The sequence below is a fragment of the Strongylocentrotus purpuratus genome, unplaced genomic scaffold (assembly GCF_000002235.5).
Source record: "Strongylocentrotus purpuratus isolate Spur 01 unplaced genomic scaffold, Spur_5.0 spur5_scaffold_2, whole genome shotgun sequence".
NCBI lineage: Eukaryota > Metazoa > Echinodermata > Echinoidea > Camarodonta > Strongylocentrotidae > Strongylocentrotus > Strongylocentrotus purpuratus.
In genome coordinates this window covers 8,729,578-8,801,666 of record NW_022145605.1, presented here as the reverse complement: position 1 = coordinate 8,801,666, position 72,089 = coordinate 8,729,578, and the positions used below count along the sequence as shown (strand labels likewise).

The 72,089-nt window shown below is 37.5% G+C and overlaps 1 protein-coding gene across 1 annotated transcript; it reads left to right on the top strand.

The window, feature by feature from the left end:
* Positions 1–23,008: 23,008 nt before the first annotated feature.
* On the top strand, positions 23,009–47,478 carry LOC583376 (serine/threonine-protein kinase TAO1). The gene is made up of 13 exons (XM_030990987.1): positions 23,009–23,262; positions 31,388–31,479; positions 32,069–32,244; positions 32,978–33,145; positions 34,373–34,528; positions 40,060–40,231; positions 40,806–40,984; positions 42,117–42,245; positions 42,736–42,930; positions 43,702–43,941; positions 44,834–45,046; positions 46,283–46,465; positions 46,947–47,478. Exons 1-13 carry the CDS (start codon positions 23,009–23,011, stop codon positions 47,196–47,198), a joined length of 2,409 nt encoding a protein of 802 aa, XP_030846847.1. The 3' UTR covers positions 47,199–47,478.
* Positions 47,479–72,089: the final 24,611 nt, after the last annotated feature.

The window sequence follows — 72,089 nt, the reverse complement described above, 5'->3', positions numbered from 1 at the left end:
CAGCTGGACATTCCGTCAGACAGAGTGATCCACCCACCCAAAGTGCCTCTAAGCCAGAGACTACACCAGGTAATTATTTGCCGTTAAATATTTCGTAACCGAGATTTTTTTTTTCTCGAGTGATTTCTTCCTACAATTTCACGTAATAGACCATCATAATTAATGGGATCTTGACAGCCCACAGAATCATTCAATATTGAGGTGTGACGGTATTATTGTCTCTCCTTTCAATTTATAATATGTTTTTCAAGGCGATTTTGATTTCAGTCGGTGTACTCAAACATTAAAAAAAAAACCTATTCTGTCCAATCAAGTTAATGACATACAAATAAGATACCCAAGGATGAATCTATTAACTTTGAAGCGATGAAGCGAGGATCGTCAAAATTGGAACCATTTAAATAGTAGCATAAAAGCATGGTTTGAATACCGGACACTTATTATGTAAATTAACTTCAATCGAACGCTGACATACAAGTAAATTATCATTTTTATTTATTAAAATTTCAAATGATCGACAAGACCATAACTATTCAGATTCTATCATATAGTTTCGAAATAAAAACACCCTTTGAAAAATGTAATTTTCGACGGATATTTCTCCGGTACTTATTTGAGATCTCCTTTTATTTATTATAAAACTTCTCAACTGAGAACTTACCTATGGTGTTATCTATGGCGTAAATAACGTATAATGCAGATCTGTAATTTGACCCAAAAGCGCCCTTTACATTTACGTACACAACCTACGTTTTGTCAACAATACAAGTTTCTCGAAATATGAGAGCCGAATCCCTTGTATACTCCGAAAGCATTAGCACTCTATCGAAATAGGTTACGGCAGTTCTTGAAACTGTAATTTGCTTTGAGTGCGCATTCCAGGCTATTTGCATCTGGTATTATTGGTTAAAGGGATAGTTGAGTTTTGGTAGTTAGGGTGCAACACAAAATATTTTTTTTCTGGTGCGATAATGAAATCCTGAGTGTGGAATTTGAAAGAAGAACATACAATTTAAATGACAAAATCATCTTTGTTTGATCTAAATCGGTTCAGAGACGGCTGAAATATCCATAAATTTAACCATTACTCATATTTGTGGAGCCCCAGAAATATTCGATAATTTTTAACCTGCTGTATGAAAGACCGAAAAATACTTACACTTTTCAAACTGATGTTTTTAAATAGATGTTGATGATCTCTGAGACTCTATTTAATCATTATTTTAACAAAACATATGTTGACTAGTCTTCCACATCAGTTGTTTAAAATGGAATTTAAAAATAAGGACTCTGTTCTCAACGCACACTTTCAAGACAAGCGGGGGGGGGGGGGGCGGGGGCTTTCTGGAAAGGGTGCGTTGAGCGCGCCATACCGCGCCGCACCGCACCCTTTCGATGTAAACGAATAGCTTACCAGAGAAAACAATCTGCTAAAAAAAAAAAAAAAAATTCAAAATGGAGTTTAAAGGTAATACAAAGTTTTGGTATGGAGTCATGAATTTGGTTCAAATGAACATATTGGAAGCATATGCAATTCTACAATATTCAGTAATCGTTGTCGCGGTTGAAATCGAGTCTAAAGTGATGAAATTGTAAATAATAAACTCTTTATGTTGTATAGCGCCCTCTCAAGGTCAAGATATTGATATTGATATTGATATGTTATTTGACTAAAATCGACCAATTTGCTATTACCATTTGTAATATATATATAAAAACTGCATATTCTGAGATTTTCATGGTCGCAGCTACCATCGTATGGCCGTAGGCGCTATTTGAAATTTATCAAAATTTACCGGGAGCACCGGTAAATTTTGATATTCAATTTTTCTCGAAAGCAGAAGTGTTTTAGGGGCCAATTTTTTTAGTGTTTATAATACATCCAAAGGGGCAGCCAAATATATCAACATTGTAAAGAATCACTATCCACCCAATTTTCATAAATTACCAAAACTTTGTAATACCTTTAACGCAAAGTCATTTTCTTGGAAATCTTTATGGAAGAATTTAGCGTAGAAATACAAAATATATAGGTTTAAACCTGAAGTTACCACTTTACTTATTCTAAGCTGGCGCAAAATTTTGTTACTAAAAGAACGCTCAGCAGAAACACTAGCAACTGCGATGGTCACCATATTTTTCAGAAGGGTTGTTATAGGTGATCATGTCGTTTCCATCAAACAATCAGCCATGAGGTTTAGGAGATACGAGGGATTTATTTGATTTTTTCAGTTAGTGAAAGGTTCTTCGTCGTCAACCAATGTTTGAACTTACGGCAATGTGAATGTAATATTTTTTTTTCTCTGTTTATTTTTTTCTTTTCCCTCTCCCCAACCCTCCCTTACGTCATTATTTACATGTTATAGTTCTTTTCCTCCTGGCCTTCTTCCTTCTCTTTCCCTTACTTTTCCTCTTTCTCCTTCCCTTCTTCTTCCTTGTTTTGAAAAATAATAGGGGGTATCCGCCCCCTGCCCCCGGTGGCGTCAACCCCGGTTCTTGTGTAGTACGTGGCAAAGAAACGCCATTTTTAATCCTTAATATGAGACCAAAATCATGCAAAACGATCGATTCTCAGGATTAAAATCAAAGATCGGAACCGGGGATCGGAAAATTCAGGCACCAACCCGGCACCAACCCCCCCCCCCTAGTACACGTGCTGAATAAATAGATGCGAATATACATATTATTTGAGGAGAAAAAATAGGTCTCGGCTAAAGCTATGGTCACAACTCCGAGCGGCGAACGACCGATTTGTAGCCTGCTCGGTCGCCGCTGGAATTTAGGCATCGCCCAATGATTTTTGGAGAAGTCGAGCAGGCTGTGAGCCCCAGCGATGTCTGGAAGGTGCCCTGTCGATTTACTGTTGGACGCCGGTCGATTTTAGGTCAAAACTGGGCGAATATCGGAGAGTTTCTCCTTGCGGCGTCCCGGCAGTGACCGACTGATGACCTATCGATTCCCGGACGGTCTCCCATCGGCCACCGGCTGATTTTAAAGAAATTACCCGGCGACCGGCCGGTGATCAACAGGCCATTATGGAAACGTTGTATCATCCGCTCCATCTGACTTGCGTGCATAGAACAAATAAGCATTTTTCCATGAAAAAGTGAAGTTTTCTTAAATGGGCGTTTCTTTCCAGCGTTGGGGTGCCCGGAAGTCACTCGGGTAACATTTCATAAAGTATAATATAAAAAGACCATATGCAAATTTTCTGTACTTTTGTCGGAAAAAATATATTTATCCAGCACAATGTCGTCTCTTTTTGCGTTGGAGAAGAGCAAATAGCGAGTTTCAAACACACTTTGGTCGCTCTCGCAAGCTCTCACTCGTTTCACTGTGGTCAAGAGACTTGGGGCAAGCGGTTAATGAAAATACTAATCGTTAGATGTCTTCTGGTATTAAACTGGTTTTGATTGATTGTATTATTTTGTCGGAATAAAAGAAAAAAAAAGGCTTGACCAATAACTTATCAGCGTCTGAATTGACCTTTTGACCTTGAATTCCCTGATGCAAGCGCACATAAACAGGTTCTAATAATAATAAACAATAATAATAATAACTAGAATTTAATTCGTCACGAGGACGAATAAGGTGGTCTGTCTTCAAGTCTAATAATAGATTATAATATTTACTATATTGAAAAAGGGAGAAGTTATATAGACATGTAAACAATGATGATCATGATGATGATCATGATGATGATGATCTTGATAGTAATGGTGTTGACGATGTTGATGATGATCATGATGATCATGATGATGTTGATGATCATCATCAACAGACCATGATGACATCTGATTGAAAAAAGATGAGGGGACATTTAGATAGCATATAGTCTCAGCTACAACATACTCCAAAATCAACAAAAACCAAGCGGAAATAACGGCGATATTGCTCGCAAAAGACAGGATTGTAGAATCCAGATTTGAGAAAAAGTCATCTCCCATAGGGACTACACGCAAAAAGTAATTGATCAAGTCATAATGGGGGAATAATAAAGTAAATAATGATCATGAGTCGATTTTCGTAAAGTTTTACAAAATGGCGCCTAGATAACGTCATCAGTAAAGGTCAATGTTGAAAACGTTATTGTGCTTTGTACATATGCCTATACATATGTGTGCCAAATTTGAAGGCATTTCATCGAGCTTTTTTTGTGTTATCTTGTTAAAAAAAAAGTGGTTAGAAATAAGAAAAATATATAATAAAGGCAATTCTAACGAAATTATAAGGTGGTCCGTACGATATACAGCCCACCTGATAATAAATAAAGGCAATTCTAACGAAATTATAAGGTGGCCTGTACGTTATACAGCCCACCTGATAAAGAATAAAGAATAAAGAATAAAGAAATAAAGAAATAAAATTCTAACAAAATCAATAGGTGATCTGTCATCGACAGACCACCTAATAATAGCCTAATAGTCCACTCCAAATTTTATTAAACCGAAACGGATTTTTTTTTTGCCCAATTGATCGTGAGCCCGGCAGCCACTGAGCAGCGCCAGATCGACGTTGCTCTAATGACGTCATCTTCGCAAAATCGGTGTCTCTTAAAATGCTAAACTTTCACAATGTTTATACATCTTTTTTAATTATTAGTAAGATATAACATATTTTGTCTGATATCACTTAAGTTTTGGGTTTTATTTGATGAGTAATTTTAAAATGAGATCCATTTTACTGTTTTAATTTACTGGATCGTACCATTAAAGTTGCTGAGTAGAAAGATGCATTTTCCGACCGCGCCAAATTTAATTTACGTTCCGACATTCTGTTAAATGGGTTCGTGTTGCTAAGAATCCATTGCTTTCTGCTCCACCAAACGTCCACATGCGGAGTCATTTATCAACTAAATTATTCCAATTTATGGATGCTTCCTTCCCAGGTGTTTGTGTTGTTGAAGCATTTCATTCACCTGCTATCATTTCGTACTCCAATTGCCAGAACGCAAATTACATTTTGGTTTTATAGTTTCATGCGGAGTCGTTTATCAACTATAAGTATTCAAATTTATGAATGCTTCCTTCCCAGATGTTTGTGGTGTTTATGCATTTCATTCACCTGTTATTATTCTTTGTACTCCAATTGTTAGAATACAAAATGCATTTTAGTTTTATAGTTTCATTCAACAAGTCAATAAAAGAGTATGTTCTGCACAATAAAAACAATGTGTGTCCCTATTGTACAATGTAATGTCTCCCCTCATTTTGTAATAGTTAATTTACCCATTCACATAATGGAACTACCTGCCCGATGAAGCCTCAACACCGTATGGGAGTCAGTTTGTGGTAAATTTCTTTTATGAGACAAATCAAAGCAAACGTTTCCATATGTGCGGGTGTCTCGGTGCCCAAGCGGTCGTCGCCCGGGCCCCGAAGTTATCGAGCGTCCGCCGTCGAGCGATTTAGGTTGAAAATCGAACCCGCTAGGTTAAAGGCTGCCTACCGATTTTGAACTCGCCGCCCAGTGACCGACTGATCTCCCAGCGGCGACCGGGCGGCGACCGCTCGGCAGCCTTTGACCTTGCGGCTTCGATTTTTGACCTAAATCGGTCGACGGCGAAAGCTCGATTAGGTCGGTGCCCGGGCGGTAACCCCCGGGTACCGAGCATATTTTGGGCGGCGAGTGAAAAGTGAGCAGCCGCCGCCTGAATTTAAACTGCGCTTCAGCGGTGACCGAGCGATGCCCTTTAAAACAAGCTCGTTGACCGGGCGAAATTGTCTAAAAACTCATCGCCCAGCCGCCAAGGAGGCTACTTTTTGGGGTTGTGACCATGGACGTAAATCCTTACGTAATACCTTTTGTTCAGGGGGGGGGGGATGATCTATTCATTCATCCCCCTGAACAATAGGTATTACGTAAGGATTTACGCCCATGGTTGTGACCATAGCTTAAGTGAAGTTTTTAATTGTGACAAAGCACTCTTTAACTGTACTTTGCACGTTACATAATGGACGTTCAATTCAAATGATGATAGTTGCATTTGATTAAATGAGAAAATAAGTGTATTCCTTTCAATACGACGGAGCTGTCTCAATTTTTTCTAATATTTTAAAGGATTTTCATGTAAAGTAAGTCAAATTATCGCAAGGCCTTCTTAAAGCGGCTCTCGTATGCTGTAGCCTGTAGATCTGTTTATACACATCATAATTACTAGTATGTTGAAGTTAGAGTGCGTATACATCATTATTCTTTAGTTGTTACAGCGCATCATATTGGGAAAATGGACTTTATTTGAAGGGTTTTATTTGAAGACGCAGGACTTTCAGAATACCGATTTGGAGGTCTATCAGCCCTTAATTTAGTTGAGGACTGAAGATAATAGTTCAAAGTCAAGTTAATTGAGCTTTTAGAATATCGTCCCAGGCTTTTCTGGTAATATACTAAAATTTTTTGTCACTGTATGGACTGATTTGGTATTTTTCTTTCCTTTTCCTCTCATTTTCCGTTTAAGGTGCTAAAGAGACGATGTCAGAGAGCGTACAGAAATTGAGAGAAAAGCTGAAAAAAAGATATGTCAAGAAATTTGGTCAGGTCAAAACATCGGCTGTGAACCCTGCATCACGCCTATGGCTGCCAAATATATTTGTCAGCCTCGTCTTAATTTTGAGATCGAGCTTGTCCACAAATGAAAAGGCTGATCGACGGATGGATATTGATGGTCTGTATAAGCTGATCGATACAAAAACTGAACGTGGATTTGTATCACGTGTAGCATTTCTAGGTAATGTCGGTGTTGGGAAATCAACATTATTCTCTAAAATCGCTCTTGATTGGGCGACCGGTAAATCTCTCCAACATATCAACTTACTTTTCCACGAACCATTTCACGAAATGGAAGAGAGTCGGTCATTTGGGAATATCGTGAAGAATATTTTCCCAGATATCACAGATTCTGAAGCGGAACAGGTAAATAAATACATGCATGCTAATCAAAGAAAAGTAGCCATCCTAATGAATGATCTTGACGAGTCGAAAATGAATTTTCTGGATCCAAACAGCAGAAATGCTGTCGTTTCCGTTGTGAGAGGTAATATATTAGAGGATACCCCAGTTCTCATATCCACACGTCCCTTTGTAGTTGATCTGATCAAAACCATCGACAGCATTTATCGAATATACACATTCATAGAGGTAAAGGGATTTACAAAAGAGGGCACGTGTCAGTACATTAATAAGTTTTTCGAAGGAGACAAGGATTCCGCTACCAGCCTAAGCCAGTTCACAGAATGGAGTAAGTTGGCTTCGGAGTTATTGGCACCTATCCCAATCTTCTGCGGTATGCTATGTAACATTTGGAAGACAGACATCAAACGGGAAGCCATTCAGCAACTGGGCACATCTTCACAGCTTTTGGAACAGATTTGTTTTTCCCTTAAAGAGCTGTATTCCTCAAAACAAAGTAACAGTGAGAGTCAATATGAATCTAACATGAAGAAGGCTAGTGATGCAATGAAGAAAGTTGCTTGTTTTGCTTTTGAGGGCTTGATGCAAAATAAAATCACCTTTGAGTCTAACAATGATTTAGTTAGAGGGCAGAGGGAGGCCGTAGAAACAATATATGAGGTAGGAATTCTCAGTAAGGAAAAAAGGCTGGCTCCGAGGGAACTCAGACTAAAACAGGAAAAGCCATACATCGAAACGTTCCGTTTTAGGTATAAGCACTTGCAAGAATACATTGCGAGTTTTCACCTCGCATTGATGTATGAAGAGAACCCTTCACAATTCAACGACATCATAGTAAACAAATTGCTAGTAGACTACAAGAAGTACATGTATATCTTATTCTTCACTGCATCACAAGGGGCAGATGTTGGAAAGTCAATTCTGGAGTCTCTTTGTCGGAGAGGTGATGACATGGATTTCATCATGGAGGTTGCTTTTGAATGTCACTGTGCAGAAGCACTTGATCCTGTCAAGAAATTGCTGAAACGTAAAACATCGACTGAATCAGATTTCTCAACCGAGCACATCTTTGCTGCCCATGTCTTTGCGTTAGAGACATACGGAAAACAAGTGGTTAGTGATGATTTGAGTATGGAATATTCAGTTTTAACCTCATGTCATTTTACAGATGAAAAAAAAAAGATTTTTGTTGTTGACTTGTTTGATAGCCCATGTTGACTTTTATCATTTAAATGTTTAGGTTTTTAATGAATTTCCTTTGAATTTTCGAATTCCGAACTCTCATAACATTAATGTTTGTCTGATTAGACTTAATCGCTGAGTACAGTGATAGAGACAATTAACTTTACTCACCGACATCCGACTTACTGATACTTATGTGGTATTATGTCGATGGCATTATCTGTTCAAAGAACATCTGTTGTTTTTCTTATCTAGAGAAAAAAATGATTGATAGCCTTTTTAGAATTTCCTTATAAATTTAATGCGGAGGCATGAACCTACGGATTTTACAAAGCTTGTAAGAAATGGAGACCCTAGCTTAGAATGCAGTTTAATATACGATCAAAACCTAATATTGCAGTCTTTTCATTGATACAACCAGATCGAGGAGGTGAAGCATCTGCCTGCCAAGGACACGTTTAAGCTTCCGTATTCCGATGGACCTTCGAATTACGCGAGGGCCCTCTTACACATGCCAAGCCTACGGTCACTAGACTTGGCCGACAATTACTTGCAAGATGAGGACTTCTATACAACAATGGCCGCCGAAGCAAAGGAATCACAGGTTAACACAGTGCATTATGCTTTTAAAAAAAGGATCTTGTTGTCTGAAAAGTGTTTTATTTTCTAACAATAATAGTGACTTGATTAAGCATTTTGATTAACACATCAATTTCAATACTATACTTGTCACCATGAAAACATAAGAATGGTTCTTTGAGAATATACCTACACACAGAGAAAAAGAGGTTTTAATTCACTCCCTATAGGAAGTAAGTGCTTGTCGCTTAAGTGACTCCCCTCAGGGAGTAAATTTACACCCCACAAGAAGGTATACATTTGCACCCCACGGTTATGATTTTACTCCCTTTAAGTAGTGAAATTTGCACCCAATGGTGCTTAATTAACACCTTTTGGTTCCATTTTCATGAAAAATGGGTTTAAATTTACACCCGTGGGGTTGCATGTTATACCCTATATGATCGATTCCACACCCTGTGGGTGATAAATCTACACCCTTCTTATGCACAGCATCAATCATCCATGCTTCGTAATCACCTAACAGTCACTGACTCTCACTGTTTTGTCTACGTTTCACTGCTCTATAGAAATCAGACCAGAATCTCGAGTTATACGTCGAAAAGCTTTAATGCTTACCTAAACAACAGTTAGTGTGAACTCAACACAAGTGCAGACTGTAAGAACCAACTTATGAAAGTATCGGATATAATGTAGTGGAAATTCCTAAATACATCTTCCCTTTACTTGCACGTATAAGAAGGCAATTATGTACTAGTTAGTAAAACAACACTTCTGCTAATTTCATTAACTGATTATCAAATATAACCTTCAGAACAACCCCTTATTCTTCATCAGATAACTTTCACACAAATAATATGCCCAAATGAAACATGATAATTCCCCCAACATGACTAAAATATGTAAATTATGCTAATTTATTTTATTTATTTGGTAGTACTTATATTGACACGATGCGCCATTGCTGTAGCGCATGCGCATATGCACTGACCAATCAGAGCTCGTCTGACTAAAATAGGGTATAAAATTACTAGTCAGGTCAAGATATGGTTTGACCCCCAAAATATTGAACAAAAGGTTTTTCAACGGTTTCTAGTAGTATTTGACCTCAGGAATAACATACTAAAAGTATACCAAAATCGGAGATTCGGAAAGCTGTTATTTTCAAGATGGCGTCCAAGATGGCCGCCGATACCTAACAATGGCCATAAATCACTTAATATCCATCCTACAGACATAATTTTGGTGTCTATCCCATGGTTTCAGGGGTCAGAGAATCCATTGAGACAAGTTAGAATGGTTTGTGATTGTCTAGGAAACCCTAAGATCCAAGATGGAGTCCAAAATGGCCGCCATAACATAAAAATAGCCATAAGTCACGTATTATCCACCCGAGAGACATAATTGGGGTGTCTATGATATGGTTTTCGGGGTAATAGAATCCATTAGGATAAGTTAGAACCTTAAGCAGTGGTTCAGGAACCCGTGAAATCCAATATGGCGTCCAAAAGGCCACAAAACCACTAAGAAATCTCAATAGAGGGCGCAATTTATAAACAGGAAATGGACTTATAATGTTTCTCTCTCACCCTTATGATGTCACCGACCCCCCCTCCCCTCCCAAGAAAAAGGGTCAATTCAACTATTGACGGGTCATTGTCAACACTGAGGGAGTGGCCGAGGGGGGGGGGGGGAGTGACAAAACAAAGTAACAACTTAATAATAATATCTTGACACACATTCATAGTACCTACCATACATTAAAAAATGTTTAAAACCTCGTGTTGTTCATGTCATCTTATTTTGATGAGGAATGTACTTTAGTAAGGAAAATCATCCTTTGCTTCACTATCAAGTGCCTCGTTTAATGGATTGTGGCATACATCAAGTTGGCATGGTCCACACACGAACTGTTACATGGTAGTCCGTAACATCTGCAGGTATAGCGAGGTGTGCTACAAGCAGTACAGAAGTCGCAATGAATCAACTTAAGAAGATTACTAGGTGCAGCCTCCGTATGGGTCCGTGTTTTCAAAATATCCAACATTTTCGGGTGTTTGCATTGTGAAAATTGTGAAAAGTGGGCTTTACTTCGAGAAAAATGACCCCTAAAAACAGGTAGGGGTTTCTTATATAATCCCCCACCCAACCTGGGCTTGGTAGTATGTTCTGAGGGAGTGCATTTGGTGAGGCTGACGTAGGAGGGAGTTGCATTGGCAATTTTCTTGACGAAAAAGTTGTATCGTAATGATGCAACTGAGTCATTACAGCGGCAACCAAACATGACAGACATTGCTTTGACACCAAGTTCCTCTAAGTTAGTTACTTTGGCTATTTTGGTAGAAGGAAAGTACTAGCACAGGATTTCAAAGTGAGGTTGCATTTCACAAGCTTCTGGAAGATTGCTTTCTTTCCTATTCCGAATATCCGGGAAGTCAAATCGCAGTCGGTGTAGGCATCCAGAAAAAGTAGTTGTGAGCACAGATCCCGTACCAAGGTCCACTTTCAACTGCTCACAGTTCTACATCTTCGGAGCCTTGGCTGCATTGTAAGAGTGGAAGTATAGTTCCTTGCTATCTGTTCTAAGGATTTTGCGAAGTCAGGTTCCTTTCATCAGGGTACCGAGTGCTTCCAGCAAAATCATGAAGGTCTGGAAGCAACCTAATTGCAAGTCAATCCCTTTCAGTGGGCTATTCTGTGGTACATCGATGATTATAGCTCAGCGGCCTTCCAATATGCTGTTTAATAGTCTCGTTCAAAAGGAAAGACAAATCTTCGACTCTGGGAGATATACAAATAGTACAAATTGTACCTGAACAGACCATAAATGCTGCTTTGCTTCAGTTGCTGCTTTGCTTCAGTTGCTGTTTCAACAGTTCCTGGCAGTTTAAAAAACAAGGGAACTTGAAGTAGCAGATGTGATGAGCTTTGGGGTCAGTCTGTTCCTACCTGCACTTTTCGAGGCTAGGAATGTCTTTCGGAAGGCTGAGAAGCCTCAGCTAGCTCATGTTATAACCGATCATGCAAGGTTAGTGTCGGGTGAAGCCGTGAAAGAACACAGACCAGTATGGTGGTTCCTTGGTGCATCGGATACCATGGAAGACAGGAGACAGCTTTGGCAGAATAGCACGATCATATCCTGATTTCACAACCCCCCTCACTATATGGTTCTGCAAATGTAGTTTTTACGGCTATGGTGGAGGGCCGTCAATTGATGATAAATTACACCAGCGACGTACGTAGACAGAATGCCCATCCAGTTGTCAGATTTAATGCAGACACAGTATTCTCAGGCAAGAAGGATGACTTTTTATCAAGAGACTGCAATAAACAGGGATCGACTCATAAATCTCATTAGTAAGGAACTGAGGAAGAGTAATTGCACCGTCATCAATGTATCCGGGGATGCAGATGTACATATTGCTAAAGCTGCAGTGAATTCTTCTTGTCGTCAGTCGACTACTCTGATTTGAGAAGGCACTGACCTATTGTTGTTACTCTTGCATTACGCGAATGTAGATAGCAGGGAACTATACTTCCACTCTTACACTGCAGTCAAGGCTCCGAAGGTGTATAACGTTAAGCAGTTGAAAGTGGACCTGGGTAAAGATCTATGCTCACAACTACTTTTTCGACATGCCTACAGGAGGGAAAACGACCGGGCGTCCCCTACAGCACTCTTACAATATGTCACTGTTTAATCTTCTACTATACTTCAAAATAGAAAAATACGACAATCAGATGATTTCTATGAACTATTCAAAATTAAAGTATATTCATTTTCCACTAATAAATAAATGAATTGAAACATTCTATGTAATATTACCCAAGCCTAACTTGTTTTTCTCTCTCAGTGTAGACGATATAGTTCTCACCCTAAATTTACGTCTCCGGCAGTTTATGAAAATACCCATAACCAGGAATGAAATGGGGACCTGGTAGGATGACGAAAGCATTTGTGTTAATAATTGCCATATGCCCTCACGGTGACCAGATGATAGGAATACTCCCCAGGGAGTTGAGATGGTGCACATTGTGTGTGAATGAGTCCGGTGACCGGGGTAATAATAATATCTGTAAAGCGCTTAGAGATGGTATTTTGTATTGAGCGCTACTATATAAATCCAGATTATCATTATGAAACATCGAGCAGCCTAGACATGTAGTAATACGTTTTCCATAGTAAGTTCTGTACCTCGTCTTTCTTTTATCAGCCAATCTGTCGTAAAATATTACCATTTTTTCTCGCTCTTCCTTGTTTGATCTCTTGTCATATTTCCAGATCGCTACGCTAAATCATGAAGGCGGAAGTGTGGGCCCGACCGCATCCCCCGAGTACGCAAAAGCGATCGTCTCTATGCCGAAACTCCAAAACTTGGAACTGTGTGATGTTGAATTGGGTGAAAAATTCTACCACAAGATGGCTGATGGAGTAGCAAACTCAGGAGTAGGTCATGGGAGAAATGAAATTAGCATATCTACTTATAAGAGCTAATGCTAAGGACAAACTGAAAACAAATCATTGATTTAAACGGGAATATGTCAAGTACTGGTTAAAGTTTCCTTCAATGTTTTCTGTAATGCCGAAACATATATCACACCTACGAGCCTAAGGTTTATGGTTAAATCCTCTTTAAAATGAATGGATTTTAGTCACAAATGATTTATGAATAGCCTAATGCTATTGCAGTTGACTAGGCCTATACCTTGCCAAATGACTGTTTCGGAGGAAGTTATATTCTCCATTTTACAGATGCATTTGAAAGTTTTGTTTTAGTAGTTTTATTTAGTATCTTTCTCTTATTGCATCATTAGATCGTGACTCTGAAGCATAAGGGGAGAAGTTTGGGTCGACATACACCACCTCAGTACGCGAGAGCTATCGTCTCCATGCCGAATCTTCAAAATCTGGAGCTGAATGATGTAGACGCGAGCGATAACTTCTACTCCCAGATGGCTGAAGGGGCCCCACATTCAAAAGTATACCATACTTGTATTATTCATTTTGCCTCTTGTGCTGTAGATGGTTCATTGTCCGCCCTCTCAATAATTTTGTTCATTCAAGGTTTGAAAAATAATATCATTGGCGTGGGAGAGGGTGTGTGTTTGTGTTTTGTTGTGACTAATCAGGCGCCGATGTTTCTCGCTAATATGGCACGCCAAGAAATCGAAGGATGAAAAGCTTTCATAGACATGGACGTGATTGAGAAATAAAATGATGAATACAGAAAAATATGTAAAATGAAAAGTAAGAAAAGCACCTATTCAATCAAAAGTATCAGCAAAAGAAAGAAAGAGTAAACTAATGCGATATAAATATATCCGAAAAATAAGAAGATTGTATAATGTGCAATCATGTCAGAAAAGAGTGTAAAGAAAAAGAAAAACTAACTGAACATGAAAAACGGAATATCCGAATAAACATCGAGCCTCATATATGATTATGAGATCGTGTTTTAATTTGAATGACCCGATTTCGAAAGAGGTTACCTTTGGAAGAAAATGAAACCGTAATCCGCCAAGAATTTTCCTCCAACTCTACATTGGCGAAATTGAATGACGCTTACGCATTTAAAAATGGACTGAACACAACTCTAATTTGAATGTGCATGTTTCGAAAATTCAGCGTCTGGAAACGAAATTAAATGCAAAAAGTTAAAAAATAAAACCTGGTAGCAACGAGTGGAGAAAATTTGCTCGAACATGAATGCACGTTAATGAAATTGATTACTGCTTTGACGAAATTGGCCAGGAAAACCTATATTAAATGCATTTTTAAAATTAGATAGTGAAGGAATAGTTTCACAAAAAGTCAAGGTCTCTTCAAAGGTTGTGTACTTTATGGAACCAGGTGTGACCTCGGACGATGCATTCCCATCAGAGAAGCGCGCCACACACGCACATACATCCAACCCCCACACAGACATGAATGGCATATGTAATTATGTATGACATTTGCATTTTAATTTGAATTTATTTCCTATCGTATCACCAGATCTTGACGCTGAAGCATGTAGATGGAAGTTTGGGTCCTAAGGCATCCTCTCTGTACGCGAAAGCAATTGTCTCCATGCCACAGCTTCAAAATCTGGAGTTAAATCATGTGAAGTTGAATGACGATTTCTATCATCCCATTGCCACGAAAGCATCTAAGTTAGAGGTATATAATAATAACGATGATAATAATAATAGTCACATTTCTAAAGCGCTTAATACTACGTAAGGAGTATTCCTACCAGGTGCCATTTTTACAAGCGCACACATGCCAATCCGACCACAATAACATTTGCATCCTACTGGGTCCCATCTAACACCTGGTGAACAGTGGCAATTGTAGATTACTGTCTTGCCAAAGGGCAATAGTGCCGGGGCGGGACTCAAACCGCGAACCATGCAATCCACGACCCGGCAAGGTGTCCACTGGACCATGAACCTTTACCTCTACGATAATAATAGTAATAATAGTAGATTCTTGTAAAGCGTTCATGTCTGTCAGACTTGACACTCCTGGTGCTTTCCAACTATTACCATGGCTTTAGCATGGCTGCCATCATGTCATAATCTGGGGGGGGGGGGGGGGGGGGGGGGTAAAAAGCCCACTATTTTGCCATCCAATAATTTTCCGGTAGTAACGAAAACTGAAATTATGAAAAATTAGTATTATGGAGTTTTACTTTCATTTATCATGTTTGTTTTAACCAGTTTTAGATTATGTTTAATTTTTATATTATGCATGCTTTATTCATTTTGGTTCTAGATTCTATCCAAGCCAAGTCTTTCTTACCAGGTCCAGGGCCCTCTTGCATAAAGAGTTGCGTTTAAACGCAACTTAATTTTCAGCCAATTAGAATTGAGTATTTAAAAGTTGCTTTTGATTTTTTTAAAAAGTTGCGTTTAATTGTATCTTCTGTGCAAGACCCTTCAGTAAATGACTGGTTTTTGACAATTATTTTTGTTTATAAACATTTCAATTTGTCTTTAACATGTTTTCATCAGATTACGAAGCTGAAGCACGTAGGTGGTAATGTAGGTCCAACTGCATCCTCTCATTATGCGAGAGGTCTCTGCTCCATGCCAAATCTTCAATCCCTGGAGCTTGAAAATGTGCAACTTCTTGACGAAGGCTTCTACAAAGGTTTAGCTACCGATGCAGCTAAAGCGAAAGTAAAGCAATTCATGATATTTGTTTTGCATTCCATTACTTATTACAGTTCAGAGAAAAAAAAGGATAAAAAATTAAGTACTTTTTGTTAGTACCAGAAACGCCTTTATAGCACTATTTCAAATGTTCAATATTTGTTTAAAGGTACTATGTCCCATTTGCAGGCCAAAAAAATTTGAAAAGGTTAAATTCCAACGGCATTTGAAAGGTAATACTAATTTAGACCTTCCCTAAAAAGGGGGGCTTGAAAATGTCTTTAAGTGGGAAAATATCGACTATTGGTTGTCGAATCGACTTAAGAGCTATAGAGTCAGTAAGTAATAGCTTGATTTTCAGACCATTGTACCGAATGGTCATATGTTTTATGCTGCGCAAAGATTGAATCAGTTAAATTTTGGCCATTAAAAGAAGTGGGTTATTGATGTAGACAAATGCTCATGTACCTTTTACAGCTAATTTAATGTATGTTATTACCAAAGAAGAAAAAAGCCAGCCAGTCACTCAATAGTGTCTGACAGTGAAGTCTAGCAGGAAAAAGGTTTCCTTGCATAATTTGAATTTTAGGACACTGCTAACGTTTAAATTTCACAAATAAGACATACATGACATATTCATAATTCCTGCAAAGCTCTACAGAATTTGATGTTGGCTGCAAAAGGGACATAGTATCTTTAAGGACCCCACTAACTGTGCTGTCTTAGCACCAATTGCAGGTACTACTTCTTTTAACACGCAAAAGTGCTACTAATTCTGCACTTCGGATGACAAGTAATACACAGAACACAGAATGCACATAATTAAGCACTTAGGTTCTGGCTGTAGGACAATTACCCCCTGGCCAACTTTCCGGGGTTTTTCGGGGGGGGGGGGTGGGGTGTTTTCCAGGGGGTAATTGTCCTGATACGCTGAGATACTGCACTAGCTCTGCTTCCCTGTATCACCACGGTAGCACTACACACATCTTTTAAAGGTATCTGTTTAACAAACAACAAATCATCTCAGCTTATATCAAAACCATGAACCCAATTTGTCTGTTTCTACTAAAAGTCTTTAAAATATTTGCATGAATTCTACCATAACGTTCCATAACTAATGGATAACACATGGAATATACATTTCTTATTTATTAAAGGGACTTGGTAACATTGTGCAGATGAGAGAAAATGGTGCTAAGGTAGCGACTTCAATGCTAAATGTTTATTAAAAATAATCTGAAAGTTTGAATGAAAACAGACCATTATTAATGATAAAAATAGGGAGAAACTGATCTGATCGATTCCTGAATTCTCCCAACTATTTCATTATAATTTAATAGAATTGTAGATGAATGTAAATCGTCACAAAGCAATGAATTGGCTCTATATGCCATTCCAAACATTTAAGTGTTGACAAATTTTAAAAAAAAATGTTTTGTGTCATACTTGCATGGAAAAACGGTTGGGAAAATTCAAAAATTGGTTGGGAGAATTTACTGTTAGAGGGTGTTGCCTGCGAAGAAAACCATAAATATCTTTGTGGTTCGAGAATGTTTTCATGATTTGTTGCATGTTAGAGGGTTAGTACATTAGAGTAGATATTATAAGTAACATTTCATACACAAATTACAATGTTACATGTACTACCCTCCTAGAGGCTTGAGATGACCTATTACTGTTTCCGTTGCTTGTCGCTCTTTCGCTATTCAAGTTACCTTTTCAAGTTACCTTTCAATTAATTTGTTAATACTCTTATCACTTCACCAGGTTGAGAAGCTGAGACATGCAGATACGACATTGGGTCACGATGCATCCTCTCATTATGGACAAGGTCTATTCTCCATGCCAAACCTTCGATCCCTGGAGCTGGACAAAATGAGTTTGGATGATGAGTTCTATGAATGTATGGCAAAAAAAGCACCAACATCAGAGGTACGTGCATGCTATAATTTTGCAGGTCGAGATAAAAGAAAAACAGATCACTGCCAGAAAAAAATTATACAAAGAGAGAAATGAGAGAGAGAGAGAGAGAGAGAGAAAGAAGGAGAGGGGGGGGGGGGGCAGGGGACCATGGTCCAGCAAGGGAACTGAACTATAATATAAGGCGTTTCCACCACAAATCTTTATTTTTCTATGTATTTTCCTTAAGTGTGTGTGCACGGAGGGAAAGGGGGGATATGCTGCGGTTGAGGATCCACCCATAAGAAGAAGTGAGATATCTCAACTTTTAGTCATAAGCAGTGTTTTGTGGACCTAGGATATGGAATGTGATTTTGCTCAAAATTATATGCTTATTAACATATTTCATCATCAGTCAGTATTGATATGATATCTATTTAACACAAATAACACAAAGTATTCTGCACTTCATAACATGTGCATATGCGACTCTGCAATTCATATCTGTTATAGTAAGTTGCTTTTGACAATCCGTTTCATTCTTATATAAATTATGTTATAATGATGCCTAGACCAGTACTTGCGTAAAAGCCCTTAACAATTGCGATTTTTGCACTCTGTGATCAGGAGAGTGAAACAGATTTCAACATAAAGCGGTCAAGTCATTACTTGTTTAAATTGTCATATTTTTTAATGATACATTAATTCTCCTGTTCCTTGTGGGAAGGTATACTAGTCATGATAGGTTTGTAAGTTGGTTTCAAAGACTTGTAGTTTCCGTTTTTCGGTTTATACAAATTTCACGTCGTTGACTATATTTTGTCTCATTGACAGATTGCCATTTGGAGGCATGTTGAAGCGAGACTATCTTCTGGTTCATCATACCATTATGCCAAAGGAATCTTCGCCATGCCAAACCTTAAATCCCTAGAGCTATGCCGAATGACGATCAGCGATAGCTTTTATGCATCAATGGCTGATGAGGCGTCAAAATCAAAGGTATCATGCCTCTCTAATCTTGGTTGATATGTATAATCTTCTGCGAGTACTTGTATATGTTGAACAAAACTTTATAAACAAAGTTTATTTGTAAACAGTTTTATCGCAAAAGACTGTAAGAAAGAGAATGCATTCCGTATACAGGTATACATCACATTTAAATCAGACACGTGCAATCTGTTAATAACAATTGTTACATCAGAGAAAGAGAATATACATTAGGATCGACTCACAAGGCAACTGATTAAGTCATCCCCAGAACTTTCCATCGTTTCGGACTTAAAGATGAAGTTGAGTTCTGGTCATGCGATTGAATTGTGAAAGAAACGGTGTGGAACCGACCAGAAAAGGTTGATCATCTAGCATATAAGAATTTGTGAGTATTGCAAGGTTCTGGAATCATCAAAATGATAAGAAATTTGGCCAAGTCTTGGTAAAGTTACAAACACTTGCAAAGAAAGATGTATATGGGACTACACGAACACGTGGCGTAAAAAGCCGGCCCCCGATTTTTACGATGTTACATGCATATTTAGAATATGAAGGCATTTGAAGAGCCATGCTTTCCAGGGAACATGTCTTAACTAATGTTCTTCCACACTTGCATAATAAGAATGAGTAATGCTCACAATTATTTTTCACCTCTTCCCAGAACTCAACCTTCTCTTTAAATACAACTTGAATATAAATTATGCATATGTATAGGCTTACATTATTTCCGAGCTGTTTCAACAATGCAATAGCAAAGCTATTTCAGGCACTTGATAATGTATTTCATTACGTTTTCCTGTCATGCCGCCAGATCGAAAAGTGGAGGCATGTAGACGCTGACCTTGGTAACAATGCATCACACCACTACGCAAGAGGACTGTGTACAATGCCTAAGCTTCAATCACTGGAGATGCACCGTGTGAAGCTGACTGACAAGTTCTACTCATCAATGGCTGCAGAAGCGTTACAATCAAAGGTACATTGATCTTGTATAACTTAAAATATTTGCAATTGACATCGATTTGGGTCTTTTTATAGGGCGTTGATTTAGATGCGTTTACCTATAGAAGCCTCTGAAATAAGCCGAATTTAAAGTAGATATTCATTGATTTTAAAAACTAACTTTATTTTCATTATTGCAAAGTTAAAAACTTTTATTCGACAAGGTTATCAAAATTCAATGCTTGGAAACATTCGAAGTAATGATTATTATAAATCACAAAACGATTAAATACAGCCCCGGCATAGCACCTGAAGAGCTCTCCGAACGCTGCTGAGATGTGTGAGATCACAGTATGGACATGATTCGCACAAGCAGACGATGTCCCATGACATCTCACACATTTTCAGTGCCTTTGTTTTCATCTTCTCTTGAGTTCTTTCTCTTACTGCACTATCTTAAGGCTAAATGTATAATCTATTGCCTCACTCTAAACCCCTCACATGGTTTTATTTTGATGACATATGCAGCGATACAAAAATAAAGGAATCTGTCGCTTGTAAACAAAATAAGACGCCATTGTATATTCAGTTGCACACACCGCGGTATGTTCGGCGTTTCAAGAGGGAACAAATGCCGTCCTTAATATCATTCCGGGGGGGGGGGGGTTCGATTTGAAAGTCTGGTTTCTTTGATTGTTAATTAACCCCTATCATGTGTATTTACAAGCAAAATATTTTAGTTATCAGAATCGGGTCATATCCCCTTTTGAATGGTTTGACATGCCATTACATTTATATACACTAAATTTATTATAATTTGACAAATAATAGCTTTGCAATTATGTTCATTCTTTATGGGATGTCGTCTGCTTGGGCAGTATTGGTCCATATTGTGACGTCATTAAAACATCGTTATTTTTCTGGCGAATCTCTCGTAGATCCCAGCTGCTATGGAGGTGGTTGTATTTGTATTTTATCAATCACCCGATATGTAGTTGACCTAAAAACGTATACGATGGCCATCTGTTAGCTTACCAGTTTATAGTGATACATTAATTGACATATTTGTAATTTTCTTTGAATTTCACCTTTAAGTCTTTAAATAGAGTTTGCCTGCTAATCTGGGACAAATAGGATGGGTATTTGTTTTTAAGTATTCGTTTTCCAAATGTAAACACCGTCTTTCTAAACACATACCAAACAACTTATCCATCGCGACACAGTATTGCTGTTTGTATTCTGATATACTTCATCTCTCGAAAAGTTGTTTGACCCGACACAATAAGTTAGTAAAACTCAATATTAAAGATGAAAACTGACGACGCTATCCAAGCATAGTCTGGAGCAGTTGTTTACTTATTGACTATTTACAGGGCAGTGTCATATGGGGGCTGAGTTATGTTAAGTAATACAAGCTAGCTTTTATAAACGATTGCTGGATCTACATGAGAGTCTTCTTTACCGTGTGAGTAAAAAAAAATGTTTACACCTAGAAAACTGCTAGTTATTTTCAAGATCATCTATGAACAGTAAATTATCTTATGAAAGATTGTTTTATCCCAAATCATTTGGTATCATTTTTGTGTGGTATGTGTTCACGCTTGAATGACAGGAGGCATTGTTTGCAAGGGTGAAACAAATCGACTTGCGCCAAAGTTGCTAATGTGATGTATTAAAGTGAGAGAATGAATTAAATGTATCAAATAAGATGCATTGCATCGGCTTTTCGCAGAATCAAAGTCAAACATACACACACGCGGGCACAGTTTTTATTTTTTATTTTTGATATTTGATATTTGATAGGTGTGGCATGATTTATTTTGTTAGGGATGTTATTTGGATCTGCAAAGACCGAATTAATACCCAATTGTTTTTTTTTGAAACATCACAGAAGAAACTTTGGCGCAAGTCGATTTTTGTACTCTCGCAAACAATGCCTCCTGTTCATCCAAGCGTGAACACGTACCACACAAAAATGATACTTAATGATTTGGGATAAAAACGCTTTCATAAGATGTATGATAATATACTGTTCATAGATGATTTTTAAAATAATTAGCAATTTTCTAGGTTTAAACTTATTTTTGACTCACACTGTATATTAGACCCTAATGTTCCATTTCACTCTGATGAACAAAGAATTGCCATGGAGTTATAACTGCTTTTCTTCTTTTGAATAGATTCATACGCTGAGAATGGAATGGTGTGAAGTAAATCGACATATCCTGCGCGCTGTGCTCTCCTTGCCGAAACTTCAATCTCTCAGCTTGGTAGGAAAAGTAATTCTCCTCGAAGACAAGACCGAAAATAAGACAGCAGTATGTATCATTGATTTTGTTTTGACATGATTAGATTTGATCTACATGACTTAAGTTGTTTATAAGCTTGTAACAGTCCTGGTGACACTTTTGAACTTCCACGCTGAGGATAACATTTTTTCTCCCATCAGTAGCTGGTCCATGGAAGTAAAGGTTGCAAGTTTAAAAATACTCTGAGAAAAAAAAAAAAAAAAATCAATACAATTTTTGTAAACGCCTTTCCACCTCATAATGTTTTCGACAGGTAAACGATACAAAAATAGAACAAAAACAAAACAAACCCTCTGTAGTGTTACGAGGGGTTCTGAAGATTTTTTGCCAGTGATCCTGCAAACAACGAAAGGGGGGGGGGGGGTCGCTGACCCAAGTACCACTGACTTTTTCAAGGAGGGGTGCTGTGTTAGGCAAGGTGAACTTGCAACAACAATCGCAGTAACCCGGTTCCTCGGTCCCTAGGTGAATTCCAAAAATCTTTTAAAAGGTCCCCAAATGAATCAATGACCCTTCCAATTAGAATCGTGTTCATTTAAAATCATGCGGCAAAGAATAAGATTATTAATGTTCATTTTCCATGTTTGTCATGCAAAGTAAACTGCAATTAGTCACAATTGTACATGTATCTAAACGGACAGTCCATAATCTTTATAAATTTTATTGACAACACGATCCTTCCTGGGGCACGAGCTAAGAGCATAATTATGGTGATTAATATATTTGTGATAACATTGATGCGTAATGCTTTGAAAGTATCCACTGTTATTTTATTATTATTATTATTATTTCATTATCATTAATATTACTGCTATTATTACTAATATTATCATTATTGATATCATCATCTATCATTATTTGTTATTTTTATTCTTCTTCTTCATCTTAAAATTATTGCCAAAACCATTATTGGTAAAAACTGTTTCATTGCAAAATATGTCAACTTCGATATACTCCTTCAGACTCTGAAAAAGACGTCCGTGCATGAGCTGTCTCTAGACTGTCGGGGTTTGGCTGGCCTGTGGAAGATAGGGCTACATACGTCATGCCCACGAGTTAAAATGCTTGCACTTAACTTCTATGGCGCAGATTATGACTCAAACTCTATCATCACGGCGTGTTCCCCATTCCGAGATCTCACCGAACTCCGCATCGATTGGCAGAAAACACTTGATCCCGCAGAATTCTGCAGAGCAGTCGAAACATCGTGTCCTCGGCTCCATAAGCTGTCCCTTAGCCGCATTGAGCTGGGCAACAAAAAGGCAACTGAGATCATCCAATCCATGAAGACGCATCCACATCTGACAATCATTGAGTGAGCCTTAATTAATCATTTATATTCTATATTCATGCTCGTAAAATTATTATGCCTCGATCCTTTGAAATGATGAATGATTAAAATTGGGATGCATATTTCCGATTCGATTCCTGTTACAAAGTCAACTCATTCCTTGGTAAATTCTTCTCTTACAGAATGGACTCGTGTTGGACAGACCAGTATTTGGATACCTCGGTTGCTGAGGTGAACAATGAACAAGACAAGCTGACTACTAGCGTGAAGCATGGTCCGTTATGATGTACATACACCACAGCCGTCTCGACAGTCGAATAATACTTTCATATCCCATGCATATGACATGCCATCCTCGAAATGAATACTCTTGGTTTTGCGCATCGAGAATTTGTGCGCCCTGTTAGGGAAAATAGTGAAGCAGTTATAACAGTTCATTGTAGAAGAACATATCATTTGTATTACATTCCCAGTACAATATCAATATTTGTTGTGTTACTATTGTTGAACCCCATAGTTTCTGGCAAGCACCAATAATATTGTTGTCATATTAAATGCCTTGCCAAAATGTTTTTCTCGTTTTTCTTTTGTTGATATGTTTATAATTTGACTCAATATAGAGTTGAAAAGGAAGACACACAAGGGGACCTTAGGTTAGACTTAAAATAACCCAAATAACTTTAAACTCTCAATCCAATGGATAGTTTATTAGATGTTGACAGTCAGCGTCAAAATTCACTTTGGCTTAAGCAAGGCAAATCCGTTTTGAATCATGCAAAACAATCTGGTCTTTCTTATAAATATTAGAGTAGACGAGAACTGACATTGTTTGCAGTTAAGCCTATGTACGTTAAAGTTTCGACAAAGAAATGATGCGTCTTTCAAATTCTATTTTCATGTCATGCATTTTAGAACTTTTGGTTAAAGATCAAGAAAGTAAATCTTGCACATGATAAAACAGCCTGCAATATCATTGACCTGTGTTCAAAAGTCAATATAAGCTATCTGCCTATACCTCATTTTGATGCTATAGGATTTTGTACTTAAACAGTGTTTGCAATTTTATAGTACGTTATTTTCACATTTTCTTCTGAACAGATTCTCTGGATGTTTTGGTACCATAGCAGTATCTTTTATCTGGTAGTTTAGGAATTTAAGAAATCATTTATTCCATTTTAAACTCCATTTATCGTTACGCAGTTTACTCTGTACACTTATTATTTTAGGAAGGAAATATGACAGGTATTTTGCACACGTTGAAAGAAAGAAAAGGGATTTAACATTATAATCATTTACACCATAGATTATCATGGTACTTTCTGAGATAAAGACATCCTGAAAAATAACAAGAAAGGAATATGAAACACGACAATACGTCTGCTAAAGGAAAAGAAAAAAGTGATTTGTATCATCTTGGCCGTAGTTGACACTTCAAGATTTATTTTCTGTTTAGAAACATTTCACGAATTCAGAATTAAAAGAAAAGTAATGATTACATAAGGACAAATTCACTGTGATTTTTTTTTTTTTATGTTTTATGTATTACATGACGGTGTATTAACAAAAGAAATGTAATCAAGGAAATCATCCTTCCGGTGAGATTGACTGTAGTCATGATAACAAAATGGTTAATTCGCGCGCAGTAATTTAATGATGCATATTTCATTTCGAACTATTGTCCGACATTGGCAAAAGCATGTTTACATGATGTGCAAACATAAAAATAGAAGACAATAAAAAGGCTGTCGCCTACAAATGCCTCTTTTGTTAGAGTAAACTACTGTACCATGTAACATGTATCATAGAAATGTGTGATTGGACTAATAAGTAGGGAAAGTAGGCGATGACGTTATGCCTCCTGTTCATCCAAGCGTGAACACATAACACACAAAAACGATACCAAATGATTTGGGATCAAACGCTCTTTCGTAACGTATAATAATTTACTGTTCATTGATGATCTTATAAATAATAAGCAATTTTCTAGGTGTATCCCCCTTTTTTTTTTACTCACACGGTATATCAAAACGTGTCTCCTCAATTCGGCATGTAATTATGTGTTCTGTCAGTTTTGTATGTGCTATGTTACCTTTGTTCCTTTGTTTATAATGCAGATGCGTTAATGTTATCTCTTTTATGTTTTTGTTTCACAAGTGCGCCTTGTGCATTTGACTTCAAGTGGATTCGGCGCCTTATAAATCATATATGTTATCAATATTATGACATGGATTATCATTATTATTATTATTATTATTATTATCATCATTAGATTAATTTTCCTTCATTTATCCAACCACGCTAACTCATTTTAGCCTTAACGGCTTTTTAGGGCAAAGATGTGAATAACATTATGTAAACATGTAAATTATATTGTGAGGAGGTCAGGAGGATTTCATGTGAGGCTGAATACCCGTTTTGTATTCATCTAGCAATCCAATACAAGGCACATTTTTCATCATTAAAAAACACTGCCAATGATAGATTAACATGACTTTGCTGTATGTGTAAGATATATTAATGTTTTATATTATACCGTACCCTTAAAAACCGGATTCAGAAATAATTTTAGATACATGTATGTACATATCAGACAGAACATCACGATTGTCATAAATTATATGGGAGGTCAACTTAATGGCTTTGTTTCTTTTTTCTTTAATGTAATCAAATGCACAATTATATTCAGTTTATTTCTGCGAGAAATAGTAGACCTACACATCACCCACAGACATGCATAAAGTGCAAAATTGTTTTAGATCAAGTATAATAGGAACAGTTAGCTGTCAGGACATAAATATCAATTTGATATCAGTTATTAAATGAAGTATGAACCTTAACCTAAAGAATCCTACAGTGAACTTGACTTTACAAAAGGGTGATTACATGAATATTTTGGTGTAACCTCTTATAATCAATTTGTATATATGCGCATACATGGAGGTCTCTGAAACATATTTTGGAAGGTGTATTTTATGGTTCTTATTGACGTGTAATTTACCATTCTTACATGTCCAGAGTGTAGATCTCTCTTATCTTTATTTGGATAAAGAGGTGTATTCAGATACGTCTTGCTCCCGTGGTCTTTTGTCTTTTGTATCACGTAGTATTCCCGTAAGTAAAGGCAGCTCAGGAACTTGGCGTACACAATGTACATAAAATTAATCATTATACATGTATTCCTACATACATGTACATGCAGTTGATATGGTAAATATTGAGCTAGTTCAAGGACTAAGTGCATCGTAAGTGCATCGTATCGTATAATAATAATAATAATAATTAACAACATTTGTAAAGCGCTTATCACAAAATATGTCTCTAAGCGCTTAAGAAAAATAGAAATAGAAGGAATTACAGCCAAATATTAAGTTATACATAATAGATAGTGGACAATCGAGGAGGCTGCATATGCAAATATATCTTTGAATATGGCGAGAAATTAAAATTGTCAAAAATATGTTAATAGCTAGCTGAAGAATGCAGTGTACAAAGTGTAAATGAAATATCATGTATCCCAAAATAACTTCATCCAGGCATTCGCGACAACCACACACTCAGTGACACGCCAAAGATGGGTGGTTCTTTTTTTCTGCACAAAGGCAGGCTTGTCTTTGTGGAGGATTTTCAGTAATGTTGAACTGACATTTTTTGCAAATCGCCTGTCATCTTGTTTTGTGATATACATGTGTATATATATATATATATATATATATATATGTTTATATATTAATCAACAATTAATTGACAACAATTGAAAAAAATGAGAGTTATGTTCAAAGTGAATTGTGCGTTTCTACACGACATGCAATTGTATTACCCTTCAGAAGCTATAACCAACAAGCATAGTATGCATGAATGACAAATATTAAATGAATGGCTTGTAGGTTCCTGGGTGTCACATACTTTATTGCTACAAAATAACTTCAAGATATAAGCATGTATAAATATTTAAACTTATGATACTGTCAGAAAAACAGGATAATGTCAGACCAAATATACCTGTATTCATCTTTACTTTAATCAAACATTTTTTTCTCTTTGCCTCTAATGAGGTGTTTATTCAATATTCAAACATTAACATAATTTTACAAACAATTTAGCAAAACAATGGAACATCAATAATATCATGCTGTGATGTTATTGGCAATTATGTTCGAACTTTGAATTCCTACCGACGCTGTTGCTGTTTGTTCCCTGCGAGTGGCAATATGTCAGACTATGAGATTTGTCGCACCTCCAGGTTAAAAAAACTACTGATATTTTTCAAATTTGTGTCATCGTTTATCATTTTGGACTGGTTATATGATATCTGACGTCATTATCTAAGAATCGTCAAGAACTACATCTTATTTCATTCATTTTAAAACAAATGCATTCAGTGAGTCTATACGTATCGTATTTTACAGGATTTTTGTATGACAATCGTTGTATACATGTTTACGTGACAGTTATCAGAGAACATCAATATGGCATTTGTTTAATATTGTAATTACAGTGTGTGTATTCTGAAATGCATGCACGAAGTTGTTATTGAAAGACCAAGACACATTTCGTGTTGAGATTGTATAATCGTACATAAATCATATGATATCAAATCTTTGAATATATATCTGTCTATCAAACTTGTAAAGTTTTATTCTTTCTTTTAAATTTGAATGGAATGCGCTGCAGGTTTTTAATTCTTCGATGATTTTATTACATCTCAATTTTGGATATCTAATCAGAATCTCGAATGGTAACCATTTGACTGCCGCAATGGTGAATACATTCTTATTTTATCATTTAAATATTTGGTAAGATGAGTGATGAAGTTGTTCTGAAGAGAAAGATATAGAAATAGATATGTATACATAGAGGGAGAAATGGAGAGAGCTAGTAAGGGCAAGTGAGAGAGAGAGAGAGAGAGAGAGAGAGAGCGAGAGAGAGAGAGAGAGAGAGAGAGAGAGGAGAGGAGAAGTACGGGGTGGGTCAAAAGATGTAAGAGAGTACGGGTGAAAATAAAGTGTGAATGATAGAAGAGAAACAAAGAGGGGAAGGAGCTAACAATTTTCTTCAATAACATCAAAGTTGATCTAGACACTCCTTATAAGGAATTAATAATTTGTGCCACAAATATATATTTTAATGGGAATACCAAGTAGCATTTCTATCATTGTTTGTAATAATCTATTTTTTGGTTAATAATTATAGATATGCCTAGTAACTCTTGTGCTAGACAGATAGTAAGGTGTCAAGAAATAGAATCAATCAATTAATTATCCGGTTAAAAAAAATACATTTCAGATTTGTGTGCTTCTGCATGGTCACGCATGTCACACGCCTTTGGTCACACGACTTATGTGAGGGTGTGCATGTGCGCGGTCTCACGCGCGTGTATGTGTGTGGGCGCGCGTGTGTGCGTGTGTGTTTGTGATATTGATGAAAAGAGAGAGGAAGAGATAATGAGAGATTGATAGGCACAGACATAGACAACTCGTCGGAAATGATAGGCCATCTCTTTCTTTTATACTGTATTTACATGTATCTCTCACTCTCAAACTATATTATTATTCCTTCACACCATGTCATTCTGAGCTCTCTCTCTCTCTCGTTCTATATTTTCTTCTCTTGTACTAGAAATATTTATGATTGTGTCAGTGAGTCTGAATGTCTGTCGCCCTCTTTCATTTCTTAACTCTCTATCACTCAAACGAGCTTCTTTAAATTTAGCCTGAATTTGGACTAAGTTTCACCATCATTAACAACAACATCACAACCATCAATATGTCCCTTTACTAAAAAGAGATGAAGAAAAAAGAAAATTATAAACAACGAAGAAGAATTAAATACACCCGGTATACTTCCTAAAGCCATCAAATGAATATCCCTATACGGTATGAGAAATCGAAAGAATCGGATAAGATGCATTTTAATACAAAGGCTATTGAAATTACATTTGGCATGGTTGTACGACACATGTACACCGGCAACATTTGCTCCAAATTCAATATCCAACATTAACCAATATTCTCAATAAAATCTAGATCCAGCATTATACTTTCACATAACCCTCACTTAAATTTAATCTTCAACCAGCTTGCAACCGTAATTCTAACATTTACCTTTGAAAATATAAAGCTCATAACAAAGATTGTCACTGGAGAACATATCGTATCACGGATCCCATAGCTACATGTTTATGTATATTTGACCCAAAGCTTCAGTCTCTGATATCGACGGCTGTATTTGTTCGTCGAGACCTGTATGGGAAGGTTAAAAAAATGTCAGTTTTATTAAATAATTGCCCATACCGGACGATTATTTATGTCTTCATGTATATAATTATGCTGAGAGAAGAAAGCAGTTTTATTTAGACCAAATTTCGGCCGAAGTTTCATCAAGGTGAGTATTAGGGGAATACCCATTCCATCTAAAAAAAACAGGATAGAACTTTAGAGCTCGCACTATATACAGTGCGTCCCAGAAAAAACGAAACCGAGAAGTATCGATGTTTTATCATAACTTAATCACAATCATAATTAATGAATGATACATATTTGTACCATTACAAATCTCAACAGGTTCCGACAGCCAATACTTAAGTTGTGCGAACTAATTTTTGTGATGACAACAATCCACAGCAATTTCATAGAAATAAATATCCATAACAGAAGTGATAATTCTGGAGATAAACATATCTGATTTATTGAATGAAAATCATATCACAAAACACACGATTGTGTACTTGTATCAATTCATTTGTAATTATCTTTTCACTGTTATCATGATTGCTGGTCAGTTTGCAGGTACAGAACCTTGCGAGTCATAACGCAGGGTCTGAACCTCGAGACTATGAGCTGCATTCCGTAGGCCCAGCACTCCACTTGCCAAGCCCGAAACTGACAAGGTTAGGCTAGACTTGAAGACTCATGTGTCCAGGGGCGTACGCAGGGGGGGGGGGGGGGGTTCAAACCCCCCTTTGGTATTTTTATGCGTGTTAACCCTCCTAAAAAAACCTAAAACCCCCCCCCCCCTTTTTTTTTTTTTTTTTTTTTTTGCTTTTCATTATTAAAAAAAAAAAAAAAAAAAAAAAAAATTATACCTACGGCTAACCTAAAAAAGGTGACCTTACCCCCCCCCCCCCCAACGATGAAAAATGTCAAATTTTGAAATTTCGAGACTTTTCGGCTGGCTGAGTCGTTGCGATTTTTTTTGGACCCCCCCCCCCCCCCAAAAAAAAGTGTCCGCTTACCCCCCCCCCCCCCCCCCCCCCCCCCCCCCCCCCCCCCCCTCACTGAGCGACTTTTCGGCCGGCGCGATTTTCAAATTTTCGGGAGCTAAATATTTTAAACCCCCCCCCTTGAAAAAATCCTGTGTACGCCCCTGCATGTGTCACATACTGTTTAGTTACACTGATTTAGGTTAGTCCAAAGGATTATGGATCGCCAAGTGCTAAGCTCTCTATTCTTAACAGAAAGTCAATGTACTTCTGCGATAACATGAATAAATAGAAAAAAGTTGATGTGGATGGACATAATTTTTGTCTTATTAGAAATAGTGTATTATCTATTATCAGTGCATGTGTTAAAAAAAAAAAAAAAATCAAATTCAATTTCAAATCCATCCTATCTCACATGAAATAACCCAACACAACTAAAACTCTCAATAGAACATTTTACGTTTGCTCTTATGGTTTTCTGCATGGATATAGAGTTGAAAAATATAATGCTACATGTATTTTTTAAAATATTTTAGCTCCCATGCAGTGATTCCTCTTTTATTTAATTTCCATGAAATACTTGAACATGTATACAAAAAAACGAAGAAATTGTAATATGTAATAGAACTTAATAAAGTGCTTGATTGTATCAACTGTAATAACAAATGACATTGTGCTAGCTAAAATTTGGATGAAATTTGTGGGTACTCTTACTCTTTAGAACATGAGAAGTGATATCAGATTAAGCACTAGAGGAATAGGAAAATAAAATCCTAGGTAACTTTCAGTAATAATAACAATGATTATAATTCTGGACTTGAATGGCGCACAAATTTTTCTGAAAGAGGCATCATTGGTGCTCAATTAATCTCAAGTCAAAGCAGACATACAGGTACATTTCCCCATCACATAATAACAATAACAATTATAATTTTTTTTTTCTTCCAACAGGATGGCTCCTGAAGTAATACTGGCCATGGATGAGGGGCAGTATGATGGCAAGGTGGATGTTTGGTCACTAGGAATCACATGTATCGAATTAGGTCAGTCACCTCCATCTTCTTTTATTTTACAACCTTAACTTTTAGTTTGTCAGTTATTTGGTAAAATAGTCATAGATAAATTTAATGCAAAAATTAGGATATTTTAAAATTTCTTTTCATCTTTATTGCACAGCATACGGATATATGGTAATAGTGATGGAAATGAGATATAAGTCATGAAATCAAGTTTTTTTTTTTTTAAATCTTTAGATTTGATACATTTTTGTTAATTTATAATTAAAGGTATAACTTAGAACATCATGATGTATTTTGTACAGTTATATAAATTGTTTAATCAGTTAATGTGTACAAATTACCCCATAAAGAAGGAATGAATTATTAAATGAATAATAATGATGATATTAATGATCATTATGTACACTTTTGTTTTGAGAAATAGACAAGACCTCTATTTCGGTAGATTAAAAACGAAACAAAAGTTATAAATGTTTTCTGAATCTGTAGCTTATCAGACAATTGTGTTATTAAAAAATTGTACTGGATTCTTTGTTTTGATGATAATTTTATATGTTGTTTTCTCATAATTTTTTTTATTGATCTTTCTCATCATTACTAAATAGCATGACAGCTGAAAGAAAACCACCGTTATTTAACATGAATGCCATGAGTGCCCTGTATCACATCGCCCAGAACGACCCTCCATCGTTATCAACGTCTGGCTGGAACCAGTGCTTCCATGACTTCATCAAGGCTTGCCTGGCCAAGGAGCCCGACAGCCGCCCCAGTGCAAGACACTTATTACAGGTACGTTTGTTTGCAATGTCAGCCAGTTATCTATATCTGTATCTGTATGGTTTGGTCAGCAATATGTCCTCTTCAGACACATTTTTAGCTTTAAATGTTTCCAGGGATGGGCTATTAACAGTTGAAGAGGGAAGGTTGTTCCAGTCCCTGACAGTATTTACAAAGAAGGAGTCCTGGAATACCCTGCCCCTTTGCCTGATCTGGAGAAACTTCATAAATAGTCCATGCACATGGGCAGATAAGAGTAATTTGTACCAAATTGTAAACCATCACTGTTACACAGGGGGAAGTATTCCTTCCAAGAGGGAAAACAAAATGTGTTCATAAAGCATCTTTATCACTTTGGCATCAACTATTATAAAAAAATCAGAAAGTTGGGCTTCTCCATGTTTTAGTTCCATAAAAATTGTAATGCTTGTTGAAATCATTGGCTATAAAGGAGAATGAAACCTGATAAAATATCTGATAATCTTATTCAAAATTAGATTATCAGCTAATGTTTGTTGGGTTTCACTTTCCTTTGAATAGAACCCACCCATCAAATACAGTCAAACCTGCTTTAATGACCCCCTGTCCACAAAGACCACATTTTTTGTTTCCCTTGGGTGGTTTTTCATTGAAACATGTATTAAAGGAACCTGTCTACAAAGGCCACCTTTCTTGTCTCCCTTGGGTTGTCTTTATAGACAGGTTTTACTGTATCATATTATCATTACCCCGTTTCTTTCTGTAGCTTGAATTTGTAACGAGGGACAGGCCGAACAACACACTGATTGACCTGATAGAGAAGACCAGGAAGGTGGTACGAGGGATGGATAACAAGAACGTTGGTAGGATAGCCCAGCTCTTCAAAGGTAACTCCAACAGACCAAACGATGACCAGGAGGCTAGCACAGATGATGTAAGCAGACACACCCACCCATCCTACCTATTTCTCTCAATACTGTTTCACAAAGATCCTAAGTTGAACCTATTTCTAAGTTGAACTTAACAGTTATGGAAAGCCTTTTGCATCTTTGAAAATATTTTGTAAAAGTTTTTTAAAATGCATAAAATGTTGATTCAAATCATTCATATTTTCTATTATCAAGGAGATTTCATGTTCTTGATGTGGAATTTTTGAAAAATCTAAAATATTTGAATTTTTGCTTTCGAATATATTTAATTTTAAGGCTACAAATGGCTCTCCATAATGTTTAAGTCCAACTTAGAATCTTTGTGAAACACCCCCTGTAATACTAGAGAATTTTGTCACATGAAATTTTCATGATTTGTAATTGACAACAAATTTCACAGCAAGAAACTCTTTCGTGAATTGCGAAAAAATCAGGTTATATCAGTTACGATTCATTCATTATGTGGAATATAAATCAGGAATCAGAATTAATTGAGCATTTCAAAAATGTGTCATGCATGTGGATGTTTCTAGTTTTTATCTATGAATCTTCTTAATGATCCAAGTCGTAGTATGATAGGGCAAATATAATGTTTTTGCCCCGTAAGGTCCCATACATTATCCTTATCAAGATACTTTGATGAAATTTCCTTAAAAAAAACAAATGACAAAGAGGAATCTGGTTGGATTAAAAGAAGCCAATGGAAGGAATTTGCTCCATGCCTTCTTATATACACAAAGAAAACTTTAAGTTGGACTTAACTATGGCAGGCCGTTCACGCCACTAGTTGCTCTCACCATTGGTCTCTCAATTATGATCTTTAGATAACATTTTTTCCTACAATAATGAACTATCAAAAAATGTAAATCCTGTAGATTTGTGACCACGATTGGTACGTCCCTCGGGAAACTGATGCCAGTAAATGATGAGAGAAAATAGTGGCATGAATGGCCTGCCACAGTTAATTCCGACTTAAAGTCGATCTTAGTCTTTGTGAAACACTCCCCTCCAATATAACAAATTCATAACTCATCATAGCAATAAATAGATGGGACATCCTTTGTCCAGGGGGTAGTTTTTCAGGGGGTAGGTGTTCTAGAATGTTATACTTATCTGTAAAGCGCTTTAGAGGGCCTGCGGTCCTGAAAAGCACTATATAAGAACGAGCTATTATTATTATTATTATTATTATTATTATTATTCAATGACTCGTGACATCTCTATCCATGCAGCAGCCGTCCGGGGATTCGTTTGACCCCAGCGAGCCCACCGACAGCATGAGCAGCATCAACGACCGCAGCGAGAACAACAGTGAGTCGGGAAGCGTCAACAGTATTCAACCTCCCAGCGACGGCAGTGCTGAAAACTCACAGATGCGCAATGAGAGGGTGAGAACAAGAGAGAGAAAATGCTGGTTTACGTTGACGATAAATCTTTATTTTTGTAGTCGCATCATGTTGAGGTATTCCAAGGTTATTGGGGAAGTCTGTCGATTGTGCTAAGCTGAAAGGCCTGGGAAAATGTTCCTTGAGGGATGTTTTAATGAAAGAAAGTGCACTTTGTGGTAATAAATTGGTCTCATAATGAAACCATAAAGAACAAAAAACAAAACAATATTGTTCCTACAAATCAAAGTCATTTTGATCAAAGGTGCATATTTATCCTAAGGGAACACCTTTGGGAAATTCTTAGGGTGTAAATGAATCGCCTTGATAAATTTGTAGGTGCAAATTTCAGGAACGACGGAATGCATTTGAATGCTTTCGTGTTAAGAGAGTTGCATAACACGGCATGATTTTGGCCAAAAGATGGTTTGATAATCTTGGAATGCCTCTCAATCAGTCAGATCCCATTTCTTGTATTATTTTAATACAAATCAACATTTCGAAAGCACAGAATGCTTGTTCTGATGGAAAGCTTTATTCATCATTTTCTTCTTGTGGACTAAATTTTTTCTTTCAGCCATGTATGAATTAACATCCCTTACATTCAAACCTCCGGAATGCCCCCCCCCTCTCCTGTTCTTTTCTCATTTTCATGTCATGCCCCTATTCCTGTTTCTCATTTGTTCATTATATGACAGACTGTCATGCATGCCATATGATTTGTGACTTCAACCCTTTCCTTATTCCTTAACAAAATTGAGGAGAAATACTTTACAGACTCTGCCTTTCTTTCCTTTTACAACAATATTTTGAATAAATGGTATTGTATTGGCAGTGAGATCTGCAGTGAAATGAAAGCTGTTATCTTTAAAGAATAGTCAAATTGTGAAAAAAGCTGCTTGAGTTTTCTTGTATTTATGCCACCAACTTCGTCTATCGTGTAGAAAAGGATGTTGTTACAGAGAAAACAGACAAAGCTCGCTTAACCTAGTGTGTCACTTTGCAAAACATTCTGGAATATTATGTTTTTGTGGTGTGCAACGCATGTTGGCTAGGATTGCAGTGGCTCCCTCTCTGTTGATTGATTGAAAGTTTTTGATTTTAGCATTGAACAAATTTTTAGAGCATGTCAGAACGTGGCTAATTTTTGATATCAGCTTGCCTGAAACTTTACCATTCGTGTTTTCTAAGCAGATTTAAACGTATGCTTAACAGTCCTGTTTAAGGGTCCCTCCACACATGGCTACATGCAATACTGTTTAACACTTACCATTCATTCCACATTTGTTTTAAAACTTAACTCTTCATTGTCATTCCTATTATTATTTACAACATGCTCCTTTCAGCAAGTCTTCATTTTATCCTTCATACCCAGTCTGATTTGGTCATCAAAATAAGTTAATGTGATTTTTTTTCCTCCAATCTGTTCATGACATAAAATTCTAATATATACTTAATCATTCATGTCTTTTTTTTTTTTGCTCTCAGATATTGAATTTCAGAAGCGTTAATGTTTCAAGCGAATCTGTTGCAAATTATTTTGTTATCAAATGTAATACTTTAATGGAACAAAATCAATTTTAATTACACAATACTCCTTTATCAAACAGTTATAGAAGGGATTTATTGGACACACGTACAAAGTATATAAAAGTAAAGTAACTGTTTAGAATATCTTTTAAAATTTAAAGTTATATAGAGTATTATGATAGTTGTTTATAAGCCGCAACAATGTGCTAGCGTAAGAAAGGCTATTTTCTCAACTCTAATTGCCTTTTAATGTATTAGATTACTTGATATTTGTAATTACAGATCTTTTGTTGCATACTAACCAAACTCCTCTTTTAGAAGCTCTGTGAAGTAACATCTCTTCTTGCTTGTCACCATTTGCTCTCTTCCTCCTCCTCCTCCTCCTTTGTCCTTGTCTTTTTGTGTCATTGCCACACGATACCATCAAACTTGCCCATACCACCGACCTTCAAAAACCACACCTTCAATATTGCAATGCCCTACCCCCCACTTTTGACATCTTTGTGTGGCACATTGAACCCGACCACCCAGAGGGTAAGGCATCCCTCGGTACCGGAGGGCAGGGAGGCGCTGGCCATGGGCGTGTCCCCGTGCCCCTCCCTGGACAGCATGGTCTCCATCTCGTCCTTCTGCTCGTCTCTTGGTTCCATCTCTTACGCCGAACGCGAGGCCTTCCTCGCCGCTTCGGGTTCGGTCCGGCTACGGGTGCGGGAGAAGCGTAAGGTACAGACCTTGTCCATCTTGGATCCTTTGTCTTGGTGTTCGGTATGTTGGCTATCCTCCCCTCCTAAAAAAAGAACAACCAAAGGAAAACAAAATGAATGAAAAATGCTCTCACACACCGATTTATTTTGAAATGGAAAAAAAAAGATATCTTAGCCGCATCACTGGCAATTTGGATGGCCCCTTGGTGGTTCCATGGCAATTGTGATTTTGTTGTTTAGTTCTCAAGTTTGATATGCGTTTCTCAATGCTGCATGAAGTCTTTTGCATGAGCAGTACTTATAATCGTGCTAGTTAGTGTCTTAGCAGAGAAACAACAAACCAAATAAAATGCACAGCACGTAATGTTTTTAGAAATTGATATCTCCCACAAGTAGGACAGATCTGCAGAACTAGAATTTGGTTGAGCAACACACACGTGGGAAAATTAATTTCTTTTAGAACTGTGTTGAATTTGGGTCACTAGTGATGTAGAATGGGTTAGGTATCACAGTTACTGTAAGTTAGCTTTAAAAAAACTCTTAATGCACAATCTATTATTTTGTTGTAGTTGAAGTTTGTTTTATTTAAATCAAGCTTAAAGGACCATAATCATTAAGAATGAGAAAAGTTTGTAGGCATTCAGAAAATGTTATATCATTGATATATTTGAATCAGGCTATATTATATAAAAAGCCAGTCAGACATGGCAGAAAAATAAAGTCTTATTTTATAGGGTTACTTTGAAGTTAACCCATTACTAACAGGAACTGGGTGGCTCTTTTTTTAAGTTTATGGGAATGAGAGAATTCAGTAGTCAACAGATTAAATTGAGTTCAGTCAATTGGCAGAAATTTCTTCGAACAACACTGTACTATTTCAAAAGTTAGGGTCAAATTATTGTCAGACCATGTCTACTTTGTTCACTTCAGTCGGATTGAAAAAAAATGGTTTTGTTGATATTTTGGCTGCTTTGTACCTTTTTCGGATTCAGATTGAGATTTTTAAAAGTGGGCACAAGAGAAATAGGAAATGATGCTTATTGTTTTTGGTTTCTCGTATTAAAATTGACTATTTCCCTATAGCTTGGCATGCTGCATTTGTATGCTGAGCCAATTGAATGAGAAAAAAATCCCAAAGAATTATTAAAATGATTTTTGTTAAAGAGCATTTTATTTTGCATTGCTCCCAGTTTGATTTGTGAGACAACCAGAAGAGAATGCAATGCATGACGTAGATATGTTTGTCAAGGTTAGAAAGTCAGAACGCCTTTTGATTGTTGTCTTACATTTGGAAGATCATCGTCTTTGCTGCATGAAGAGCCTTAATGTTTCCGGCCGTAGATGTATGAGTGTTATTGTTATTATAGATGTGTAAAAGGGAGGCGTTTATGGCTTTGTCGTTTTTATTGCAAGAATATTTAGAACATAACACCTATATTGAAACATTTGTGTGTACTTGTACAAGCCACTGCTCATTCTGTTATGTCCCTGCAGTGCTTCAAAGCTGTTGTTGTATTATTTGAACCTATATTGCCAGACTTGATGTTTTTGTCTGGAACCTTCATTTCAATGTCTATTTAGATGTCTTGAAAGCCATTGCAATGCATTTAGGCTTTGATTTCATACTTAGAACTTCTCACCAGCTCCCAGATAAAAATCTTTTGGAAACCTGTGAAATTAATTGATGTGATCACTCTGACATTTCATTTTTTCTATTTTTTAAACTATCATTATTTCATGCTTTAAATTTTTTTCCTGTCTTCCAATTTAGATATTATCACTGCATTGTTCCAATGCTTATGATTTTGTTATTGGGTACTATCTACATGTACTTAATTATTCTTTCGTGATCACTACATTAGTTCACTGCTTTACATTTTATTTCATGAATATGACCAGCTTGTGGTTAAATTGTTCTCATGCTGTTCCTTATCGTTGCATTGGTTTCATTTATAACCTCATTTTTCTGGAACCTTTGGTTTCAACATCTTAATTTTGAGATATTTTTTGTATTATTTCCTTTCTTTGATTCTTCAATTTTTATATTTTAAAGAAGATCCACTGGCTTTGTTTTATTTGTCAAAACCTTCCTCTTGATATTATGATATTGATGTTGCACTATTACAATGCAGCATAGCAAAATCATGGTATATCATGTCATGCTTTATTTTACCTACTAATCCAGCTTTTTCCTTCTTTCAAGCACCATGTTCGCTACATTATATTATTTTCTCTTCTGTTCACATATCTTTATTAAAACAAGTAAAAGTACATAAGTACTAAAACAAGTTAAAGTACATGCACATTTTTGCCATCTATAGTGATATATATATACCTGCTTCAATGCTCGAAGTATTTACGTTTCACACACCATGTAATTTTAACGCTAACACATAACCCTCTGCCTTTATTCTTTCCCCCTCACAGCTAGCCATCGTTGTCAGAGCAATTTTCACCAATGCATTCTGCTGTATTTGTATTGTTTTATATTCTTTTCATATCCTGCCTGCTACACATGTATCAGGCTGTATTATGTCCAACGCATTGTAATTGTTCATGTCATTACGCATCTGTAAATCTTCAATGTCTGAAACTATCTACAGTAAGGAAGGTTGTACAGCACTTGTTTCTGCGACTATCGCTCTGTGTCAATTTCCCACACCAAACAAATTCTTAACTTCAACCCTGGACCCGGCACAATTTCTCGCCCTAACCCCTTCCCTTAACCTAATGTAAAACCCAATTTAAACCCTAAACCCTATACTTTTTATGAAATAAAGCCTGGAGTAATTGTCGAAGGAGCTAATGTCAGGACACCGGTTGGAATGCAACGAGTAGCACAGATATAGAAGTACACTGAATGGATCTTTTTCTAGTAATAACACCCCTCCTCTTCTCTCTTTCTATAAATGCTCCCTCCATCAGGTCCATTTGATAAAGTAAACTCAGGGTACCTAATTAGTTGAGACCTGTGAAACCATCTTCTCTTATTTCTCCATTGGCTATTAAAACTTGGAACAAAGTGCAATGCAAGGGAATGATCTGTGCATAAGTAGATTAGAAAACCCTTGAGCATCATGCTTTTATCTGTGCTGTTAAAGCAGTGTTGGTCATGGTTTTGAATTTGGTGAGAAGAACTTCCCCAGTGCCTCTAGGTACAGTCTAATGCCATATGACTTAGAAAAGGCATTATGCATGTGTTGAGATCCTCTTCAAGCCCTTTACACCACGATATGGTTCCAACGGTGATGCATGAGTTGGCTTCAAGTTCAAGCGTATCTTTCTTGGTGTTACTTGCAGTTGCCGAGTGACAGCTTTAACTTCAGTGCGAGCTTGACGTCTGAGACGACACCGGAGAACCCGTTCACGAGGGACGACAGCTATCGTGAGAACTTCAAGACCATCAGGCCCACATCGGTCGTCACCAGACAGATGAAGGAACATGAGAACGAACAGAGGCAACAATTTTCAGGTATGAAATCTTGTATTCTTGGTGTAACAATCATAGTGTATTATTCATATAGATGAGTGTTTTATATGTGAATCAGATAATGCCTGGTGATTGTATTTATGTAACAGTAATATCAGTCACTAAGAGAGTTTACTCTTTTGTTCTTGAAAAAAAGTTAGAAATATAATTACTGAATGCAATGATAATGACAATTGTGGAGAGGTAGGAAATTGCAACTACTTTGGAGGCTGAAAACATTCCTGTAATCCTGATCTAAATGTAGTATGGTTACATTTCTGAATTTATATTTTAATCCTGATCTTGATGCAATTCAGAAAGGAAAATTGAAGTGGAAAGGTGATATACAATGTGTGATCAAGATTTAGAATTACATAGGTATCCTTTGGATTTAAAGTCACAGTACAACATGTATAATATTTTTATGGCAAGCACAATTTATTATCTTAGCATTATGTGAAAACAGTTTGTCCCTATTAGATGATAATCCCTCTATCCTTGCTCAAATCTTTTGAGCCTGACTGTAAGTACAGGAGATAATGATGATAATGATTCCATTGCCCATCTCGTTGCCTAGGTTACAAGAGGATGAGGAGGCAGCATCAGAAACAGATCCAGCAGCTGGAGACGAAGCTCAAACAAGAGATGGATGAACTGAGAGATAAACTAGATAAAGAATTCAACCAGTGTGTGCAAGCTAATGTCAAAGAACTTGATAAACTCTTAGGAAGGCATACAACAGATCTGGAGAAAAAGGTATGGAATTAGCTTTCTCTTGTTTATAAGATCTTGCTCTGTGCATGGTTACTGGTTGATTGGGGGTGATGAATTGAGGAATCAACTTGATAAAGCAGGGAATAATTTTCCTCAAATTTTTTGATTAGCAATTTCAGCCGATGGATAAATATTTCAAATGCAATTCTTTCTATGGAAGAAAACTGCTACACAAAAGATATTTTGTATAGCAGTCATGCAAAAATGCATAGCAAATTGCGATGCGGTACCAGGAAAATTATTCCCTGTAAAGAAATCAACTGGGGCCCGTTCCCCAAAACTCGTCATCAGTGACAAATGACAGTCTTTGTTATAAGCTACTGAAATCCTTGCTTCTGATTGGTTATCAGCAGATTTGTCACTGATTTTTGTCATTTGTCATTGAAAAAAGGCTGTGTGAAATGAGTCCCTGGTGTTGTCATGCTAACGTCAAAGAACTAGACAAGCTCTTAGTAAATCGTGCTACAGATCTCGAGGAAAAAGAGAAAAATGTGTTTTTATTGGTGAATTGATATGAATGAGCAGAGAGGTCAAATGGATAGAGAATTCAACCATTGAGATTTTATGTGCTAAGCTGTGCACTACATAAGCAATTCATCAAGTTTCTGCAATGTATGGGATTCTTCTGTCTGCAGTATGATCATACTCTGTGTGATTCATGTTTAACTCGCTATGCTGGAATCCCAACATTTTGTTGATGATCTACTACATATTATTTATTGAGGATGTAATTAAGAAGAATGAGTCGTTTAGATTAAAAATCCAACGATGGATGATATGTTAAATAGAATACTGTACATGTGACATGCTAGAGCATGTTTTCATAGAAATACAAATGTTCATGTTGGTATTGGTAAATGCAATGTTGAAGTAATCTGTCTTCTCAACATTACATCAGGGGAAACTTCATAATCTCATTTATAAAAAAAAAGAAGATGACTAGCATACTGACCTCTTCCAACTTTCCAGTATTAGGAAAGAAAGTGAACATTCTGATTTAGATGTGCTGATGAACTTATATCGTAGTTTCATAAAAAGCAGTAGAAGCTGGGTCAGTTTTTCTCTGTTGGGAACTCAATATTTTTTCAACTTGTATTTGGTTGTTGTCTTGCAGGAGAAAGCAGCTGCCACTGAGGAGAAGAAACTCCTGAAGACAATCACATCCCAGAACGAATCTGAATTGAAAGCCTTCCAGCTCAAACAGAAGAAAGACTACAAACATAACAAGGAACAAATGAGAAAAGTAAGATCTTTCAAATCATTTGAAGTAATTGTGAATTCTGTAAAACAGTGCGCAATCGAGATGCATACTCGCCAGAGTTCCCAATGTGCATTGCGTTACAATTCGCATATGAGACTTGAAAGGTTACCAATTAAAGGCATTGTTTAACAATGTTTTCAGTTGTACAAATCTGAGATGCATGGCCCTATGTGTTATCAGTGTGTGTGATATGGTGTAATATTGAAGCCCTAAATAAAATTACACTTCAAAATGATCATGAAGTGCCTCAAAAAAGTAAAAATCTTTGAGTACCCGGTTTTACCATACTCATTTTCCCCAATAGACATGCTGTTTGTTCAACTCTCTGTTACCTTCCAGGAATTGGATAGTACTCCAAAGAAGGAGGCATGCGTGGGACTCCATAAGGAATCTCTGCTTTTCTTTTGCTCCATAGAAATTTGAAATACTCCCAATGATCAATCATTCAATCACCTCTCTTCTTAACTTGCAGGAATTGGACAGTACTCCGAAGAAGGAGCACGAGGCCCGCATGCGGCTCCACAAGGAATCGCTCCACCAGGAGCAGCAGAGGGCAGAGAATGACCTGCAGGAAAGGCAGAACCAGAAGCTGGACAAGGAGATGAGGAAACTCAAGGGCAAACTCCTGCTCAGCAAGCAGACAATCGAACAAGACCAGCTCAGAGAGGTGAAATTAGAAATACATTGTGTAATTGCATATTGAGACAGACTTGGATTTTTTGTGTCTTTTAACTTTTGTCTAGTGACTGCCCTTTACACGTCACTAGGGCGCTTTCACAAACAAGACGGAAGGCAAAGACGACGGTAACGCGAGCAAAAAAACAATCTCTGTTGATTTTCACGACCGTACGCGGCCATGATAGCGTTCGTTCCCTAAACACGACGGAAAAGCTGTATTGCCGTAATTCTCCCGTTGTCTTTGCATCTGTCGTCCTTGCGAAAGCGCTCTTATTATCCAAGAGACATAACCTGATTTATTGTTGAAAACATAGAGCTGACTACTAGACCAACTGAACTCTTTCTGTGCTGTGTAACAGAAAGTTCTAGAAGGAATGCCTTCTTACAAGGTCCATGGCCGTAGTTCTCTGTGTTTGTCCACACTCCAGTGAAATAACTTGTGTTCTCACCAGGTTAACTCAAAGCTCTGTAAAAAAAAAAAATGTCTAGGTTTACGGAGCTGTCCATGAATCTGCTTACTTAGAAGCAAGATTTCATTGTAGTGATTAATGTGTTATATTGTCTTTTACCAGAGCTTTGCAATGCTAAATTAAAGTGCAGTATTACTCATTGCTCTTGTGTACTATAACAAAAAAACGAACTCAAGTTGCTTTTGGAAGTGTGGCTAGATTAAGGAGCATTAACTTAGCAATTATCCAGGAAGCAAATTCCAGAATCACGACTGACTGGTTATTTTTTTATTTTGTGTGCGTACTTGCAGGAGCTTCACAGGCGGCAGGTTATGAAGGAGATGGAGCACGTGATGGCGCTGCGACACCATGAACAGATGCAGTCCATCGAGTACCGTCACACCAAGCAGATCCAGTCGCTACGCTCGGAGCAAATGGAGAGGCAGTTCAGCACAGAGCTGACCAACCAGGCTGAGTATAATAAGACGGCTCAGCAGGACCTACGCAAGAAACATTCACTGGAAGCAAAACAACAGCCCAAGGAACTCAAGGTCAGTATTAACTCACTCTGAACCAAATTTCCATAAGTTTGTGGATTACATTATTATGTAATCCTTTTCTTGTGCCTAACCCAGCACAACCCCAAAGGCTTTTGTTACTTTTTGTCTTATAACAATAACATCACACTTTTTGTTTTGAATGTGGACCGAACCATTGCTTCTCTCAATACCTGGGACTGATATGAATGGTCAAAATTTGCACAAATATTATTTTAATACCTCAATTTTTGTTCATTATCCCCAAATTGCTGACTTATCTGAGCAAGGGCTGACGGGATTACCTGATCTTCCTGGATCATAATATATTCAGTTGAGATCTCTGTGTGTGTATTGGGTTTTTACAGACGTGTATCAATTAGATATGATTATTTACATATGGGGACCTACCTTTAATGCTACGGTCACAAAGGTTCGTACGAACGATAATTTTGTACGAATATCCCTGTTTTTCCATTGTCTTCCCGAATTTCCATTGTCTGAAAATCGTTCGTACGGCCTTCGTAGCAGTTCGAAATGGCATTTGTGACCGAGGCTTAAACGTCACCATCCGAAAGACTTGACTCAGTTTCGAACTTGCGTCCTTGGCTGAATCAGTTCGTAACTTCCACTTTTAGCTGGATCACAGACGCACGCCACAACGCCTAGTTTGAGATCTCTGTGAACTCAGTGCTAACTTTAAAGCCATTGCCAACCATACTCTGAATGTAGATGGCTAGTGAGGTGTTCAATCAATACTAGGGAGAAACAGACCAACCCTTAATCTGATAGCTGTGAAATTAATGCCACAGGTACATCAATGAAAGAAAATAAGACAATGTCGGTGCTTCAGATCCGCTTAAAGTCATTTCTCATGAAACTTAATTTTTTTGTTCTACTCCAACAGGCCAAAGAGAAGAAGATCGAACGTCAGTACCGCGCGGTATGCAAGACCCAGATGCTTCAGTTCAAGGCCCTACAGCAGCAGGTCTTACAGACGATGCCTCGGGAGAAACATAAGCAGTTCATCAAGAAGATGAAAGAGGAACAGACAAGAAAGATGGCTATCCTTGGGGAGCAGTACCGACTGAGCATACAGGAAATTAATATATCCGTATCTGTGAGTCCATCTCTTGTTCAGAGTAGTCTAAATGCTTGTTCATATATCATATGCCATGGTAAACCGCCCCAATGACATAAAACCTCCATGTTTTGTTTTGTTTCACACATAAATGAATGGCAACGGCGTAAACAAAAGTGATATGTGTATTTACTGAGCTCTGTCTTATAGGATACAGAAATGTGAAGCGTAATACACTTTACATCATTAAAGGTAAAGACCAGTATTGGAAATGCCCCAATTTCAAAAAATGAAATGGAAGCTCTCATTACCAATCATGTGAAAGAATATGTTTTGACTAATACATGATGATAAAAAATTTGCCGGGAAACCGCCTACTAATTTATATATTTGGTAAATTTGTTTCTCTCATGGTCTGTGAGAGATATAGGGTAGTCCCATATACATCTTTCTGTGTATAGTGCTTGTAACTTTACGAAGAATGGGCCAAATTTCTTATCATTTTGATGATTCCAGAACCTTGCAGATGCTAGATGCTAGATTTTTGTTTTGTAATAAATGATCAACCTTTTCTGATCGATTCCACAACGTTTCTTTCACAATGCAATCGCATGACCATAACTGGTCTTTACCTTTAAAACAAATCGCCACGGTCTATGACCAAACGATCCGATAGGTTTAGTGAAGGGCTTTGGATTATCAGAAGGCATATCCTGTCAGATGATCAACCTTTTCTGATCGATTCCACAACGTTTCTTTCACAATGCAATCGCATGACCATAACTGGTCTTTACCTTTAAAACAAATCGCCACGGTCTATGACCAAACGATCCGATAGGTTTAGTGAAGGGCTTTGGATTATCAGAAGGCATATCCTGTCTGTTGAAAATTTGACTCTTTAGAATAGAGTAATCACACTAATTCAAGTCAATACGCAATTGTTGTCCATTCAACAATTTCATCGCACCCTGCAAAATTTCCTTTTTTATATAAGAATCACATGTGATGTTAATTCAATATTGCCAAGGGGTTTTATGTCATGGCTTAGTGCCTTTAATGAAAGGAATGGTTTTAATGATACACCTAAATGTTTCATAAATTTTATTCACTTTCTACGTAGTTTCCTATAAGTGGTTGTTTCAGGATGAAATCTAGGTCAATGTCTGCCCTATGGAGGAAATATGCAATGATGTAGTTATGTTTTTTTGACATTTCATTTTGATGAAAAGCCCCTTAAACCGATTCTGAAATTATTTTTGTATATTTTTTTTTCAGGTGAAGCTGGATAAGTCCCAGGAGCAAGAGTGCAATGTGCTACAGGACCGTCTCCGCCAGGAGATGGACCTGCTCCATGCCTACCAGAGCAAGACTCGGCTCCAGCAGGAGGCCCAGCATCATAAGGAGATCAAGGAGTTGGAGGAGCGCGTCTCCATCAGAAGGGCACGACTAGAGCTCAAGGTGAGCCAGCAGTAATTTCAATCCCTTCCTGAAATCGTGCATGGGTGTAATAATCTTTATACAAAAAAATCTGTCTGTATTGAAGTGAAAAGATTGCAATTTATAAAACTTTCTGGGCAAAAAGGTCTAATATGGTATGTAATCCAGGTATGATAGGTATCTTGAAGCCTCTTTCTCAAATGGCTTCGTAAACGGCCTCATTAAACTGTTGTGACGACCTTGAAGGATTAAAGCCTAGATGTGTGCTATATGTTTCTCTATTTTGTAACACACAGATACACTTTAGTACATTTAGGAGCCTTCGTTGCGCAGCTCCTTTTTATCACCCCACTTGCCATTTGTTTAAATGTCAAGAAGTGTGGGTTTTTTTTTGAGGCAGTTGACTGTACCATGTGAGAAAGACCCTTTATTCCATGTGCCCTGACCAGCACCACCATACAAATTTTATTGTCATTTTCTCCCTCAAATCTCTCACCACAAGATTGAAGAAGACTCGGCCAAACTAGAGGGTGAGAAGACGGATCGGAAACGGAAGCTGTTTGACAGACACAAGAGAGAAACGGCCGAGTTCAACCGCGAGATGAGCAGCCATGGTCTAGAGCAGCTCTCTATCAATGACATCAAGCAACAGGTCTTTGGAGGGTCACGACCTCTATCCATGATCGAGACCAGCAACAACTCGTCACCGCGCAACGTCCGACGTGAGAACTCCTTCTCCTCTAGCTTCACATGATGAGGAGGGATGCCCCTCTTTTTTTTATTTCTTATCCATTATTATTTTTGCCAATTTTTTTGTTGAGTTTGACTGCATATTTTTATTACTCTTGCATCGCTTCATCGAATAGTCACCTCCCCCGCCCCACGCTCGTATCGAGGTGACGCGTTCGGCTGGCTCTGTACAGACATACAACCCTTGTAGCTTAGGAAGAATGTGTGTGGTCCTTGGTGCCCTGTTCTCTCCTTTCCTTATGTACTAAATTTAATATTCATTCAGTGAATGGTTTGAAAAGGACTTGAAATAGCGCATACTTAACAAGGTATTGGTGAGTGGAATAGCTGCATGTTTTTGATAAGCAGTAATTGTAACTAGTTAATAGTCTTATTAGTAATACCATCATCATCAGTGTACCCCAGTTAGAAATAATCAAGTGAGAATCCAGTATAGCTGCATGGTGTGATTTAGATCAAATAAAGTCTGTTTGGATCAAGTTAACAAACTATGAAGTATCCACTCGTTTACTCTACTTTGTTCCTGGATTTCCTTTATCATTGACCTGAAAAGCACTGCAATTTAACCCTTTAGGTAGCAATGGATATCAAGGGGACTCAATCAAAATGGTTGAGAATTCAGTTCCGTTTTCAGGGGTTTACAAGACACAGATATGAAAACATGACTGCATTTTCAATGGAATTTTAAAGGTGTAATTTTTAAAAACAAAAATGCAACAATAATCCTGAATAGTTGATGCATTTTTTATTGGAATCTTGAATGGTTTATGTAGCCGTAGAGGACATTTGGAAAGATATGGCAGATATCACTAACATGTTTTCAAAGTTTGGACTGCTATCCATATATTGGATAACTTCTCAGGCCTACTGAATACTAGATGACTGAATTGTGTTTTGTGCATGCAAGTATGTAGTACCACGGCAGAAGATGTGTTAAACATGATGGATCAAATTAGATACCAGATGCTAGGGGGTCCTAGGTTTATATGGCACCAATTTTTTTTGTAAAATCCTGTGTTCAATCTTAACCCAAATAAAGCTTTTTTTGGTAATTGAGTATGATGTAAAGAGTGTTTCCATTTGTGTTGAGAATGGTAGAATGCTAGTACAGTCAAACCTGTCTATAGCGACCGCCAAAGGGAAACACAGAAAGTGGTCCTTGTATACAGGAGGTCTTTGTAGACAGGTTCCTTTAGTACATGGTTCAATGAGAAACTATTTTCAAGGGAAACAAAAAATGTGGTCTTGGTACACAGGTGGTCACTAAATCAGGTTTGACCGTATATGTATTACTCTCCTGGAAGCTAATGCAAGAAACATCTTGATATGTGTAAGCATGGACCTTCTACTTGGTCTACGTTCATGAGCATCTCTCTTTCAAAACCTGTGAGGAAGGGAACAAGCTTTCCAATGGGATGCCAGTGAATGTAGAATTCTGGTGGTGGTTTTTTTTTATAACAGCCCAGAGAAAAAAAAAATGTTTAGTAGAAGTTAACATAACACATACCACATTATGTGATGCAGATGATATGTGCGCCCTTTCTGCTTGTTAAATGTTAGGTACCCAAGAGTCTTTATTTTGAGCTACCACTTAAACTTGAATCATGTGAGCAAATTTGATGGTTTAAACTAAAAAACATTCATGTGCAAAAAGTTAACATTTTACAAATGTGGATTATTTCTCTGTAGGATGCAGAATAACGGTGGTAGCAGGTAGCAGTAGTTTCGTCTTGTGAGATCCCCATGCCTGAAGCATTGCAAATTAACCCATATAGAACATTATAGAAATATTCTGTAACCGTAGCTCCTGAAAATGATTTTATGAGGTTGTATTACCCTCTAAAGTAGATCCAAAAATTGCTACCATTTCAATAATAGTATTAGCTATTGATAATTCATGTTCTAATTGTCACTGGTATTTTGTATGTTTACACTTCACCAGAGTTTGGATGTTGAATTCAGAGAGTTATAAGCAAACCCTCATGTTTTACAGTTTCATTCAGAAACTAGAGAAGAATATATGAACCTTCCTGGATTCAAATTTCTAGTGACTTGTCTGTCATTATGTTAATTTTGTGTGAACAAACTACATTCATGTTCTCAATTACAGTGCTATATTAAGACCCCTTATGTATTGCTAGGATAGTGACAAAATTTGTGAAAGATTTAGATTTTCCCTCCGTGGTCAAAAGTATTAATATGAACAAAGTTATGGATAGTTAGTGTACTGTTCAAACATTGTGCTTCAATTGCCCAGTTGTGAACACGTAGGAAGATACCCCCTCAACCTAAACTGAGAAACCTGTATTTATTTAACTGTGAGATTGTATTTTGATCTTCATAAACTTGTTATTAATTATTATTTATTAGGTATTTGGCATCGCTTGTGCATGGGAGGCGAAAAGCGAACTGAATCACTGTAACCCTCGGATCTCTCCTCCCAGTATAACTGATTGGGGGTGTGCAGGTGGACCACTACACCGGGGTTTCCCCCTACTGTTATATGAATAGTGCAGTGGGTCTTATTGTGCAAATGTGGTGACTCGCCTCTACACAGGCCTCCATTTAACGTCCTCTCCGAGGGATGGAGTGTTTTTCACTTAACATAGCCTGCGTCTATGAAACAAGGGAGGGGCACGTTAACACACAACGCAGGCTTCGGTCATCCGCCTTGGTTGGATTTCACTTGCTGTGGAGATGATAGTAGTAGGTGATCATTATGCAAATGAAAGTAAACGTGGATTTTTAAACCGAAATTATACTCTTTGAAAGTCTTGTTCTTTCATCCACATACAAATACCTGCAAAGCTGCTCTAAGCCAACGCATCCTAAAATATTCATGTCTCCTTGACTTTAATTTGTCAGACTTAAAAAAACACACTAAAAAACAGGCATTGTGATTAGTTTTTTTTTTTCTGTAGTAGATTAGTTGTTTTAATTTTTGTTTGCATCTATTTTGGTGCTGCCTTTTCTTTCCTCTTGATCAAGCCTGGTTCTCTGCTTGTAAAGAAGCGCTTCCATGATAATCATACTCCTTTGTACAGCACATATCATCTCTTCACATGTTGCTTGTCTACATGACGAAACTCTTGCGTATCATTGCTACCGTACAACAGAATAATCATAATAACAATAGTGTGTTCTAGTATAGCGCTCATGTTTGTCAGACTCGACACACTTGGCGCTCCACAATTATTACCCCTGCTTTAGCATGACTGCTATTTTGCGCTATAGCATTTCAAGAGATTAAATTCCTGTGGGTACCCATTTACCTCACCTGGGTGGAGTGTGGTAAATGTAGACTAATGTCTTGCCAAAGGAAATTAGTGCTTGAATAAGTGACTCTAGTCGTGAACCGTGTGATCCAGTCCAGTAGCGTATCCATGAGCTTGCTACATGCAGGGCAAGCATTCTATTACACCATGCCCCCCCCCCCCTCCCCTGATCAGGGCGTGTACTTCAGTATCCCTAGAGACTAGGGTAGGGTAGGCCAACATAATAACCTAGATTTGACTTTGTGGACTATGTCTGTATATATAGCATCACATGTATGACAACTGCAGCATTTTTTGAGACCTGCAGTGACTTGGGGGTAAGTGATTGTGATATTATGGGGGGTTATTTATGTTTTACTTGTGAATTACTGAAAAAAGAAAATAGCTGCTACATGACAAAGTTTTTGACCTTTTTTTTTTTTCTCCTCGTGATTTTTAGAAGTTGGTAATTTTTTTTTTTTCATTCTATGCACAGTGAAATATAAGGTATGTACACAGTACTGCAGAAAAACATCTAAAACAAACGGATTGTTAAGCCAATGCATGTTAAAATTAGTTCGGGAGACTGTATTGTTAATGTCATTTTTCAATGAGATACATTTTCTGTTCTGAACGTATTGATCGACTGTAATATGACATGTATTTAGTGACATACATGCAAACCACGTCATTGGAAGAATGTTCATAGACATGAATTATGTTTTACTTGATATCCCTCCTTCACCGTATATTATGTAGAAATACAATCCTTTCCAGCCTCACTGTAACTTTCTCTCTTTAAATCAAAGTTGCTTTCAGTGCACCATGGTAGGATGTTGAATTTTGATTTTATTATTTATGAGCCACAATGTATTTTTCTTCTTCATACTGTGTGTCGTCATTTTTTATTTTTTATTTGAATACCCTGTAGCATCTTTACCATAGTGACTAGTTATAGATATTGTTACTATCGTGAACAGAGGGATTGTATTATACAGAAACCTAAGTTATCATCCCACATTGAAGATAACCATGTATTATGTGGACTTGAAATCAAGAGTATGCATCGCCAGGCTAAAAAACGTACTATCTTTACAATACATCTAAAATAGGCTATATCAATTGTATATGTCATGTCATTGTGTATTTGCATAGGTATGACATAATTATGTAGGTGGGAGGGCAATTTATAGGGTTATGTTGTATGTTTCAGAAGAAATAACTGAATAATATGTTTGTTAATTGAAATTGAATAAAAAAAGCCCAACAGAAATGTTGTTGCTATATATCTATTATCAAAAGTCGCAGGCATTCTTCTTTACTCCACTTGTTCCCACTGATTTAGAGGGAGAAATGAGAGAGAGAGAGAGAGAGAGGAAACTGAGAAAGAGAGAGAGAAAGAGAAGGGGGAGAGAGCAAGCAGAGAAGAAAGCGAGAGTGATAAGAGTAAGAAGAAAATCAGTAAAAAAGGAAAAGAGAGGAACAAAGTAAAGAGAAGGATGAAAGAATGATAATAATGAAAAGTAAAGGAGAATGAATGAAAGAGTGATGTGATGGACAGAGAAGGAGGGAGAGAAAGAAGAAAACTGAGCGTGTGCGCGCGCGTGAAAATGTGTGTGTGTGTGCGTGCGTGTTTGTGAGGTTTAGGGTGATCTTCCAAGAGCAAGCATTTTGATTGTGTTGAATGGAAGCACAATAAACAATATCCAAAACAAAAGCAATAGTAGCAGGAACAAATTACTACATTGTACACGTACAGCATCATTATTGTTGTTTTTACGGGATTGCTACATACAATATTACCATTGAATGTTTATGACGTCCATATCCTAATGTAGAATGACCACAGACAATTTAAATCAAAAATTCAAAAATGTACCATGTAACAAGGTTTTGCCCGTAGTATTATGTGACTATTTAAATCATAATTCTAAGTCAGGAAATTAAAGAACGGTATTTCATTAAAAAATTCTTTTTTAAATAATGGATCTGGTTGTTTTTGATTTGTTACAATATACTTTCTCCTTGTAGATGTTGATGCTCTCTAAAGGCTACATCTCACGATGCAGTCGGCACACGAGACCGACAACCCACGAGTCATAATGTCACAGGGTTCACTAGATTGCGAGACCGGTATTGTCTCATATGCTCTCATGCCGCTTTTTACATTTTTTTAGAGGGTTCTTGAGACCGATAACATATGAGATCGACATTGTCGCTATGACTTTCTTATGTTTCACGCCTCCCTTCCATTCTCTTCTCACCTTTCTTTTCGAATGTATTTCTATCTATTTCTATTTCTATCATACTTTTTTTTCTATCCTCATTAATATTTTCCTTCTTTCATAGTATTATCTTTCCACCAAAAACAAATTATTATATCCTTTCCGTTAATTTCTGTATTTTTTCTCTCTCCTTTTCTTTCTGTCCTCTCCTATTTTTACCCTTTTCTCTGTCTCTATTGATTGATGCATTTCTTTGAGTTTTTCCTTTCTTTTTTTTTCTTCTCTTTTTTTTAATTTTTTAAAAATGTATTTCTTTCTGTCTGTCTACTGGCATGACCCGTCACCTAAAAACTCGGGTAAACATTAAATACCCCCGCGCTTAATACTTAATAGAGGTCATTAAATTATAATCTAACACTGATATTCATAAACACATCCATCATCAAGATATGTCACAAAGTGAAGTGTATTTCGGAACTTCAAAAGGCGATAAAACTAGACAAAAAGTGACCTAACCCCTTTTCAATATTGGCTTAGGCAGTTACGGACAAATACGTGTGTGCTAATCGTTATCACAAGGTTTGCTTTTCTTTATATAGTATATTTTTTCGGGGTAATATTTCCCAGGAATTGATACAGAAATGATTGTATGCAAATGAAATGCATACATTGCTGGGAACTTCGACAGCTCTTGAGGGCTGAGTGAGGCATTATTCGATATTTTTTAACATGTGATTAGGCTTTCATATCAAATAATATAATCACCAATGACGGTCAAAGCACTTCCGAGCCTATATGTGTGTCGCAACTAAGTAGTTTACACACTTGACTTGAGATGTAAAGGCCGTAGGGTTCGAGTCCTGATAAGGCCTTGAATGAAATACCAATCTTAACAGACTGCTCTTCGAAAAGAAAGCAGAAATAACATAACTTTTTGAAAGTTGCATTCACTAAATTACAAAACGCTGAAATACAGCCCCGGCATAGCACCTGAAGAGCTATCCGAACGCTGCTGAGATGTGTGAGATCACAGGATGGACATGATTTGCACAAGCAGACGATGTCTCATGACATCTCACACATTTTCAGTGCCTGTTTTTTCATTTTCCCATGAGTTCTTTCTCAAGTTCAAGTTCAAGTTCAATTTATTCAATACTTTCATTAAAAAGATACAAAGGAAAACAAACATATAAAAGTTAAAATATAATACATGTATCAATATATAACATGAGGATAACACAAGTGGAGAAGACATGATGAACAAGGGGAATTGAACATTTTAAACATGTACATTAATGAAAGTATTTTGAGACTAGACAGGAAGGCCGGGCCTTATGTAAAAGTCTGTCTCCAATAATTGTATAAAAAACTAAGTACATTACTTAATTTTGTTATTTGTTATAAAAGGAAGAAAAAAGGATATAATTTGCATACACACATACACTCTCTCCCATACACACCAACACACACTTTTCCGTCTGATGAACATTAAGAATATAGGTTATTGCACTAATGAGTATTGTCTTAATAAGTACAGTTTAAATTTTCTTTTAAAACTATTTAGTGATAGACTCAGTCGAATATCTATCGGTATGTCATTCCAAATTTGTGGACCCCTGAAAAAAATTGTATTTTGGGAAACTAGTGTCCTTACCCCTAGAATATGAAAATTATTTGAAAACTTGGTCTGGTGGCCATGAATATTCTTATTAAGTTGAAAATATTGTAAAATAGTATTTGGTAAAAGTTTTTTAAAGCATAAATACATAAAAATTGCACATTGATAAACATAAAATATCGTTTACTTTTAAAATGTTTAGGTTGTAAAAAAAAATCACCAGATATGTAGTTGACCTAAAACTTGTACTGTGGCCATCTGTTAGCTTACCAGTTTCTAGTGATACATTATAGTTGACAAATTTGTGATTTTCTTTGAATTTCCACTTAACAAGATTTCAAAGAATTATTTCCCCCAAAAAAATCGACATAAAGCAACTCCAAAACCCTTTCCATAACCCATTGAAATATGGAGCACGAAAATTACACCTTATCCGAATATGATTTATATAGGCATTACATGTGAGTTGGTCTAGCGGCACGTTCACTTGGTCAGCTCTCTGTCGTCGCCTACAAACTGGCTCAGGCGACCCCGGTTCGAAACTGAGTCGCGTCTTTCGGATGGCGGTCCCCAGACGTAAATAATCATATCTGATTGATACGCGTCTGTAAAACCCAACTACACACACACACATACACGCACACCCACCCACACATACACACACACGCACACCCACACATACACACGCACGCGAACACACACGCACACACGCACACAAACACACGCACACACACACACGCACACACATTGTGAAATTGCCCTGGAAATTGATTCCTTGAATGTCTTTGTCATTGTGTTTTCTGTTATCTCCCTCCCTCTCTCTCCCTCTCTCTCTCCCTTCCCCCTCCCTTTCTCTCCCTCCTCCTCTCTCTTTATTTCTCTCTCTCTCTCCCCACCTCTATTTTTTTCTCTCTCTCTCTCTCTTCTCCCCACCTCTATTTTCCTCTCTCCCTCTCTCTTCTCCCCTCTCTCTATTATAATATGTTTTAATTAAATAAGTAACAACTACCTCGGAATTCCAGATTACTCGTGTTGTAAAATCAAACGAAACATGGGAGAGTGCTTTCGCGCATGCGGGCACATCCAAAAGAAAGAAAGAAAAAAGACATCAAAAAACATAAAAGAAATAGTCTTATCTTATTATCATTCTTTTTATAGTAATCCCTGAGTGTAAAGAAAATTGTATAATTATAGAACATTTTTATTCATTTATGTAACAACTAGGATGGCAGTATTTATTCGCTGCATGTACCAATGAAATATACACCAACACAATCTGGTTACAATGTTGGTTAACCCCTTTGCTTTTCACGAGGGGAGTTCATTATCTTGATAAAAGTAAAATATCAAATGAGTGCAAAGTTTGTTTATCTCATTCGTATCGATCTGCTGTTTGTTTCGCTTTCGAAACTGATAACCTATAAAGTAACCATCTGCTCTAGATTTTTAGTAATTGATACTTTGGCTTATCTTCCATCATTAAGCCATGGTGTAAAACGATTATATTACGAGATAACAAAATATGATGATTAACAACTTTATCTGTTTTCGCACGTCTTCTAAAACGCAAACAATGATAGTAATGCGATAAGGTACACGCTATGAAAATGCTCTTCGGCTTGCTTTTTATTTGACGAACACCCACACCGGAAACTAACGCACTCTTCTCTCTCCCTCTGTCTCCTCTCTCCCTCTCTCCTGTATTCTCCTCTCTAACGTTCTATATTTCTTTTTCTTTCTTTCTCACCCTCTCACTTTTGCCTTAAATATTGTTTAAAGTGATAATATTAATCATCTGGATTTATATAGCGCTTAATACAAAATACCGTTTCTATAAAGCGTTTTACAGATATTTTTTACCCCGGTCAACGATTCAATCGCGCACAATGTGCACCATCTCAGCTCCCTGGGGGGTATCCCAGTCACCGTGGTGGCATATAGTAATAAACTAACACAATGGCTTTTGTCAGCCTACCGAGTCCCCAATTCTCCCCTGGGTATGGAGTGGCAAATGTAGGAAAGACATTAGTGCCTTGTAAGGGATCGAACCCACGAACTTTGCATTTCCAGTCAAGCGCTTAAACCACTCGACCGCGTCACCTTTTCACAATCTCTCTCTCTCTCTCTCTCTCTCTCCCTCTCTCTCTTTCTCTCTCTCAAGTCTCGGTCACTCGTTTCTATTATACAACTCACTCCCAGATCCTAATCAAATGATTGGTCATGCGCGATCCTGTGTGGCTCATTTACTGATACTATCCCACGTTTTTCATGTATAAGTGTGCAATAGTATAGAAATATTGACTGCTATGAGAGGCATGGCTGTTTCTATAGGATGTAACGCCCCCTTAAACCAGTATAGAAACAGCTATGCTTCAAATATCAAAGCAGTTCATATATATTTTATATACCGAATTGACAACAAAATCTACAAAGAATTCTTACCTTGTTGTCTTGAGTAAAGACTTGTTAAAAAATCACAGAAAATCTGAAACACTGTTTGGACATTTTCGCTGAAAATTTGCCTAAAATATGTGCTTATTCGGGAATCGCACACTACACTGTATGGTATCCGCGCTCGCACAAAGAAACTTGTTACACGTAGACCAATTGGGATCTCAGCAAAATTTATTTATGCGGCCCGTTACCAGGGGCAACGGGCATTTAAAAAAAAAAATTGAACGGTAGGCGGGCATGCGGGCATCTTTTAAAGAAAATATTGACCGGTAGGCGGGCATGGCTAAAATCACTACTCTAACTTCGACCAATCAGATGACTAGATTTATTCAAAGAGAAGTATATAAGTTCCAGTACTATCCAACGATATTTTAGTGCATGTACATGATGCGCAGTAGTGGGCGTAGAGGTTAGAGCGCTTATACTGTGTGTGGGCCTATTCTTGCGTAGCACTATGCGTAAATGCGTAAAGAGGTAGGTGTGCTTATCTCTGCATGTGTGCGCACTAAATTAAGCCTATTAACTTGAGCTTTATTTGTCGGCCATACTGTCACGAAACAACCTTGAATGAAATCTTTTTACATCAAATAACAAGGATCTAGGCGTTTCGTAGTATAAAACAATTGATGCATGTTTTCATTCGTTCATTATACGATCTATCCGCCCTCGTTGAGGCTGTGTGTATCTATTGCACTCAGCCTAACGGCTTCGTGCGATAGATACACACAGCTTCAACTCGAGTGCGGATAGATCGTATAATGAACTCACGCCCACGCATTTTGTATAACAGGTCAGCCGTGGCAGATTTGATAGCATCCTACCTGGATTGATTCATCTCCCCCCTTTTTATCTCTATATAGTAAGCAAATAACTACCGTTGGTGAAGGTGATGGGACAAACTATCACTTCCGAGGCGATCTGGATGTAGCTATCTTTCCGAAGCGAAGCTGAGGAAAGATAGCATATACATTCTGATCGACGAGGAAGTGATAGTTTGCCATCGCCTGAAACCAAAAGGTGATTATTTGCTTTATATTCCACAACTAAAACAATTTAACTACAGAAAGAAAAGGACGTGTATGCATCTACATAAAAGACCCCTAGGCCCAAAATTCACACCAAAAAAAGTTTAAAGTTTAAACCAACCACTTGAAGGTACGGTGCGCGTATGTGTTTTCTTTAATTGCGCTCATTGGTAATGCGCGCTTAATTACGCCTGTTTTAGTGCGCTTTTGGATAATCTTCAGTGAACGTGCGTTGCCCTTTGTAGATAGTACCTCTATCTTCAGTGAAAGTGCGTTGCACTGTGTAGATAGTAGTACTATCTACACAGTGTAACGAACTTTTTGCTTCTCCCATCAATAATGGGCGAACTATCTTTCATCACGTGATTTACTTTTGACCAATCGTAGAGCAAGATTCTTAGTATGTGGAATATAATTATCTCTATCCCACACGCTTACACCATTCTTACATACACATTTTGTAATCTTCTCGTGTTAACCTCTTCAATTACTTCAAACTGTTACTTCTTCTTTTTCTTCTTCTCTTCCTCCTCCTCCTCCTCCTCCTCCTCCTCATAGGCCTACTCGTTCTTCTTCTTTTATCTCTTATATATCTCGCATTCTCCCCTCTCTCTGTCTCGGTTTGGTTGTCCTCTTTTTCCTTATCCTTGCCCCCCCCTAATGATATAGGCCTAACCATAAGAAGAAGAAGAAATAAGAAAGTAATTAGAATGTTTTCTCGTAAAGCGTCATATGATATGACGTCCCGTTGCTCGTCCAAAATGGTTTTTGAAATTGTTACCCGCCGGTTACGGTAGCTTTAGTGTACGTGCGCTGCTGCAGTCCAAAAGAATCTGTTTACCGCTTTTTCCAATTCGTTTCGTTTCCGTTAAAGATAATGCTTTCCTATCCTATGAAATAAATAGGTACATGTTATGAGGTAAATACTGGGATTATGGAAGCTTTCATAGCAATGTTCTCATCTTAACTGGGCATTTTAAGCCCTTAACCATATTGACTTCCATCGATCCCCCATCTTTATAAACACTTTCTCATAAATTTCCCGTGATTTGAAACCAAGGAGGGCAGGAATAGCAAATAGTAACCCTTACGAAACTTGGTTAACCCAACAAGCAATTTTGAAGCATTTAAAATTGTTCAGTTGATACTGACAAGGTCTTAATTTATAATCGTCGAACTTGTTAATGATGGTACCTCCCTCCTAAAATGACCGTCACTATTTCAAGCATATAGATAAGACATACTGGGCCCTGGGGTGAACCCGTAATGTAAATATAGGTTTTATAATTGGTACTTGGTATAATTAATAGGTTATCTGTACGTAGGCTCTACGCCTGATTTGTTAAAACAGACACGTGATTCACTAAAAATCGCTGATTATCAATTTTATCGAATTACTTTAGACGAGGAACTCGTTCGATTTCAGTCAACCCTGTTTCTTCTTGTCACATGTCATTTTGAGCTGGAAGGTCTTGCTGGAACTGTCGCAACAGAGAGAAGGGATCAAGCCGAATATTTCTTGTGTTCCATTACATTCATTATATTACTTTGTGAGCTGGAGAAAATTCAAATTACACATTGAATTTCCATGAAGGGTTTCTCGAGGAATTTGAAGCACCATCAATCTAAAAAAAAAGGTAAGCGTAATTAAATAAAAGTGAAGAATTGACAAAATATAGAAAAACTAAACCACTTTTAAATTTGTTGAAATGATAACGAAAAAAAAAGAAAGAACATGATGTGCGGGAGGTGCATTATTAAAAAAGTACAATAATATGTAGGTTAACTAAAGGTCTATCGATTTCAATTTCCCCGCGTTTTTAATCAAAAGTGTTGACACGTGATGTTTAGTGATTTACGCTTCTCTTAGTATTGTTTACAATGATTGTTATTATAATAATAGTGTAACTATATTGTATGACGTAGTATTTAAGATGTGAACTTATTCATTTTAGATTCCATTGATGTGAGTCTCAATAATTATGTTTTCCTACTTATATATATATCTGTAAAGCGCTCTGAGAGGGCCTTCGGTCCTGAAAAAGCGCTATACAGTGCGTCCCAGAAAAAAACGAAACCGAGAATTATCGATGTTTTATCACATTTAAAATTAATAAATGACACATATTTGGAAAGCTTAGATCCTCTTCTTTCATTAGATGCAACTCATATGATGCATAATTCACGCATGAGTGATCAAAATGAATTTGAAGAGAGGAAACCAAAAAGTCATTTGGCAGACGGTATCTGAATTTCAAAGAGAAAATCACATTTCTAGTAAATTGAGTTTCTGCCCTTTCATATGACACCTCATTCACGAAGAATGAGCAAGGAATGACAAAGTTCTGTATGTTTAAAATAGTGCTTGCAATTCCATAATTTTATCAAACGAATTCGTTTTTACTGACTGTCTGCCGTAGCAAAAAGCAGAATTGACAAAAGACTTAACTCCGTTTCGTTGACAATCAGCCATGCATTAAATCTTTCGTCCTTGCTCATTTGTGACACTGGAAGGACAATAATTGGCGTGGGGTCCAAGGGGCGGAACCCCCAAAATCCCAGGGGTTTAGGTATTAAATTACGGACAGATGAACGTCCAGGGGCCCGTCATAAGGTCCCTGGAGGGATCCAGGGGGCAAAGCCTCCGCAAGCCTAGATGTTTTAGGCCTTTAATTAAGGTCGGATGAGTATATTTTGATTCCTTATTTGTGACACTGACAGGCAACTATTCTTTCTTTCTTTCTTTCTATTTATCTTTGACTTACTTTTTCAAAAAAGTGTGGGGGGGGGGGGCGAGCTCGAGCCCCTGAGCCCTACCGCTCCGTGGACCCTGACATGTAGGCTTCTTAATAAGCATATGTTTTGCCTGACTGTAAATTTGGGAATTTTTCATTGTCCAACAAACGCAAAAAAAACACGTATAATTTACACAAAAGTGAGGAAAAATCACGAAAAATCATGTCATTTCAGCAACATTTGTAAATCACGGGTTTTGAATTAGAAATTAAACAAGTTTGAGTTTTATTGGGGGAGGCAAATGCCCCCCCCCCCATCAGTACGCTAGTAAGTATCATGGTGATACCAACGGAATACAGATTTTCTACAATATTTACTTGTACATTCTAAAGGATATTATGCGAGGGAGCGTAGCGACTGAGCTAGAAGATTTTTGCATTTTTATTAGTCTAAACGCTGAACTCTTGGGCCCTCCAGAACCTAAAAGTGTGTTGCAGTTTTTAGTCAGTATTCGCTATACTTTTTCTTTATGCACTTTTTCAAATTTCAGGGGGGACGATCCCCCCTAACAAAAATTGAGGGGGGGGGGGAATACTATTACTACTATTATTATTACCATTCATACTACTCATACTACTACTACTACTACTACTACTAATTATAATATTCTAATATTGGTGGTATATAACCTGTGTAGATCAATACTAAATCCTTCAAAGGTAAATTGCATTTCTAAAGTTTCCTCAACATAAACATTAATTTCTATTACATCTTTTCATTAGCTTATCAATGTATAAATTCCACTTCAGATCAGACTGGGTGATCACTCCAAGAATTTTAGCACTATGCCTATTACACAACTCGGTGTTGCTAATAAAGATAACCTCTGGCTCTGGTGGATTTTTCACGAAACTAACTTGGAGAGTAAAACACTTTGAACGATTTGGTGACATATTATTCACATAAGACCAAGATTGCTCATAATTAAGTACTGATTGTAATTGCGATTTGCGAGACATCTGTTGATTTCCGATATTGTACAAACGAGAGGTCGTCGACATATTTCAAATACGGCATAGGAAGTTGCTCACATAAATCGTTAACCATAATTAAAAGAGAATTGATCCAAGAGGTGTACCTTCGGAAACACCAGCATGATTGATTTCAACATTTGATAAAACACAGTTATATTTTGAATTTTGTTTACGAGATTCTAAAAAACTGGCAAACCAATTTATTATCCACGGTCTTATATCCATATAAATCATTTTTCTAATCAAATATGTACAAATAACTGTGCACACAGATTTTTTGTTTTCTGCATTTTTATATACACTATGTTCAAGACCAACAATATAATGTGTAGTAGGCAGACCAGGGGGGTGTTTCACAAAGATCCTAAGTAGAACTTAACACTAAGTTGGACTTAAAAATTATGGACAGCCATTAAAGCCTTAAAATGAAATATATTCAAAAGCAGAAATTCAACTTTTTTAGACTTTTTATAAATTTCACATCTTGAACATGAAATTTCCTTGATGATAGAAAATATGAATGATTTGAATCAACATTTTATTCCTTTCAAAATAACTTTTACAAAATATTTTCAAAGATGCTAACAGCTTTCCATAATTTTTAAGTCCAACTTAGAGATAAGTTCAACTTAGGATCTTTGTGAAACGCCCCCCTGGTCTGTTGCCAAATTAGTGAGTGTCGATATGTTTATCAATATCTTCTAATACCCATTTCGCTATGCAGGCGCGGATCCAGGATTTCTTAGGGGGGGGGGGCCCAAATTTGAAATTATGCGAGCCAAATATTGGTACGTAATGGTGACCAACAGTGACGTAATGCGGGGGGGGGGGTCGGTGCAGGGAGGGGCGAGTTTCCTCTCCCTCCTCCGCGAAGCTCTGACGTTTCATTAAATTATTACAGAAAGGAGACGATTCGTTGTACCGTTCTCGAAAATAATTCTCGTCTGAATTTAGTTTTTCCCCTCCCGCGTGAAGCGCGGAAAATTTTACGATTTATTAAATTACTAGAGAAAGAAGACGATTCGTTGTAGAGTTCTCGACTCTTAATCCTCGTCTGAATTCAGGTTCCCCCTCCCGCGCGAAGCACGGAAGCTTTTAAGTTTCCTTAAATCATTTGAGAAAGAAGACGATTCGTTGTACCGTTTTCGAAAATAATCCTCGTCTGAATTTAGATTCAACCCCCCCCCTCCCGCGCGAAGCGCGGAAGCTTTTACGATTCATTAAACTATTAAAGAAAGAATACGATTCGTTGTACCGTTCTCGACTCTTAATCCTTGTCTAAATTCAGTTCCCCCTCCCCCTCCTGCGCGAAGCGCGGAAGCTTTGACGTTTCATTAAACTATTAAAGAAAGAAGACGAGATTCGTTGTACCGTTCTCGACTCTTAATCCTCGTCTGAATTCAGGTCCCCCCCCCCCCCCATCCCGCGCGAAGCGCGGAAGCTTTTAAGTTTCCTTAAATCATTAAAGAAAGAAGACGATTCGTTGTACCGTTTTCGAAAATAATCCTCGTCTGAATGTAGATTCTCCCCCCCCCTACCGCGCGAAGCGCGGAAGCTTTTACGTTTCATTAAATCATTAGAGAAAGAAGACGATTCGGTGTACAGTTCTCGACTCTTAATCCTTGTCTAAATTCAGTTCCCCCTCCCTCTCCTGCGCGAAGCGCGGAAACTTTGACGTTTCAATAAGCTATTACAGAAAGAAGACGATTCTTTGTACAATTCTCGACTCTTCTCGAATCCTCTTTTGAATTCAAGTACCGCCCTCCCGCGCGAAGCGCGGAAGCTTTCAATTTTCATTAAATCATTATAGAAAGAAGACGATTCGTTGTACCGTTCTCGAAAATAATCCTCGACAGAATTTAGTTCCCCCTCCATCCCGCGCGAAGCGCGTAAGCTTTTACGTTTCATTAAATCTTTAAAGATTCGTATTACCGTTCTCGCCTCTGAATCCTCGTCTGAATTCAGGTTCCCCCCCCCCCGCGCGAAGCGCGGAAGCTTTGACGTTTCATAAGATTATGAGAGAAAGAAGACGATTCGCTGTACCGTTCTCGATTCTTAATCCTTGTCTGAATTCAGTCCCCCGCCCCCTCCCCTCCTGCGCGAAGCTTTGACGTTTCATTAAATTATTAGAGAAAGAAGACGATGCGTTGTATCGTTCTCTATACTCTTAATCCTTGTCTGAATTCAAAGATGTTCTTTGTCTGCTCCTTTTTCTTGCTACGTCCTCTTCCGATTTGGGGGGACCGCCCCCCCCCCCTGGCTACGCGCCTGCGGTCAGATAAAACACATTTTGATACCTTGTCCGACCCCGCAAGCTCAGGGGTTCAAGGCAATAAATTACGGTCAGATAAGCATTCAGGGGCCCGCCTTAGGGCCCCTGGTGGGGTCGAGGCGGCGTAGCCGGCCCTGGAAGCTCAGGGGTTTTAGGCGTTTAATTAGGGTCAGTGAGCATTTTTTTTGTATACCTTATTAATATTGTGAAACTGGCAGGTCACTGTTTGGCGTGGGGTCGAGGGTGCGAAGCCCCGAAAAAATCAGGGGTTTTAGGCATTTAATTACTGTCAGGTGAGCATCTATGGGCCCGCCGTAGGGCCCTAGGTGGAATCCGGGGGGCAGAGCCCCCGGAAGCTTAGGGGTTTTAGGCATTTAATCACGGTCAGATGAGCATATTTTGATGCCTCATTATTTTTTAACACTGGCAGTTAACTATTATCATTCTATTTTATTTCTCTTTAATATACTTTTTCAAAAAAAGTGGGGGGGGGGGGGGGGGGGGGCTCGAGGCTCCCGATCCCCGCCGTACCTCGGTCCCTGACATGCAGGAATCTCCAGAATCATATTTCTTGCCTGGCTGTAAATTTACGAATTTGTCATTTTCCAACAAACACATATTTTACTAAAAAGTGAGAAAAAATCTCGGAAATTATGTCATTTAAGCATTATTTGTAATCCACCGTTGTGGGGTTAGAAATAAACCAAGTTTGAATTTGATTTCCCCCAAGCCCCCCCCCCCCCTATCAGTACGCCAGTATCTCCTCTTTTCCTTTTTTCTTTCCCTTTCCTTCCTTCTCTCTTATTTTTTTGATTGGGGGGGGGGGGGGGTCTACAGCCTGGGAGGCAAGGCCCTTTCGGCCCCCGATCTCCTTCTTCCCCCTTTTCTTTTCTTCCTCTTCTTTCTTTCCCTTTCTCTCCTCTTTCCCTTTCCCTTCTTTTCCTTTCTTTTCTCTTTTTTTTTTTTTTTTTTTTTTTTTTTTTGCGGGGGGGGGGGGGGGGGGGCGGGCCAAGGCCCGCTCGGCCCCCCCCCCCTGGATCCGCGCCTGTCGCTATGAAGGATTTGGCTACTTTGGAAAAATATGAAAGTCAAGGCAATTGGGCGTATAGATTTTTAATATGAGGAGGTTGAGAATTCGGAATCAGACATATTTCTGCAGTTTCCATTAATTGGGTTGGGACTTTTCCTTGTCTAAAAGATTGGTTTAAAATCTTCGTAAATGATACATTCAATCACATGCAATTCCCGTATAATGCGTACTGGTATATTATGACTAACTGCGATTGTAGTTTGCTGACTGTTGAAAACACAATTGACGCACGTAGGATTGCTGGATATCAAGAATGTTATCGAAAATTGGCATTGAGGATCAAAGGGGAAAAAAGCATGAATGTTATATTCTGGGAGCCTGCCCCTTTTCCCTACTGCATTACATATTGCATTTAAGTTCCTGTTTTCATTTCTTCACAGGTGCGAGAATTGCCCCATTTTCACCTCTAATGATTGCCATTTTTACTTTCACACGTGGCTCCTTTTCTTTTCTAATAAGTTGATGACCTCTGTTCACCCAAAAATTAATTATTAGTTATTTATTAATTATTGACAGAAAATAAAGGCGCGAATAATTTTTCGGCGGTTTCGATCATCTTGGTAAGAAGTACCAATAGACCTTTTCGTGAATGTTGATTTTTAGGACTTGGCATCGTTGTCTGCGTATTGTATTCTCATGGTTAAACTTAAACGTGAGTGTTGTAAGTATTTTGTGTATCAATTCTAAATTATGAAATTTTGCAAATTTTCTAATCGTCGCCAAGAATCGTCGTTGGATTTTCTTATTTTATTAGACTCTTGTTATTCTATATCTTGATTTTTTTGTGGACTGCATTCAATTTCTTCATTGTTCATTCAAATGTCTGAGAAACGTGGAACGTGCAAATCTTATGTGTACGACCATCTGTTTTAAACAGCGTATTCATTTTAAACGAATAGCCATTTTCATCACCGTCAGGTTTATTCCAATAAAATTCAATTAGTATATTTCTGCAGCAGCCTGTCAGGTGGGACGGATTCCAATGAAATCTGACCAAAAAAAATGGACAAGTGTTGAAATTTATTGACCATTGACCAACTGTAATGGAAAATGACTTAATTAAATTTGATATTTGCAACTTCCCGAATATTTGCAAGTTCTCACGACCAAATAGAAACTGAATGAATAAAGGCAGAGGAAGAAAAATATGGAGATGATGGTTGTGAACAAAAATGAATATTCATAGACGTACGCTGTTCAAAAACTTGTTGACAGCCGGGGATGACGAATTTCAATTAACGTTAATGAATTTGAGGCAAAATAATGAAAAAGATTTTAAAAGTTCGAAAATGAATGACCAAAGAAGCAATCGACCATAACATGAGTTTAGGGTCAACATGGAATGAAAGAGTATGAAATTGAATATCAATTAGTGTTAAAATGGACCGGAAAACTTAGATTCTAACATTAAGGTACCATTCAGTTGGAGTCCATACTTTAAGTTCTGGATAAGCTATAACTAAGATGCTTGTTAACAGTTGTTTTTAAAGCTAATCTTGAGCTCTGGTATGGGAATCGTATTTTGAGAGAAAATTGCTATGATTTATTCTGGATTGTTTATCCTGCAGTAGATTGGTTGTTTGAACCAGTGAAATTAAAACGAACGCACGAAAACTTACTAGGCATCATCTTCGATAAAAACTCCCACACTGCAAAAACCAGGGTGTTAAATTTCTAGCACCAGCACGGAATAGAATAAAACAACACCCTTGGTGTTAATTTCACGTCCGTTCACGTCCGTTCAACACCAACAGAGTGTCGAAATATTTAATTACAGGTTGATGCAGGCACGGATCCACGGAGGGGGGGGGGGGGGGGGGCCTCCCCTGACTTTTAAAATTTTTATTTTTAATTATTAAAAAAAAGAAGACAAAAAAAGGGTTTTTTAAAATCAAATTTGTTGTAGTAAGTGCACACTACCACCCCCCTCCCCCCGCTTATTCAGCGGCCGGCTGAGTCGTTGCGAAATTTTCTCTCAAAAACTGGACCCTCTTACCCCCCCCCCCCCACTGAATTCAGATAAGGATTAAGAGTCGAGAACAGTACAACGAATCGGTTGCTTTCTCGCATAATTTAAGAAAACGTCAAAGCTTCCGCGCTACGCGCTAACGGGGGAAACTTAATTCAGACAATTAGGGCTTATTAAGAGTCGAAAACGGTACAACGAATCGTTTTCTTTCTCTAATAAGTTAATGAAACGTCAAAACTTGCGCGCTTTGCGCGGGAGGGGGAAACTTGATTCAGATAAGGATTAAAGCACGGTTCAACGAATCGTCTACTTTCTCTAATAATTGAATGAAACGCCAAAACTTCCGCGCTTTGCGCGGGAGGGGGAGAACTTCATTCAGATAAGGATTAAAGCACGGTTCAACGAATCGTCTACTTTCTCTAATAATTGAATGAAACGCCAAAACTTCCGCGCTTTGGACAACAAAAGTTCATGGTCAATACAATCAAAACATTTTGAAATATCAAGAAAACATGCACCAACTTTTTCCTTTTCATTAAAAGATTCGTACCAATCATCAATGACTCTATGTAAACATGTATTAGTTGAATGATTTGGCAAAAAAGCATATTGGTCAACACCAATAAGATGATTAGTCTGCAAGTGAGATAAGAATTGAGGCTGAACTTCCTTTTCAAGCAGTTTAGCAATATGACATACGACTGAGATTGGTCTATAATTTGAAATATTATTCTTATCACCTTTACCTTTATTTAGTATTCTGCGCAGGAGTACTTAATTTTTCCCGTGCTTTTAGGTGACGGGTCATGCCACTAGCCAGTCAGCCCACGAGACCGACAAAACAAAGAAATACATTAAGGAAAACATAGGAATATAGAGGGGAAAAAAGAGAAATTAGAAAAAATATAAGAAATGCATAAAGCAATAGAGACATAGAAGAATATAGAAAGAAAAGAGGACTGAAAGAGAGAGAGAGAGAGAGAGAGAGAGAATAAAGAGACAACCAAAGAAATAAACGGAATAGATTAAATTATTGAAAAAGAAGATTATGAAAGAAAAAAGAGAATCATGAGGATAAAAAGAAAATATGATAAATAATTAAATACATATCAATACGTTGGGAAACAAAGATGAGAAGAGGAAGGAAGGCGAGTGGTAAAATAAAAGAAAGTAATAGGCGAGTGGTAAAATAAAAGAAAGTAATAGCGACAATGTCGGTCTCATAACGTCGTCGGTCAAAGAATCCTACACGGTAAAAAAATAATAGTCGAAATAACTCAATAAAATTGAGGAAAAGAATTGCCTTATTTTTATTAAGTAAATATTTCCTACGGCATCTTAAGTAGAATTTACTTATTTTGCTGCATAAATTTTACTCAGTTAAATCGAGTTACATTAACGTAAATAATTTAAGTATTGTAATCATTTTAGATAATTAAAAAAAAGCTATGATAGGATTACATATTGCACGATTTGGTACCCATCTAACCTAACAAGTAACATCAACTAATCATTCACTACTTCTATTTAAGATTTAACCGTATATATATATATATCTACCACCATCACAAACTATTACATACGCTTCAATTCGACACATATTGAAAGGCTCCAAATTTTATATATACTTGATCGTAGCATCTTAAAAGGAAAATTGGTTGACAATTTCCTGAAATATCAAGTTTTGATTTGTTTTGAACTGGGTAACAATTAAAAATTGTCTTGTCTTTGCTTAGCCATGTTAAATGAATTAGTAAATGTTTTAAAGTCCTTAAATTTTCATTCAACCACAAAAAAGAATTGTTTTATTTAAAAAAGAGTTTAATTTGGTCCTAATGAATATTCATGAATTATGTAAATATTTCTATTACGCACTGCATCGGTCCTTACTTTAAAAAGATAAGAATAATCAACATAAATTGTTTGAGTAATACGTATAATTTCTGATTTTGAGTTAAAATTACTAAATTAATACAAGCTGAAATTACTTAAAGTTCTTATGTATTTGATTTTACTTAAATATTCCACGTATGTTCTACTAAATTGAAAGTTTGAGTAAGCAAGACTTAAATTTAGTGCGTAAGTGGCAAAACTAATGTTTTCAAGTAAATTATACATGGAAAAAATACGTAAAAATTACCAATGAACAAATTCTTTTTTACAGTGTATGGAAGCCCATAAAACAACACCGGTCTCGCAAGCTAGTGAACCCTGTGAAAAGTTTATCTACACTGTTGCTCATAAAGTTGGAATATTTTGACAATGATTTATTCCTAATAGATCTAGATAATAGTATACACTCTCAGATTTTATTGAATAATAATTTGCCAGTGTTTGTTTTGCACAAATAAAAAAACCCAAAGAAAATGTCATAATTATCAATAATTCATTGAATCCCCCACCGGTCCCCAACATGTATGCCCATGCCTTGAACCATAATGCATGGCCGTACAGAGGATTTCTTTTTATGTTGGAGACCGGGGTCAAATGCAATGAATTATTGATAATTTATTGCATTTTCTTTGTGTTTTTTTTTTATTTGTGGGAACCGCCCCCTAGCCTAGCCCCCGCTGTGTACAGTCATGGTTCAGTGGCAAAGCAACCGCCTCGTAACTGTGAGGCCCCAGGATCAAAACCGTGTCGATATGCTATATTAGTGCCCTTTTGTCGGGCATTAATCCTCATTACTGTCATTTATGACTTAAGGGCGTAGGTCTCCTAGTTGATAAGCATAGTAGCATACACATGCTTTAGCAGTCACGCAACAAAATATTCCAACTTTATGAGCAACTTATAGTGTATTTTGTCTCGGGTGTTCTCAGTCTCGTGGGATGACTGCACCGTGTGTTGTAGCTTAAGGAGAGCATTGAATCCTACAAAGAGAAAGTATATTGTCACAGAATTAAAGATATTCAATATTATTACTTCGTTTGCAATTTAAACTTTGTTTCTAGACTCTCTAGCTTTTAATTATGACAAAACTTTGTTACTTGACATTTTTTGTTGTAATGTAAGTTAATGTTCTTGGGCCATTCCGCAATATATTATTGATTTCAGGCGCGGATCCAGGATTTTCCAATAGGGGGGGCCGGAGATTTGAAAAATTGCGCAGACCGTTTTTCAACTCAACATACCAATACTGACAAGGTCATATTAGAAGCACCATACCGATACATTTTCATCGGGGGGGGGGGGGCTGAAGCCTCTTTCCCGAAAAAGTTTCACAATTCGGCTAGTGAGCGAAGCGAGCGAGCACAAATTTGAGGATAGTATGTATTTTGTGAAAGTGTTATTTATCTCCTAAATATACGAGAAAAGATATAAAAAATTCATATTCGGGCAGGTCGCTGTCCCCCCCCCCCTTACGCGCGAAGCGCAGAAGCTTTGATGTTTCATGAAATTATTCGAGAAAGAAGACGATTCGTTGTACCGTTCTCGATTCTTAATCATTGTCTGAGTTCAGTTTCCCCACCCCGTCTCGCGCGAAGCGCGGAAGCTGTGACATTTCATTAAATAATTAGAGAAAGGAGACGATTCGTTGTACTGTTCTCGACTTTTAATCCTTGTCTGAATTGAGTTCCTCCCTCCCGCGCAAAGCGCGGAAGCTTTGACGTTTCATTAAATTATTAGAGAAAGAAGACGATTCGTTGTACCGTTCTCGATTCTTAATCATTGTCTGAATTAAGTTTGCCCCCTCCGCGCGAAGCGCGGAAGCTTTGGCGTTTCATTAAATTATTAGAGAAGGAAGTCGATACGTTGTACCGTTCTTGACTCTTAATCCTTGTCTGAATTAGACCCCCTCCCGCGCGAAGCGCGGAAGCTTTGACGTTTCATTCAATTATAAGAGGAAGACGATACGTTGTACCGTTCTTGACTCTTAATCCTTGTCTGAATTAGACCCCCTCCCGCGCGAAGCGCGGAAGCTTTGACGTTTCATTCAATTATTAGAGAAAGAAGCAATTCGTTGTACCGTTCTCGATTCTTAATCATTGTCTGAATTCAGTTTTCCCACCCCCTCTCGCGCGAAGCGCGGAAGCTGTGACATTTCATTAAATAATTAGAAAAAGGAGACGATTCGTTGTACTGTTCTCGACTTTTAATCATTGTCTGAATTGAGTTCCTCCCTCCTGCGCAAAGCGCGGAAGCTTTGACGTTTCATTAAATTATTAGAGAAAGACAATTCGTTGTACCGTTCTCGATTCTTAATCATTGTCTGAATTAAGTTTGCCCGTTTGCCCGGAAGCTTTGGCGTTTCATTAAATTATTAGAGAAGGAAGTGGATACGTTGTACCGTTCTTGACTCTTAATCCTTGTCTGAATTAGACCCCTTCCCGCGCGAAGCGCGGAAGCTTTGACGTTTCATTCAATTGTTAGAGGAAAACGATACGTTGTACCGTTTTTGACTCTTAATCCTTGTCTGAATTAGACCCCCTCCCGCGCGAAGCGCGGAAGCTTTGACGTTTCATTCAATTATTAGAGAAAGAAGCAATTCGTTGTACTGTTCTCGTTTCTTAATCATTGTCTGAATACAGTTTCCCCACCCCCTCCCGCGCGAAGCGCGGAAGCTGTGACGTTTCATTAAATCATTAGTGAAAGAAGACGATTCGTTGTACTGTTCTCGACTCTTAATCATTGTCTGAATTGAGTCCCCCCCCCTCCCACGCAAAGCGCGGAAGCTTTGGCGTCTCATTAAATTATTAGAGAAAGGAGACGATTATTTGTACCATTCTCGACTTTTAATCCTTGTCTGAATTGAGTTTCTTCCCCCCGCGCAGAAGCTTTGACGTTTCATTGAATTATTAGAGAAAGAAGATGATTCGTTGTTCCATTCTCGATTCTTAATCCTTGTTTGAATTCATTTTCCCCCTTCCGCGCGAGGCGCGGAAGCTTTGACCTCTCATAGTGTAATGAAATTATTAGAGAAAGAAGATAATTCATTGTTTCATTCTCGACTCTTAATCCTTCTCTGAATTCAATTTCCCCCTCTAGCGGAAAGCGCAGAAGCTTAACGTTTCATTAAATTTTTAGAGAAAGAAGACGATTTGTTGCACCGTTCTCGACTTGTCAGAATTTTCAAAATTGTATCTTTGTCTGCTCCTTTTCCGTCCTATGTCCTTTTAATGCCCCTACCGCCCTAGCTACGCATGCTTTAAAGGGAAAATGAAACAATCATGATTGTGATAGCACACAATTAGGTCAGTAGAAATGAAAGGGGAAA

What these genes read in the sequence shown, in the direction of transcription:
- LOC583376 (XM_030990987.1), top strand. Translation starts at nt 23,009, where the DNA reads ATGCTTGCACTTAACTTCTATGGCGCAGATTATGACTCAAACTCTATC. An exon ending in GTGCAAGACACTTATTACAG is followed by an intron (nt 32,245 to 32,977) that starts GTACGTTTGTTT and finishes TTCTTTCTGTAG; the next exon opens with CTTGAATTTGTAACGAGGGA. An exon ending in AGGAGGCTAGCACAGATGAT is followed by an intron (nt 33,146 to 34,372) that starts GTAAGCAGACAC and finishes CTATCCATGCAG; the next exon opens with CAGCCGTCCGGGGATTCGTT.